At 38.1% G+C, this 72,089-nt stretch overlaps 1 long non-coding RNA gene across 1 annotated transcript; it reads left to right on the forward strand.

The window, feature by feature from the left end:
* Positions 1-1,480: 1,480 nt before the first annotated feature.
* On the forward strand, positions 1,481-43,839 carry LOC110295470 (uncharacterized). Its single transcript, XR_002378072.2, has 4 exons — positions 1,481-1,673; positions 8,157-8,252; positions 14,144-14,208; positions 43,657-43,839. It is a non-coding gene; the product is annotated as an uncharacterized LOC110295470 (long non-coding RNA).
* Positions 43,840-72,089: the final 28,250 nt, after the last annotated feature.

A 72,089-nucleotide genomic window follows, 5' to 3' on the forward strand; every position in this document is an offset into this window, starting at 1 on the left:
GATATGTAATTTTTATTTTGTTGGAAAGCAAATCATCACCACAAAACCTCTGGGAAGTAATTACTCCAAGAGTTATCAGCAGACCCTGAGGGAGGAGAGTCCCACAGGATTTACTCATGATTGCCAGGATGGGAGCAACGTGAGAATCAAGTTTATCCTGCAAGGCCCTAGCACTGAAGTATGGATGGGGGTTTTCAGATAAACTGAAATATGGTACTAAGAATGCTGGATGTGTCCAAAGTTCCATTTCATAGTCATTTGGCCTTCCAAATAACCAATAAAATATGTCCATCTTAGGACATCATTTTAAAAGGCTTTAAAAAACAAAAAACAACAACAAAAAAACTTGTTACATTGAAGAGAATTCAGGGAAAATTTGTATTTTCCTGTCTCAATTTGAAACCAGCTGTGATAGAATTATACATAAGGTCAAGGGAAATGAAAATATTTTCTGTGCTTCTGTTAAAAGCTGTGTAGGTGGATGTGACTAATTGCAAGGGAACAGTGGGTTTTTTGAAAGCTTTCCTCCCATTAGGCGGTCACCCTGGAGTAAGGTCACTATGACCTGACTCACTGTAGAGGTTCAGACACATCAAGCCACATAGTCTCTGTTAATGGGCAAATTCCAAAGGAGTGAAAAGAGACAAAACCCTCCTCATTCCCCTTATAAGTGACTGACATGGAAGAAAAGGAATGAAAGATAGTAATGACAATGTAAAATCGCAATACTAAGTTTCTCTCTGTAATAAGAAGTATGGAGAACAAAGTTTATTGTTAAGAGACTTCCATTGTTTTGTGTATATTTTGTGGTGGAAAACATACAGTGGAGAAAAAGTTGTGAGCCCTTTGATATAAAATGGATTTAGAATTGAGTCATGAGTATTCATACTTAGCTTTTTTACTAAAATTTCCCTTTGTCTCTGGTTACAGCTCCTATATGTACAGAAGCTACTCTGTCTACTACTCCCTCAGAGATTTTGAGAACTTAGCATGGGATAATATACCACAGAAGTCATGCATCATGTCAGACCCAGTATCCAAATAAAAATCATTGGAAAACACAAATAATGCAGTAGTCATTTCAAAAAGGTGGTAACAGAAGAGAAGGAAATAAGGAAGCTCTCTCTCTTAAACAAAGTTATTTATAAGAATGCCTTCAAATTAACAAGTCTTTGTTTTGTGACCTAAATCATGATTCAAACTGTATGTTATTTGTCATGTTTACTAAAAATTATGACCTAATAATAGATGCTTATTAGTACCCCTTTATGGAAAATGAATAATGAAGGGATGGAATCCCAGTGGTTTTAGCAAGGTGTACAAGCATGAATAGTCTGGTTGCAGAGGTTATGTCCATTGCTACTATGCTATACAGCTTCCTCTGATTCTATAATTAAAGAGAATGGAGTGGATAAATGGGGAGAAGAATCTTCAGAAAATGTAGGTCATTAGTTTTTACTCAGGAACAGAGATGATTCTTCTGATCTGTGAACTAAGAATCACTCCAATGAGTGGTAAACATACTGGTTTTGTCAAGAAGATGGTACTGAAGACATCAGCCTCTGCATTGTTAGATTCAATGAAGAGCTGCTATCAACAGTGAGAATTGCCTGTTCTCTTCCCATCTGGACTTCAGACTGTAGATCTCGAGGTTCTCAAGCATTTAGCTTCAGGTAAATCTCAATTCTCTTTGTCCTGATCCAACTTACTGATGACGTGATGCCATGTAATTTCTGATTTTTCCACTATTCCATCCACCAAACCTAATTTGCATTTCTTTCATACATACATACAAACTCACACACACACAAACACACAAACACATATGTGATTTTCCTTCTCTAGAAAACTTTAATATAGGGACTACTCAGTCTTCTTGTTCACATTTTTATTTCCATGGAAAAGCTTCTTTTCCTCCATGAACTTGCCAGATGCATACCTGCAGCGGCGATGTGTTGAACTTTGCTCATTGGAAGAGCTCAACAAATAGCTTCAAGATTAAAAGTTCAGGGGGATAGAAACAGACAGACTCACAGCAGTGATGCTTAAAGGTGGTGGTGAATTTCAAAGGCACTTCAAATCTTGGCCAAGTGACAAGAACAAGAAAGGCTGGTTGTAATCTGTGCATATTTAAAAGCCTGGAAAAGAAGACACAGTGGACGACATAAAACTAGCTCCTTTTTTCCCCCTCTTTACATTTTTATTTTTAGTTGCTTTTAGAAAGCTGGGATAAATCCATGAAGAGACCACAGTGGGGCTAGAATGGAAAATACCTTCAGATATTTAAGGCCAGACCCAGAGCTAAGATTTTGCAAGATTCCCACGGAGAAAAAGAATAATGATTAAAAGTCTGGGAAAATATCCCTTGGTTTTCTCTTAAGGATTTTGTCATGTTCAAGCTGGATAAAGAAGGCTAAGCCCTGAGTCAATAGCAGGCTTATGTAAATAGTACATTGTTCAAAGTGCTGAGAAACAGGAGAGCTAAGACATCCTTCAAGTTTGTCTGCTTCCACTGAGGAAGCAGGCTTAAGTGACAACAAGTGAGATTGAGTATACTATGTAGTTAGAGTAAACCAGTATGAATTCATTACTTCAGGAATCAAGGAAATTTGAAGACAAATGCTTCTCATGGGTGTGTCTGGGAAGGCAGGAATTCAGAACATTCAGTAAACAGATTGAAGAGTCTACATAATGTTTGACAGCATATTATTTGTTCAGTGATAATAATGATCTTCAGGTTGAGGTTCAGTTTCCCCACAGAGAAGTAGAAATATGTAAGAAATCTCACTGTAAAACAGGTGAAGCAACACCTTCAGGTCCACAACCATGACTGTGATCTCCATACAGGCTGCTTGTCACCTGTTCTGTAGGAAAATAAGCACCACAGTTGGAATTCAAAGCGCAGAAGATAAGAAGCCCTTCGATGGCATCCATTTATGGATAGAATACTGCATGAATTGTTTAGAATCATTGGTCTCTATGATGTCTATTCATGCCTGAGGCCTTGGTTACCTCTTCTAGCAGAAGACAATACTTATAAGTGCTACATTTGTCCATGTTACTCAGTGTTCAATTGACTGGGTCACCAAACCAAGCATAAGCTCTTAGTCTCTCTCTCTCTCTCTCACTCTCTCTCTCTCTCAATGAAGACTTATGATTAGAGCATTTTTCTTTATTCTGTATCAGGGAATTAAAAAAAAAAAACACACACATACATATTGAGCAGAACCACAATCAACTTTCACCAAGTATTTTGAGAACCCAATTAACTTCTTGTGAAAGAAGTGAACAATGAAATTATTGTAGTTCTCTATTTTCATGTCTCTGAAATGTACTTATACATAACCAGAGAAAATAAAACATCTGTTTATAGAAAGGTGAGTGGTATGGAACCCTAAATGAATTTAATAGCAAACAATTAAATAAATTTCCTGGGTGGATACAAAGCCGAATATTGCATATTTTCCACCTTCAGAATAGTAACCTGGACTATTTTGAGTTTAATTTATTCTGACCTTAATTTCTCAATATCATCATGAATATTACTAATTTTGCCTTAAGAAGAGTATGAAATCCTCCTCCTATGTATGAATAGAAGCCCACGACTAAATAGCCATAAAATCTTGTATAATCATCCCAATTTTTCTCAATTTCTCAAACTAAAAATAAGACTGATATATTTGACTGCTGAGTATACAAATTAGTCCATGTGAAGTCAGTAGGCAATAGACAAGTATGCAAAGCTCCCAGTGATACACAGTATTCACACAGAACTGACCATGGGTGCCGTGGCTGCAAAGAGACACTTGGCTATTGCACTGGTTGGTTTTGTGTGTCAACTTGACACAGGCTGGAGTTATCACAGAGAAAGGAGCTTCAGTTGGGGAAGTGCCTCCATGAGATCCAGCTGTAAGGCATTTTCACAATTAGTGATCAAGGAGAAGAGCCCCTTGTGGGTGGGACCATCTCTGAGCTGGGTTCTATAAGAAAACAAGCTGAGCAAGCCAGTGGAAGCAAGACAGTAAGTAGCATCCCCTCCATGGCCTCTGCATCAGCTCCTGATTCCTGCCCTGCTTGAGTTCCAGTCCTGACATCCTTTGGTGATCAACAGCAATGTGGAAGTGTAAACTGAATAAATCCTTTCTTCCCCAACTGCTTCTTGGTCATGATGTTTATGCAGGAATAGAAACCCTGACTAAGACAGCTCTGATCTTCACTTTCTATCTTCATAGGGATGCTCTACTTCCAGAGATTGCCACTGTCTCTAAATATCCCTAATACCTATTTGTTACTACTTCTAGTAACTCTTTCTAGCTCTACCCCTTGTTTTAGAGGAAAATTTAATTAAAGAAAACATAATAAAAAGAGAATAAACTAGTGCATTAGGGAAAGAGTGAAATCTCAATACACATATCATTGTTTTAATGGGTCATTAGGTAAAAGGTCAAAATTCCAAAATAATTCTCATATTAAGTAATAACTACATATGATATTTGACTGGTCTTTTAAGTCCTGTTAGTTGAAAGTTTCTTTGTAAACATTATCAATTATTTGAACAAAACATTTTTTAATTAAGTAAATAGGTGCTTTAATCTTTGAGCACTCACAAATATGTGTCTTTACAGTGTGTTCCCATTTGTTTCCTTCAAACTCACTCCTGCCCTCCTCTATACTCCTACCACATATATTCCAGTACTCAACTTTCTACTTCTTTAAAGATCATTCTCTCCCCCTCTCAACATCATTTTCTATTTTCATAACCTACACAAACATATAAATAGCATGCAAACATACACAATAAAGCCATATACAGAAACCTTTATTTATTTATCCATACATGTATATCATATACACATATGTATACACATTTACACATCCCATACACATACACAGTCATATTTATGTACATATATCTGCTTATAAAAGAAAACATATATTATTTGTCTTTGAGTGTGGTTTATTTCATTAAAAATGATGTATCTGGGTTCCATCTATTTTCCTGTAAACACCATGATTTTTATTTCTCTTCATAAAATTCCATGGTATATATGTACATTTTCTATATTAATTCATTTGTTGATGGACATCTAAATTTGTACTATTTCCTTCCTAATGTGAACAATGCAGAATTTCGACTTTACAGATATGTGGGAGTTGAGAAAGGCTCTTTATTCATGACTGAGACTGTATACAATACCTCATCACTTTCAGCTTCTGGGTGACCAGTCGTCTCCATGTGGTTTCATCCAGTCTAGTAATGGTAAAATTATTAGAATTACTCATTCTCAATTTCTCATTGAAAATGCTGATATTTTAGATTGCAACACTCTCTGAAACATGTATTAAAATTTGAAAAGAAGTAAAACTTTTTAATATATAAGGAATCATAATTCACTCTGAAGGATTGAACTGGACTTGCATTTTATTGAAATGTACACATGTCAAGACATAGTTTCACATGTACCATTCATAGTTGAAGGAAGAAAACACAGCTTGATAAATTAAGAAGAATAATCATACAAATATCTTCAAACATCCATAATTAATAAAAATAATTGTCCATTGGACTGAACATAGGGTCCTCAATGAAGGAGCTAGAGAAAGGACATAAGGAGCTGAATGGGTTTGCAGCCCCACAGGAAGAAAAAACAATATGAACCAACCAGTACCCCCAGAGCTCCCTGGGACTAAAACACCAACCAAAGAGTACACATGGTAGGACTCACGGCTCCACCTGCATATGTTGCAGAGGATGGCCTTGTTGGACATCAATGGGAGGAGAGGCCCTTGGTCCTGTGAAGGTTCCAATCTATGCCCCAATGTAGGGGAATCTCAGGGCCAGGAAACAGGTTGATGAGCAGGGGAAGGAGGAGGGGAGGGGAAAGAGGAAAGGGGTTTACATTTGAAATGTAAATAACAAAACTATCCAATATAAAAAAACTGAAAAAATAAAAATAATTGAAGATAATCAATATATATTGAGAGAATCATATTGGAATGCTGAGTTTCAAATAATCTTAATCAAAACAGAATAGGTTTTTCTTCCAAAACATATAATTTGTGAATTTCAGTGCCTTAAGGAAACCAAAATGTTTTCCTTGTTCACAAACTTTTGCAGAACAGAGAAGAATTCACTGACCAAATCAAAACTCAGGCTTGGATATGGGATCACCAATATAGTCGATCAATTGCCTCCATATCGTGTAAGAGGACAATATGGAAAACCACAGCACAGGTCTTACATTCTTTTGGTCAATGCATGGATTTCATTCACCTAAGTAAAGTGAGCTGCCCAGGAGTAAAGTAAAATGAGTAGGAGAATCAGACATGATCATATGTGAGCCCAGGACCAAAATCAAATGATCATAATGTGTACAATTAAAGGCCAACAAACCAATGCTTTTTATCTAGAACTCGTACTGTTTATAGAATTATTTCATGAAGAATAGGGATGGTTCTCTTGACTATTTACTATTAATTTATTTGACTATTTAAGATAATTGATAATATTGATTCAAATTCTGTAGGAGGCATTAGAGCTAAACTGTCTCTGTTCTTAGCTTCCCCAACTTTTTAGGTACCCTCAAGGGTCTTTGTAAAGGGGAGGAAAGGTAAATTTGATTGGCATTCTTGTACAGTGAACGAATACAGAATATGTAGGTGTTAAGTAGACAATAGGAAGGGAAAAATGACAGAAGTCTCTAGTTCAACTCCATTTGCATTCTTGTGAGAAAACACCTCGGAAAATCATCTTAAGAAGAAGAGAAGTATACTTTGCTGCATAGGTTCTCAAGTTTCAGTGCATGAGTAAGCAGAAAATAGATGGTTCATGGTCGGTAGGAGAAAGGTGTGGGGGGGGGAGGGAGAGAGAGAGAGAGAGAGAGAGAGAGAGAGAGAGAGAGAGAGAGAGAGAGAGAGATTGATTTAATTTCAACCCTTAAGGACCCTGCTCTTGAAGGTCTAACAACCTCACAGGCTATCGAACAAGGTTTCTAAGTGGAGCCTTTGAAAGACACTTAGGACCCAAACCATGACAATGTTCTATGTGTTTGCAGTAGGCTGAATCTTGGGATGTATTCATTAAAATTTCATGCTTTTGGTCTCAAGTAAAACTTGAAAAAACATTGACAATTTGCAAAGCTGTATTTGCTGCTTTAAAGGTCAGAGATCTGGATTTGTTGCAAAGAGCAGAAGGGAACTACAGTTGGTAAACACCCAACACTGAGCTGGGGTCTGAAAGGGAACTGGAGTCATGCTGTGCTGAGAGGTTTTGATGTGCAACAAGATTCACTATGGGATGCAAATCAAATCCTTCTAGGCAACTCAGAGCTTGCCCTGAGGCCTGAAAAGAACTTTCTTCTATTTTCAGTATTTCCTGTTTTCCCTAGATTCACTCTTAGAATGCTGAGAAGTCAGACCGCACTTACAGAAGGAAGGACAAACAGATGCATCTAAGTTTGAGGAAGGAAACTGTGTCATAAAGTTTAAGTTGTTGTTTTGATTCTTTCTTACAGAAACATATCTGTGCTTCAAAAAACAGATTAGTATTCCAGTGCTCTACTAAATGCAAACATGTCTTTCACTACCAAGGGCACACACTTGCTGAAGAAAGGAGAGAGTAATCAAAGAAGCATGACTTCCTGAGATAATCTAATCTTGAACCAAGGAAGCATGAGGCATATTTATCTCCCCTGAATCTTTGTTTACTTAACCATGCAGGGAACTTGGTAATGACTTGTGAAAATTGTAAATACTAAATTTGAATACTACTATTTGAAGTAGATTGTTTTACTTTGGTTACAGTCTCCCCACCCCCCACATTGTTACCCTTCACTGTGCCCTCCAGAGGATAACACTTCCCATTCCCTTAATAATCTTAAAATTCCCTTTCATCTTCCCTTAAACACAATCTAAGTCACACATGCCATCCTGATGTTTTATTACTGAACTCATCTTACATGCAGTATTTCATCTCATGAACTTGACCCTTACCAGTCTGGGCATGAGGCAAATTTTCACCTGCCATTCACAACTACACAACATGCCAAGTTTTGAATGTAGCCAACACAATTGGACTCATGAAATATCCTAAAATTCAGCTCATGTGCTAGCACATACTGACTGCCTGATCTTAGAAAGTGTTTTCTATGTCTCAGGTTTGTGATGTGCAAAAGAGGAAGAGCTTCAATTCAACAACTGCACATGGTTGGAGCAAAAGTTGTGCACTAGAAGCTATAAATCAACAATTCAATGTATGTTGTCTCTCTCCCCTGTAAGTTTGTGCTTAGTAGTCTACGATTAATTCTTACTATTTTAGTGGTGTTGCTCTTGTTTGCTTAATACAACTTTATGTGCCCAGTATAAAAATCCCCAAGAACTAAAGAGTGATAACAGAAAAGGTATATTTTTATACAATAAATGCACATGTAATATACACACTTAATATAGTTATATAAAACTATACATATTTTATATGTATAAAAATAATAGTTAACATTCTTATGAAAATAATATTCATGTTATACATATGATATTATATGATCCATTGTATAGATTATATTAAGACATTAATCCTCTAGATCTACTAGCCATTTGGATATAGCTAACTTGGTATGTTAATAATATACCAATAAAATAACGGATAGTTTATTTATATCATGTGAGCATGTCACAGGGATTTTGACAATTTTATAGTTGAACTGGACATAGGTTGTATATGCAGAAGAAAATATGTCCTAATATTGGAATGAGCATAGGAGATGAATGTCACTGCCCTCACATTCTCGGAACTGACACACACAGGAGCACAAATTTACAGGTAAACCAATATTTACCTAAATGAATAGAGACTTTCTAGGGTGAATAGGACTAACACTCAGAGAGTTCTTATGCTAGATAGCAGATAATCTTGGTATTTTCTCCTGCTGGGGCCTTTGCAACTTTGGCTTCTATTAATGACAACCTAAGGTTGAGGTGATTCATGCAATAATGTTCCCCCCCTCCCAAGTGTTCATGCTTTCATCCTGACCCTCTGAATATATATCGCTACATGAGAAAATGTCTGATTAAAAATTTTGAGATGAGGATATCATCCTAGAATATCAAGATGAGTCCTTTGTAATCATGGGTATCCTAAAATGTGAAAACTGGGGATCTGTGACAATAGAAGCCCAAGTCAGAGTGAATGAATGTGGGCTATTGCTAGAAGATAGAATATTCAAGGTTCAGATTCTCTTACAGAAATTCTAGATGCTTCTCTTCCTGAGCATCCAGAAACAGTAGCCTGCTGGCACCTGAATTTAACCCTGCCAGGTCCATTTCAGACATCTGACCTCCAGAGCTGTGACTTCATCAATTTCTGCTTTAAGACACAGGACAATTTGTTATACCAACAGGAATCATTTTAACAGTTTTCTGCCATTATAAATGTGCCTTGACCAGGATCTCAGGGTAACAAGAAAAGTAGTCCTAATGTGCTTGAACATTACTCTCGTCTGTGCTGAAGTATTTCAAACCATGCCTGGTCTTTTGTGCTATATAAAAATACATCTCTTTTCCTATCAATATTTCAGGGACTGTGCGTTCAAACATCCCAGTTTTCTTCTTATTCACTATCTCTGACGATCCAATAAGTCTGGATAATAGGCTTCACGTGGTTGGCCTCTCCTCTCCCTTACCACAAGGGCCAGATACCATGCCTGTTATATCCATCAACTGCATAGCAATTTGTTCAAATTGAAACATTTACTCCAAGAAGAAGAGGGGGAGGCCCATGAGATTCAGGAAATAAACAACTCACAAACATCAAGAAGTTCCTAAAACTAATACTACATGCATAGCCTTTCCCCAATGTCAGAGAAGCAGCAAACAATGTGGAGGAGAATTAAGAGATCCAGAGGAAGCCCTTTCACATATGGAGCTGCTTGCAAGACGTGTAGAAAGTCCCAGGCTCACAGACTTCATGAGTCATAATTAGTATTTGAAATGCTCCTGCTCCTCCTCCTTGTCTTCCTCTTTCTTCTCCTCCTGCTCTTGCTCCTGCCATGAAATTCCATATGTCCAAAGCTGTACACAGGTGCTATCTCCCTGTGTCAGTTTGTATATCTCTTTACCATTTCCCAAACAGAAAAACAAATATATTTTTTCCTCCTCTGTGCCTCCTCTTAAACATTTTCAGGTCATTCAGAACATATAATGGAGGATGGTGGCCTTACCTGTGGACCTTTAAAAGCTATGTTAAAGCTCTAACCTCCAATCTTGTGAATGGAAACTTATCTTCATATGTCACTATACAGAAGTCAACACAAATGAACTTAAATTGGTTGGAAGTAGGTCATAATCAAATAATTGGTGTCTTTATAAAAATGAGAAAAGTAGAGAGGAGACTCAAACAAAATGAATACATTGGCAAAAGCAGGGAGGGCTTGGAGCAATGCTACCACAATCCAAAGTATGTCAAGTGAGGCTAGGGATCACCAGAAGCAAGGACAAAACCATGGTTTGCAGTCTCTCTCTGAACTTCCAGGAAGGGCCACCCCTATTCAATTTCAGACTTCTGGCCTTGTTTCCTATAACATAATTAACTACTGTAAAATCAACTCCTATGCATGGTCATATGTTGAATGTAAATGCATATAGATAATCAAAAGCCAGAATCTTGGTTTCTTATACTTAACTCTACCTCCTGTCACCTACACACATGCATCCATTCAAATGTGCAAATCCACTCCAGGTTTTGTTGATTTGGAATTGACAAAGATGAATCTATTTTTGCCACCCGAGCGAGCGGGAGGGGAAGTGCTTCCCTGCCTGGCAGAGGCCCCACTGGGCTAACCTGCACTTATTGCCTCATCTGGTTATAAAGTGAGAGTTAATGTGTTAGCACAGCGGTGTTCCTGTTAACTACTGATTTGTTTTCTCATTTGCGTAAATACAAACTGAACTATGTGAGAAGCCAAGGGAAGGAAGCCTCATCAGGGAGTTTTATAGGGCACATAAGCATTTCCGACACCTGGGACTCATTGTAAACACACGGTCCCCGTGTCTCAGCTACTCATTTTCTTTTGTAAATGAAAAGTCTAAAATCTTAGCCCATGTTATTCATCACAGTCTCTAAAGAAATAGGTATTATGCTTCACAAATAAAACCAAATGTCCCCACCTCAGAGGCCCAATATATACAGCTGCTTTAGTCCTGTGATGGAATAACAACATGCTGGGGTCACATAATCTTGGAAAGAGAAATACATCCAAATTCCTTCCAAGGTTCCAACAAACGAAATACCCATGACAATATTCAATATTTTAGCTTCTGACAGTGAGTTTCTGTCACCACAGGAGATGTTTTTTCCCATTTCTTTCTTTTTGTTTCTTTTTCTCATTGTATATATTTGTTGCATTTAATACTCTGTTACATAGGAACATTTTCATACATTTGTTTACACTGTGTATTAAACAGTTTTCTTCTCCAAGCCCCTAACTTCCCCTGTACTTTACTATGTTTAAATAATGGTAAAATGACCAAGTAGCAGAAATTCTTTCAAAATAAGAGTGACTAGCCCTCACTTTAAGCTTTTTAAATTCATTCTCTTTCCAAAGGTCCAAACACTCAAGACTTAGTAGCCAATCTGTGATATTCCTGAGTACTGTTGGAACCTGTGATATATGAGGAAGCCACTGACAGAAAGAAGTTTAGCCAATGGGTTATGTTCTTGAAAAAATATGGTGGGACTCTAGATCCTTGTGGTATGATTGCTGACTGTCTCTCAGAGGCTCATGTGGACACATACTTGCTCCCTAGTTGGTAGTGAACTCTGTGGAGGTTATGGAACTATTTGGGCATGGCACATTCCTGTAGAAAGTCCATCACCATCACTGAGGATTGAGGTTAAGAAAGTATATGGCTTGGTCGGCCATCAGTGGAAAGAGAGGCCCATTGGTCATGCAGACCTTATATGCCTCAGTACAGGGGAACGCCAGGGCCAAGAGGTGGGAGTGGGTGGGTGGGGGAGTGGGTGTGGGAGGGTGGGGGGACTTTTGGGATAGCATTGGAAATGTAAATGAAATAAATACCTAATAATAATAATAAAAAGAAGGTATAGCCTTGCATCATTTCCAGTTCACACTCTCCTCTGTGTGCCACTGACAAATGATCTCTCACCTCCCTGCTTCTGCTGCTTGCTGTCATGCTGCTGCACTTTGATGTATCCTTATCCCTCTGGAATTGTAAGCTGAAACAAACTCTTTCTTCTACAAGTCATTTTATGTCAGAGTATTTTATCACAGAAACAGAAAAGTAACTGATAAAGGCTAAGCCCTTTGTTCTTCACCATTCTTTCTTGGACACCATGAAGTTAAGATGGTTCTTTTGCCACATGTTTTTACAATGAAATGCTGGAATGGCACAAGTCCAACTTTACATTAGATAGTTACATTATTTATTCACTGAACCCTTTCAAGTGATGAGCTGAAAGATATAAATATTTCAGGTATTTTATCATGATTACTGATAGATGACAAACACAACCCAAAGTTACACCTATGGAAAGTGTAGAAGATAATATTTCTCCTGATTAAAACCAAGTTTCTAAAACAAAAGAGAATCTTGGGAGGTGGGACTCTGCCTGTGTTTGCAGGTATTAAACTCCAACTTCCTGTCTCATGCAATTGTTCATTCAGAGTGTCTCCATCCACAATGTAAAAGAGAAGATATGTTTAAGGTAATTGAGACAGAATTGCCAGAGACTTTTATAGGTGACACACATTCATTTCTGAAAGTTCTAGAAGCTGGAAAGCTCAAAGTCAAGTTATAGGTAGAAGCAATATGTAATGAGGATCTGCCTACCAGATCATCTATGGCAACTTCCCCATGAAATTATTGTTAAAGGGTGAGCTATTGTGAGGAATTTTTTTTTTTTTACAAGAACTGGATTGCACACAAGAGAGTACATGGCATAATCATCTCCCAATGGAAGTTTTTCCAACAGCATTTAAGGTTACAGGTTTTAGACTTATTCAAAAATTCTAACCATCACAAAGACTGAGAGTATGGTCTATTTATATTTATGTTTATTCCTGAGACAACATTTTTTTCAGCACAATTAATGTTAGTTTCTGAAATGTTTTCTAGGGCAGGGATCATGATATCAAAATGGAGACAAGTTTTGTTAATCAGATAAAGCATATGAAGCTTTTCTGAAATTGAACTCACTTAGAGAATTTAGTGTATACATGCTATGAGTTTTGACAGAAAGGTTTTTTAATTTCTTTTTTCTTTGAAGAACCAGGCAATGCTGAATATTAAGTACTAAAGAATTATTTTATATTATATTCTCTGTAGATTGTCTCTCCTTTGTGAATAGATGCTGTTTGTAGCACAAAATAGGAAATGAATAAGTTGAAAAACACTGTATTAATGAGTAATTAATTATCCATATGCTGTAAATAGGAATGAGAAAAAAAATCTTCTCATATACTACAAAGAAAAGCAATAGGAACCAGAGTTTAGAGATGGCTCAGTGGTTAAGAGAGATTGCTGTTCTCCTAATAAATATGAGCTCAATTTCTAGGATCCAAACCAGGTAGCACACAACTATTTGTGATTCCAACTCAAAGCATGTACCTGAACATTCATAGTACATACACACATACACACACATACACACACACACACACACACACACACACACACACACACACACACATTTTTAACCAAAAGATTAAAGAAATGAATATTATCCCTTAAATCTTACCCACAACTTCCACTAGAACTTGAGTAAAGGAGTATATAGATGATTAAGACTAGATTTGTATTGTCTGATTTTTTTCTACTGTCCTGACATCCATTTGTCTTTACTTCTTACACAGATGAACATTAGAGAAAAAAATGTCCTTTGATCTTTGGTGAATGCTGTTAGGAGTTTTGTGTGGTTGTATGGCTTTATTTTTGTTGGGTGTAAATCAGAAAAACCACTAGATCTGATGGTAAATTTATGCTAGAACAGTTTGATCTCTTGTATCAAAGCCAAATGTAATCTTGTATTTTGTTGGGGGATGCTTTTATACACTACATACTCAGATGTCAAATTTTAAGAAAAAATAACCTATAATTTCCATCTAATTTAATAAAAATCTTTTATAACTAGGAAAGACCCACTGAAGATCTTGGATACAGACAAGAAGAAGGAAATCAAGAAGACCAACAAAACAGGTACCATATATTGATGATCCTTCTCCATGGGAACAGTTCTGAGATTCCCTGAAACATTATAATGTCTCCAGCCAGGACTTCAGCAGAGTGTAGCCAAGAAATCTCGTTGGCTTCAGTATTCTAAGGACTTAGTATGCAGTCAATTCAAATAGCATGGATAAAAATTTATATTACAGTTTGGTTATATAATACAAAGTTATAAAAACAAAAACAAAATGAAATAAAAAAGAGGTGCCTTAAGTGCTCAGAGAGCAGAGAATCACATTTAGTTGACTGTGAGCACTGTACATTCCATACATATTTTGCTGCAGAAATGTATGTTACCTATGGAAGCTTATATGTTTCCAAATATCAACGAAGTTAAAGTGACCCTGACAAGATTCACCTTGAGGATGCTGGAAAGGATGCTAAGACACTGAAACACATTTCCCCCAGTATCCTGCTTGATCCTACCTTAGACTGTCTCAATGTTGTTTCCTCAAATATCTATATCTGAGATGATTTGAAAACAACTAGTTAGATTGTCCATCATCACAGACCTCATTTAAGTTCTCTACTTTCACATCAAAGATTTGACAAGAAATGTTAAGGCTAGCTTTCTTACTACTAGCCAAGATTCCAGTTCTCCTTGGGACCCCAAAAGAAAATGATGTCCCCAGATATCAGAAAAAATTAATAAAACAATGCTCCATTTTTGTCATCCTTTAAGGGGAGATGGTTACAAGTTGTTAATGGTTTTAGGTAGGAAGAAAGCAAAATAAGGGAGGTTAGATTCAGGGATTTCTTTTTCTTTTCTCTCTCCTTTTTCTCCTATGTAACAAACCTTGCACTTGTTCTCAGCCATGATGTAATAAATACAAAAGTGTCCTTGAAGGACCCTGTATTATACATTGCATTTGCAACACTCAAAACTGAGCTACATAGACACCATTTTTATTGTAAGTAGTACCCACTCCAGAGTTTCATTATAGCATCGAAAACTGATAAATAAATATACTGCATTTGTTGAAAATCCACAGCTACTAAATAAGTTTCATATTTGAATTGTCCTATGCTTCCTTGACTGATATGTGAGATAATTTTCAAGTGATTAGAATCAAATATATTATACATTAATGACTTCTTATCCATGTTGAACTATTAGTATACTCTCAGAAATATTCTGTCCATAAGTAGTTTTCAAATAAAGGCAAGTATATAACATTTAGTGTTCATTCTGTTATGCTTTTCTTCTTATCAAACGAGTTTCAAATGCACCAGGCATTTTGGGGGCTCTACATGAGAATAAAAAAGTTATTAGAGGTACATCTACTTTAAAATTAGAGTCTGAGCTAGAAAGATGAATCAGTGGTTAAAAGAAATTACTGCTCCTATAGAGGATCCGAATTCAATTCTCAGCACTCACATGGTGTCTCACAACATTCTGTAACTCCAGTTTTATGTAATCCAATGTGATCTTCTGGCGTGTGTTGGCTTAAGGCATGAATATTGTGCACAGCCATACATGCAAGACACTAAGGCAAATAAAAAATTTGAAACAATAAAGTTAGCTAGAAGCATTTTGATATTGTGAACTAATTTGCCAGTTAAGGAATATCCTTCAAGAGTAATAATATTCAGGCTTAATGGCTCATACTTTAAATTCTGGCATTTGGGAGATGGAGAAAGAAGGATCAGATCAAGGTCATCTTTAGCTACCTAGTGCAGACAGCCTGAACTGCATTCAAATCCAGCTCTAATAAACAGGGACATTCTTTTCATTGACATTCTTCTGCAACCTCTCTTCCTACGTTCATTGGAACTACAGATCCTGAACCATAAATCTTAGATTCTCTTCCCCTATCTTCCCTGCTCAGTGAGTCCTCTGGGGCACCCCCTACTTACCTCCATGAGAAGTCTGCTATCCCCAGCAGACCTCCATCCTCCCACTACCTCTCCACCCACCTTTATAAGACCTGCAGATCTTGAACCATACAAACTTACTGACCCAGACTCATAGCATTAGAGCTATGGAACCTGAACAGACCACCTCTAGTAGCCAGGCAGGAACCCCCAGTAGAGTGATAGGGAGACCAATCCACCTACAAAACCTTCAACTGAAAATGTATCTTATCTTCAAGAAAATCAGGAATGGGGGATGGAACAGAGACTAAAAGTATAGCCTAGAAATAACCGACCATACTAGAGACCCATTCCAGGTGCAAGTACCATTTCCTGGCAGTATTAATGATACTCAGATATGCTTGCAGGCAGAGGTCTAGAGATACTGTCCTCTGAGAAGCTTCACCCAGTAGCTGACTCAAAGGGATCCAAACATACATTGCCAAACAGTTAATGGAACTTGGGGACTCTTATGGAACAGTTGGGGGAAAGAGTGAGAGTCCTGAAGGGTATAGGAAATCTGCAAGAAGACCAAGAGTCAATTAACCTGGACCCCTGGGGCTCTCAGAGATGGAACCACCAACCAAAAAATATACAAGAGCTAGTCCTAGACTCCCACACATATGTAGCAGATGTATAGCTCAGTTTTCATGTGGGTACCACAACTGGTTAGAAGGATAGCCCAAAAGCTCCTGCCTGTCTGGGAGATATGTTCTTTCTAGCTGGGCTGCCTTGGATTGGCTTCAGTGGGAGAGGATGTCACTAACCCTGTAGATCTGATGTACTAGGGTGAGGGGATACTGAGTTGAGAGAGAGCTCCTCCCTCTCAGAGGAGAAGTAGGTGAGAGATAGGGAGGTATCATATGAGGAGGTGATCAGGAGGGAGCAGAGGTCAGGATGTAAAGAGAATACATTTTTTTAAAGTTGATAAGAAGGGTAGGGAGAGGAAGCCTGGAGTATAGTGGCTTGGAAGTTAGGAGAACTTTTTGCCTTTTCAGAGGACCCGTTTTTTCATTCCCATTGATCACAACTATGTGTAACTTCAGTTCCATATGATCCAGTGCCATCTTCTGACCTTTGTGGGTACCAAGCACACATGTGCTACACATACATGGGTGTAGAAAAAACACTTACAAAATAAAATTGATGATGGCTATATATACAGCATAGACAGCATGGAGTGGGAATTTTGTTATATTATGTTTTGCTTTTTCCTTCTTTCATGCACATGTGTGTGCATGTCTATGAAAGTTTAAGGTTAATGGCTATAATCATACTCCTTAGGTTTTCCACCTTAACCACTGATATGAGATCTTGTCAGGTCAAAAATTCACCTATAAGTAGTCTCACTAGGGAAACAACTCATTCTAGGGATTCTCTTTTCAGCCCACAGCTAGAATTATAAATGGGCCACCATTAACATCTGGAGTTTATATAAGTTCTTCAGATCAAAATCAGGTCCTCAATACTGTATAGAAAGTAACTGAGTCATCTTCCCAGTCCAAGATGATTTGGAAATTCAAACTTTCTCTGGATCCAAATCAAATAGTGTCATTGTTCTCTAGTGGACACTTAATATATTTGAGTCTTCAAGCTTTTCTGGCACAAGTTGGCAGGACCATCCTCTCATATGTGAAGCCCCAATAACCCCACTGTTTCTTAAGTCATGTAAACTCATTTATTTCTCCAAAGCCTCAAATTTATAATTTGTAATACATGGTTAGCATTTTTCATCACAAATGAGTATAGTATTAAGAATGAACCTTTCTTATCAACTGAATCCACTACCTGGTAGATATTAGTATCTCAGAATAAGCATTGTCATGGTCATCATGGAACCCAACATCATTAGCATTGTCACTTATGTACCTAAAGCTTTTGATTGATCAGTTGTCATGCAAAATAGCCCTACCTGTGAAAAAGAAGTGGATAGGATATAGTTTACAAATTCCTTTCTACTCCTATGATTTTGTGAGTCTGTTTAAAATGTGACTTCGTGGGAAACATTGCTATTGGAGTCCTAAGAGGATGGACTTGGAGTTAACCTGAATGTATGCATGCTGAAATATATTTGACATCCTTTATTATACATAATGAAAGTAAAAGGTAATGGGAAGTTTTGTGCCCATATAACCCAAAGGAGTTCGACTTGCTTATGGTCAAGATCAAGAATTGTGTGTATGCAACACATAAATGCATATATATATATATATATATATATATATATATATATATATAAAGAAACCCAAAAAAGATTAATAAAAAAACAGTGATAGTCAGAGAACATTCTTTAGACTTAGCTTTTACTGGTAAAGAAAAGTCCTCACATAACCATATGGTACCACCTAAATGATATCCTAAGCAGTTGACATGATGTCTTAAGTCAACCTAGTTCTGTTGTTCTTATTATTTGACATTTCTTAAACACTTGATTCAAAAGCAGATAATATGATGGACTGTCATAGCCTTAAAAAAAATCTCTAAGTCAATATCTTGAGATACACAGCCAGAGAGAAGATAACATGAAATAGAAGTCCTAAACAGCCTAGAAAGGGACCTTTCTTGACACAATTGACCAGTAGTGCAAGCAATAAGGGGTTCCTCATCTCATAACACGTGAAGGTGAAGGAACAATGACAAAGCTAGAAGTCTGTTACAGTTGCACTGACCCATTTGTTAAGTAAATTGCATTCCTACATATGTGATTGACTTTCTTTTCCGTTTTTATACTTTTTCTCTTTTTTTATTGGATTTTTTTATTTACATTTCAAATGTCATCCCCCTTCCCGGATTCCCCTCTGTATACCCCTTATTCCACCCCCACCTCCCACTGTTTCTATGAGGGTGCCACCTACCTACCTACCTACCTACCTACCCATTCTTGCTTCACCTCTCTAGGCACATCGAGTCTCCACAGGACCAAGGGCCTCCCCTCCAATAGATGTTAGGTAAGGCAATCCCCTGCTACATATGCAGCTAGAGCCATGCTTCCCTCCATGTGTACTCTTTGGTTGTTGGCTTAGTCCCTGGGAGCCCTCAGTAGGGGGAGGAGTCTGGTTGGCTGATATTATTGTTCTCCCTAAGGGGTTGCAAACCCCTTCAGCTCTTTCAGTACTTTCCCTAACTCCACCACTGGAGTCCCTGTGCTCAGTCTGATGGTTGCTGCAAGCAGCCACATCTATAGTGGTCAAGGTCTGGCAGAACCTCTCAGTGGACAGCCATACCTGGCTCCTGTCAGCAAGCACTTCTTGGCATCAACAATAGTGTCTGGGTTTGGTGTCTATAGATGGGATGGATCTCTAGGTGGAGTAGTCTCTGGATGGTCTTTCCTTCAGTCTCTGCTCCACTCTTTGGTCCTCATTTCCTTTTGGCAGGAGCAATTCTGTGTGAATATTTTTGACATGGGTGGGTGGTCCCATCCTTTAACCGGGGTCATGCCTAACCTCTAGATATGGTCTCTAGAGGTTCTCTCTCCCGTTTGCTGGATGTTTCAGTTAATGTCATCGCATTTGGGGCCTGGGAGTCTCTTACTTTCCTGGCATCTGGGACTTTCTAGGGGCTACTCCAAGTTTCCCATACCCCACTGACTCTATTTAATTTCTTGACCCTCTGTACTTCTCCTTCTCCTCCCACACTTGATTCGGTCCCCCTTTCCTCCTGTCCTCTCCCTCCTTAGTCCCTCCCTTCTTCTACCTCCCATGACTACTTTGTTCCCCCTTCTAAGTAGGACTGAAGCATCCACACTTTGGTCTTCCTTCTTCTTGAGTTTCCTATGGTCTGTAAGTTGTATCATGAAATTCTGTGCTTTTTGGCTAATATCCACTTATCAGTGAGTATATACCATGTGTGTTCTTTTGTGACTGGATTACCGCACTTGGCATGATATTTTCTAGTTGCATCCATTTGTCTGCAAATTTCATGAAGTCATTGTTTTTAATAGCTGAATAGTACTCCATTGTATAAATGTACTGTATTTTCTGTATCATTAAGGCTATACTACAGAGCAAGAGTGGTAAAAACTGCATGGAATTAGTACAGAGACATATGTGTGGATCAATGGAATAGAATTAAAGATCCAGAATTAAATCCACACACCTATGGTCACCTAAATATTGACAAAGAATCCAAACCATCCAGTGGAAAAGAGTATATTCAGCAGATGATGCTGGATCAAGTGCAGTTGGCATGTTAGAAGGATGCGAATTGATCCATTCTTGTCTCCTTGTACAAAGCTCAAGTCCAAGTGGATCAAGGACTGCCATATAACACTAGATACACTGAATCTAATAGAAGAGAAAGTAGGTAGATCCTTGAGCATATTGGCAAATGGAAAAGCATCCTGAACAGAACAACAATGGCTCAGGCTCTAAGATCAACTGTAGACAAATGGGATCTCATAAAATTGAAAAGCTCCTGTAAGGCAAAGGACACTGTCAACAGGACAAAATGACAGCCTACAGATTGAGAAAAGATCTTTACCAACCCTACATCTGATAGAGGGCTAATATCCAATATATACAAAGAACTCAAGAAATTAGACTCCAGAAAACGAAATAACCCTATTAAAAAAAGGGTACAGAGTTAAACAAAGAATTCTCAACTGAGGAATCATGAATGGCTGAGAAGCACCTAAAGAAATGCACAACATGCTTAGTCATCAGGGAAATGCAAATCAAAGTGACCTTAAGATTCCACCTCACACCAGTCTGATTGGCTAAGATAATAAAACACTCAAGTGATAGCAGATGCTGGCGAGGATGTGAATGACTTTCAAACAACTGTCAATTCTTCCTTTCTCATGTTCTTCTGTGATGAAGGAAAACTTGTAGAGACTGCTAGAACCCAAACAACAGTTCTATTAGGCAAACTAAATGGAAACCAATGTCTAAACTGGTTAGACAGTATAAACCAGATGTCTATAGTGAGGTATTATTGGCTGGTTCAGACAGAAAGGCTCTGTTACGCTCAGAGTTGAGTCCACATCTCTAGTGCATGTTATATTACAATAAATAAATAAATAAATAAACAAACAAACAAATAAAACAAAACACAAAAAACAAAACAAAACAAAACAAAACAAAACCCAGCCAAGCATAAAGTAAAAACATCATTAAATTAGTGATTCTTTTAGAGATACTTAGTGCTGAGTTAATTTTGGACAACTAGTTAATGATGTGAAACAAAACTAATGCTGAAAACAAAGTTTAGCTCTCAACTGGAGAATGCAAAAAAAAAAAAAAAAAGGTTATAAGCAGCCATAAATCTTCAACATACAGATATGAGCATGAAATTAACAGACACAGGTTACTAGGGAACATCCTTCCTGAAACCAAACACAATTCAAAAATGGTATAAGAAATGAACATGCCAACAAACTAAAGGCAATGGGAAGATTATTTTTGAAAAAACAAATTTTTAAGATTTGTAAAATCTTAAAGCTATTATATATTTTAAAATTTCAAAGAGACAAAAGTACGTTATGCAAACCAAAATTAATAGAAAAATAGAAGCCAAGCAAAAGTAACATAAAAAATTTTAAAAATATATTTAAATCTGTGACTTTAAAGGACAGTAGATACTACTCAATCGTAACTTTTTTCTCAAAGAAGTATTGAATTATAAGGCTTTCTAGCGGATATTTTGTTTCTCTCTCTTTCCTTTTACTTTCCTATTTTTCTTATATTGAAAATAGTTTTTTTTATACAATATAATCTGCTTCCTTCCCCCACCCCCAATATCTCCAAGATCCTTACCACATGCCCTTTTATCTGGATATACACTTTTTTGGTCTCCTCTTACAAGCGTCAATCTAAAAACATAACAATAAATTAAAACAAAATCAAACTAGAATAGGACAAAACAAACAAAGAAAAGGTGCCAAGGAAGAAACATATAGACACAGAGACACATATATTTGCATACAGACATGCAAATCCCACAAAAATACAGGACTGGAAGCTATAACATATATGCAAAAGGTCTTTAAGGTAAAAATATAAAAACAAACTAATAAATGCAAGCAAGCAAACAAATATGGATGTATTCATGCATGTATGTATGTATGTATGTATGTATGTATGTATGTATGTGTGTGTGTATGAATGTGTACCTTGATCAAACATTAAGACAAAGAACCTCTAAAGATTCCATTACGTTCATTTTGTGCTGGGTATGGAGTCAGCTTTGGGGTGGTTTGTATTCCCAGTAAGACTCTGTAAGAGAGAACTAATTTTTTTATTCATGAGTATTTATCAACTGGGACTAACCTCTAGGTTAGCGATGGTGTCTTTTGTCTTCTTTTCCTTTCAGCACTGGGATGTCATCTGGTTTAGACTTCTGCAGTCCCTGTACATACTGCCACAGTCTCTGAGTTCATATATGTGCTGATCATGCAATCTCTGAAAGGTGTGATTTCCTTTGTGGCTTTCATCCACTCTGGGTGTTACAATCTTTCAACCTCTTCTTTCTCAGGGTTCCCTGCACTCCAATGAGTGGGATTTCGTAGAGATATACCATTTAAGACTGAATATTTCAAGGTTTCTTATTCTCTGCACATTGTCTGGCTGTGGGTCTTTGTATTTATTCCCATCTCCTGAAGGAGAAAGCTTCTTGGATGATGGCTGAGCAAGGCACTGATCTGAGTACTGCAGAATGTCATTGGGTGTTATTTTATGACTATGTTCCTTTAGCAGAACAGTAGTATTTGGTTTTCCCCTAGGTTCCTAGCATATTTATCTCAAGTGTTTGGTCACCAAAGCAGTATTGGGTATAGGTTCCATGTCATGTAATGGGACTTAAGTCCATATGAGTTTGTTACTCCCACAATTTTGTGCTACTACTACAAGAACACACCTTGTATCATTGTAGATTTGTAGCTAAATTGTTGTCTACCTTTCTTCTACTACACTGGTAATGTGCAGAACACCTTGAACACTAGTGAACCATGTATGTACCATGAACACTAGTGAACCATGTATGTACCATGAACACTAGTCTCTAGGGGTGAAGGCTATAGGTAGGAACCAGTTTGACCTCTCTGTGTTTAATGAATTATGAAGATATTGTCTTTAGTAATTGGGCCTCACCATTAATTTGTGGAGAGCCACCCTTGTCAACAGCCTGAACTGTTTGTGGGTTTCTATGGTTCCATTTTGGCAAACAAGTCAGTTAGATGTCACCCATTTGCAATACTGAAAGCTTCATTTGTTAAGATGACATATCCAGTTGAGAATATATCTTCCCCCATTATCTGGCAATTTCTTTTAAATTGCCTTCATACATGTATACATTTTAGGAAGCTTCTGACCCCTAAAATGGCCTTAGTTTTAGCATTCCATCCTCTTATTTCCTCCCTCTCTACTTCAGCCCTTGTCCAACCAGTTTGATCCTCTCATTCCATGCCATGCTCTCATTTATCTGTAACTATTCTATCCCTTCCAAGGAGATCTATCCCTCACCCATAGTCTTTTACTTTATATCTGACAGCTTTGATCTGCATAAAAAAATAGTTCATGCCACTCTCTTTTTAATGATGCTCAATCTTTAAAAACAAATGGAAAGAACAGCAAGTTATAGGTAACCAATATCCACCGAGGGTGTTCTCCAGCCTGATTCCAAACATTAAAATAACCACAGTAAACACACACATATTATTATTGAGTAATTATAAATTTGAAAATTGAATTGAATATTTTTTCTATATATGTATGCAGTCATTCTTTCAATAATGCATTGGTCAATGTTGGGCTGCATATATGATGCTATATATGGTAGAGCCTAGGCATTTTAGCCTGTACAATCTTGTCCTATGTAAGCCTACAATCAGAATGTCAAAATTGCCTCACATTATATACTACTATATCTAATTAAAAGGCTATACATTTTATTACATTTGAGATTATTTGGACATAGCTACTTAACAATAGAAATTTTAAATATTTCTTTTATTCCAGAGTTATTATAAAAGCTTTACCGAGACATAAAGGTTTCAGTGAACCAAGATCTCTTAGCATATCTTAGAACATGATCATACACATACACACACACAAACACACAAACACACACAGTCACACACAGTCACTCACACACACAGAATTGGAGGGACCTGGATAAAATATAGCACAATGGAGCATACTAACAACAGATTATGCATTCAGAAACAACATCTGTAGTTACTGTTCACTTAGGTGTCTATAGCAATGTCACCATGGATTAAATACAGTCCTAAAGTAAAGATCAGGAAAACTGTAATGTCAAACATGTTGTTAGGGCAAAGCATCAATAGAAACATAAAAACTGATGCTTAAGTCAGAAGACTATCATAGGAAGCACTGTTTCATCATGTGTGGGAAGTAAGCATAACAGGAAGGCAGGTAATATGGGCTTCAGACAGAGATATAGTTATAAATTACAACTCTTGTTGGAAAGATGAACTCAGAGCACAAGCAACAATCTCACAGGATGCTACAATCTTGGACATGTAAAAGAAAAGTTACCACGCTGTACAGGGGAAGGGATTCTAAAACATCCTATAGGTCAGGCACTAGAAGATGTCTGGTGGGAAAACAATATGGGAACTGGGCAAGCATATTCTAACTGGGGCAACACAAATGGGTTAATGCCAGTGAAACGGCTTGCTTCTGACCTTAAATCTGGAAAATGATTAAATATTGACCCTTCAAGCCTGAGTTAAATCTACTCAATGATCTTCCTTATCAGAGGGAAGTTCTGATCCCAATGGAACCATGATATCCCATCTCTACAGGTTGGCGATAGGAATGCTACAGCTTTATGACTATGATTCCAACTCTGTCATCTGTGAGAGATAGAAATTTAAATCTTGATTTCCACTTCTCTAAACAGAGAACACTACATCCCATCTCCCAGAGCTATGATAATTCAAAAAAAAGTATTTTGCCCAGTAGATGATCCTGTTGAACCCAAAGATGATCCATTCACTGGGTTCATAAAATAATTAGTTAAGATCTAGGAAAAGGTCTTTTTTTTTTTTAAATAATGTTTCTATCTTCCATCTTCCAACCCTAAGATGCATCCAAACTTCCTTGGTTGTGGAGCCCCCTATCCTTATAGACATACTGAAAGACTTTCATTTTGTACATGAAAGAATTTCTCCTTTCAGGTGCTTTTAGTATATATTTCCTTCACACTTCTCCTTGTTTTCTATGCTTTCTATTTTCCCAAGATAACACACACACACACACACAAACACACACACACACACACAGAGAGAGAGAGAGAGAGAGAGAGAGAGAGAGAGAGAGAGAGAGAGAGAGAGAGAGAGATTACTAACACTTGGTATTTTTCACTATAGAAGATAGGTTGCAATATTCTCATATTAAAAGACAGATGTTAAATATTTTAGTTTTATGAATGTTATACTTTCTGTTACACAAAGTTCTATAGGATTTATGACCTTTAAAATATCACAAGTCACTTTTTTAAAATTATTATTATTTTAATTAGGTATTTTCTTCATTTACATTTCCATGCTGTCCCAAAAGCCCCCCATACCTTCGCCCACCACTCACCTACCCACTCACTCCCACTTCTTGGCCCTAGTGTTCCCCTGTACTGAGGCATATAAAGTTTGCACGACCAATGGGCCTCTCTTTCCACTGATGGCCGACTAGGCCATCTTCTGATACATATGCAGCTAGAGACATGAGCTCTGTGGTGGGGGTGGGGGTATTGGTTAGTTCATATTGTTGTTCCACCTATAGGGTTGCAGACCCCTGTAGCTCCTTGGGTACTTTCTCTAGCTCCTCCATTGGGGGCCCTGTGATCCATCCAATAGCTGACTGTGAGCATCAACTTCTGTGATTGCTAGGCCCCAGCATAGCCTCACAAGAGACAGCTGTATCGGGTTCCTTTCAGGAAAATCTTGCTGGTGTATGCAACGGTGTTTCAATCAGCATTTGGAGGCTCGTTATTGTATGGGTCCCTGGGTATGGCAGTCTCTAGATAGTCCATCCTTTTGTCTCAGCTCCAAACTTTGTTAATGTTACTCCTTCCACGAGTGTTTTGTTCCCAATTCTAAGAAGGGGCAAAGTGTCCCCACTTTGGTCTTCGTTCTTCTTGATTTTCATGTGTTTCTCAAATTGTATTTTATATCTTCGTTATTCTAAGTTTCTGGGCTACTATCCACTTATCAGTGGGTACATATCATGTGAGTTCTTTTGTGATAGGGTTACCTCACTCAGGATGATGCTCTCCAGGCCCATCCACTTGCCTAGGAATTTCATAAATTCATTCTTTTTAATAGCAGAGTAGTAAATATACCACATTTTCTGTATCCATTCCTCTGTTGAGGGGCATCTGGGTTCTTTCAAGCTTGTGGCTATTATAAGTAAGGCTGCTATGAACATAGTGGAGCATGTGTCCTTCTTACCAGTTGGAACATCTTCTGGATATATGTCCAGGAGAGGTATTGCGGGATCCTCCAGTAGTACTATGTCCAATTTTCTAAGGAACTGCCAGACTGATTTCCAGAGTGGTTGTACAAGCTTGCAACCCCACCAACAATGGAGGAGTGTTCCTCTTTCTCCACATCCTCGACAGCATCTGCTGTCACCTGAATTTTTGATCTTAGCCATTCTGACTGGTGTGAGGTGGAATCTCAGGGTTGTTTTGATTTGCATTTCCCTGATGATTAAGGATGATGTACATTTTTTCAGGTGCTTCTCAGCCATTTGGTATTCCTCAGGTGAGAATTCTTTGTTCAGTTCTGAGCCCCATTTTTTAATGGGGTTATTTGATTTTCTGGAGTCCACCTTCTTGAGTTCTTTATATATATATTGGATATTAGTCCTCTATCTGATTTAGGATAGGTAAAGATCCTTTCCCAATCTGTTGGTGGCCTTTTTGTCTTATTGACAGTGTCTTTTGCCTTACAGAAGCCTTGCAATTTTATGAGGTCCCATTTGTCGATTCTCGATCTTACAGCACACGCCATTGCTGTTCTATTCAGGAATTTTTGCCCTGTGCCCATATCTTTTTTTTTTTTCTGTGCCCATATCTTCAAGGCTTTTCCCCACTTCCTCCTCTATAAGTTTCAGTGTCTCTGGTTTTATGTGAAGTTCCTTGATCCGCTTAGATTTGACCTTAGTACAAGGATATAGGAATGGATCAATTCACATTCTTCTACATGATAACCACCAGTTGCGCCAGCACCATTTGTTGAAAATGCTCTTTTTTTCCACTGGAAAGATCAAGTGACCATAGGTATGTGGGTTCATTTCTGGGTCTTCAATTCTATTCCGTTGGTCTACTTGTCTGTTGCTATACCAGTACCATGCCGTTTTTATCACAATTGCTCTGTAGTACAGCTTTAGGTCAGGCATGGTGATTCCACCAGAGGTTCTTTTATCCTTGAGAAGAGTTTTTCTATCCTAAGTTTTTGTTATTCCAGATGAATTTGCAGTTTCTCTTTCTAATTCCTTGAACAATTGAGTTGGAATTTTGATGGGGTTGCGTTGAATCTGTAGATTGCTTTTGGAAAGTGTTTTAGTCAGGGTTTCTATTCCTGCACAAACATCATGACCAAGAAACAAGTTGGGGAGGAAAGGGTTTATTCGGCTTACACTTCCATACTGCTGTTCATAACCAAAGGAAGTCAGGACTGGAAGCAGGTCAGAAAGCAGGAGCTGATGCAGAGGCCATGGAGGGATGTTCTTTACTGGCTTGCCTCCCCTGGCTTGCTCAGCCTACTCTCTTATAGAACCCAAGACTACCAGCCAGGGATGGTCCCACCCACAGGGGCCTTTCCCCCTTGATCACTAATTGAGAAAATGCCTTACAGTTGGATCTCATGGAGGCATTTCCTCAACTGAAGCTCCTTTCTCTGTGATAACTCAGCTGTGTCAAGTTGACACAAAAATAGCCAGTACAGAAAGAAAGCCATTTTTACTATATTGATGCTGCCAATCCTTGAGCATGGGAGATCATTCCATCTTCTGAGATTTTCTTTAATTTCTTTCTTCGGAGTCTTGAAGTTCTTATCATACAGATCTTACACTTCCTTAGTTAGAGTCACACCAAGGTATTTTATATTATTTGTGACTATTGAGAAGAGTGTTGTTACCCTAATTTCTTTCTCAGCCTGTTTATCCTTTGTGTAGAGAAAGGCCATTGACTTGTTTGAGTTAATTTTATATCCAGCTACTTCATTGAAGCTGTTTATCAGGTTTAGGTGTTCTCTGGTGGAATTTTTAGGCTCAGTTATATATACTGTAATATCATCTGCAAAAAGTGATATTTTGACTTCTTCCTTTCCAATTTGTATCCCCTTGATCTCCTTTTGTTGTCTAATTACTCTGGCTAGGACTTCAAGTACAATGTTGAATAGGTAGGGCGAAAGTGGGCAGCCTTGCTCAGTTCTGATTTTAGTGGGATTGCTTCCAGCTTCTCACCATTTACTCTGATGTTGGCTACTGATTTGCTGTAGATTGCTTTTACCATGTTTAGGTATGGGCCTTGAATTCCTGATCTTTCCAAGACTTTTATCATGAATGGGTGTTGGATCTTGTTAAATGCTTTCTCCGCATCTAAGGAGATGATCATGTGGTTTTGTCTTTGAGTTTGTTTATATAATGGATTACGTTGATGGATTTCTGTGTGTTAAACCAACCCTGCATCTCTGGAATGAAAGCTACTTGGTCAGGATGGATGTTGTTTTGATGTGTTCTTGGATTCGTTTAGCAAGAATTTTATTGAGTGTTTTTGCATCAATATTCATAAGAAAATTGGTCTGAAGTTCTCTAACTTTGTTGGGTCTTTCTGTGGTTTAGGTATCAGAGTAATTGTGGCTTCACAGAATGAATTGGTTAGAGTACCTTCTTCTTTTATTTTGTGGAATAGTTTGTGAAGAACTCGAATTAGATCTTCTTTGAAGATCTGATAGAACCCTGTACTAAACCCATCTGGTCATGGGCTTTTTTTGGTTGGCAGACTATTAATGACAGCTTCTATTTCTTTAGGGGATATAGCACTGTTTAGATCATTAACCTGATACTGATTTGACTTTGTTACATGGTATCTGTCTAGAAATTAGTCCATTTCATCCATGTTTCCCACTTTTGTTGAGTATAGCCTTTTGTAGAAGAATATGATTGTGTTTTGGATTTCTTCAGGATCTGTTGTTATGTCTCCCTTTTCATTTCTGTTTTGTTAATTAGGATGCTGACCCTGTGCCCTCTAGTGAGTGTGGCTAAAGGTTTATCTATCTTGTTGGTTTTTTCAAAGAACCAGCTCCTCGTTTGGTTGATTCTTTGAATAGTTCTTCTTATTTCCACTTGGTTGATTTCGCCCCTGAGTTTGATGAGTTCCTGCTGTCTACTCCTCTTGGGTGAATTTGCTTTTTTTTTTTTTTGTTCTAGAGCTTTCAGGTATGATGTCAAGCTGCTAGTGTGTGCTCTCTCTAGTTTCTTTTTGGAGCTACTCAGAGCTATGTGTTTTCCTTTTAGAAATGCTTTCATTGTGTCCAATAGTTTAGGTATGTTCTGGCTTCATTATCATTAAACTTTAAAAAGTCTTTACTTTCTTTCTTTATTCCTTCCTTGGCCAAGGTATCATTGAGGAGAGTGTTGTTCAGTTTCCATGTGAATGTTGGCTTTCTATTATTTATGTTGTTGAAGATCAGCCTTATTCCATGGTGATCTGATAGGATGCATCGGACAATTTCAATATTTTTGTATCTGTTGAGGCCTGTTTTGTGATCAATGATATGGTCAGTTTTGGAGAATTTGCAATGAGGTGCTGAGAAGAAGGTATATCCTTTTGTTTTAGGATAAAATGTTCTTAATGTTCTTTTTTTTTTTTTTTTAACAAGTGATCTTAGTAACCAAGTCATCTCTCCAAGCCCTGTTGATATTTCTTTTTTTTTAATATTTTTTTTATTACGTATTTTCCTCAATTACATTTCCAATGCTATCCCAAAAGTCCCCCATACACCACCCCCCTGCCCACTTCCCTACCCACCAATTACAATACTTTGGGCCTGGCATTCCCCTGTACTGGGGCATATAAAGTTTGCAAGTCAAATTGGCCTCTCTTTCCAGTGATGGCCAACTAGGCCATCTTTTGATACATATGCAGCTAGAGACAAGAGCTCCGGTGTACTGGTTAGTTCATAATGTTGTTGTACCTATAGGGTTGCAGATCCCTTTAGCTCCTTGGGTACTTTCTCTAGCTCCTCCATTGGGAGCCCTGTGATCCATCCAATAGATGACTGTGAGCATCTACTTCTGAGTTTGATAGGCCCCGGTATAGTTTCACAAGAGACAGCTATATCTGGGTCCTTTCAGCAAAACCTTGCTAGTGTATGCAATGGTGTCAGCGTTTGAAAGATGATTATGGGATGGATCCTTGGATATGACACTCTTTAGATGGTCCATTCTTTCGTCACAGCTCCAAACTTTGTCTCTGTAACTCCTTCCCTGGGTGTTTTGTTCCCAATTCTAAGAAGGGGCACCGTGTCCACATTTTGGTCTTCATTTTTCTTGAGTTTCATGCGTTTAGCAAATTGTCTCTTATATCTTGGGTATCCTAAGTTTTGGGCTAATATCCACTTATTAGTGAATACATATTGTGTGAGTTCCTTTGTGATTGTGTTACCTCACTAAGGATGATGCCCTCCAGGTCCATCTATTTGCCTAGGAATTTCATGAATTCATTCTTTTTAATAGCTTAGTAGTACTCCATTGTGTAAATGTACCACATTTTCTGTATCCATTCCTCTGTTGAGGGGCATCTGGGTTATTTCCAGCTTCTGGCTATTATAAATAAGGCTGCTATGAACATAGTAGAGCATGTGTCCTTCTTACCGATTGGGGCATCTTCTGGATATATGCCCAGAAGCGGTATTGCTGGATCCTCTGGTAGTACTATGTCCAATTTTCTAAGGAACTGCCAGACTGATTTACAGAGTGGTTGTACAAGCTTGCAATCCCACCAACAATGGAGGAGTGTTCCTCTTTCTCCACATCCTTGCCAGCATCTGCTGTCACCTGAATTTTTGATCTTAGCCATTCTGACTGGTGTGAGGTGGAATCTCAAGGTTGTTTTGATTTGCATTTCCCTGATGATTAAGGATGTTGAACATTTTTTTCAGGTGCTTCACAACCATTCGGTATTCCTCAGGTAAGAATTCTTTGTTCAGTTCTGAGCCTCATTTTTAATGGGGTTATTTGATTTTCTGTAGTCCACCTTGTTGAGTTCTTTATATATATTGGATATTAGTCCCTTATCTGATTTAGGATAGGTAAAGATCCTTTCCCAATCTGTTGGTGGTCTTTTTGTCTTATTGAAGGTGTCTTTTGCCTTGCAGAAGCTTTGCAGTTTCATGAGGTCCCATTTGTCAATTCTTGATCTAACAGCACAAGCAAGTGCTGTTCTATCAGGAATTTCTCCCCAGTGCCCATATCTTCAAGGCTTTTCCCCACTTTCTCCTCTATAAGTTTCAGTGTCTCTGGTTTTATGTGAAGTTCCTTGATCCACTTAGATTTGACCTTAGTACAAGGAGATAGGAATGAATTGATTCGCATTCTTCTACATGATAAAAACCAGTTGTGCCAGCACCATTTGTTGAAAATGCTGTCTTTCTTCCACTGGATGGTTTTAGCTCCCTTGTCAACGATCAAGTGACCATAGGTGTGTGGGTTCATTTCTGGGTCTTCAATTCTATTCCATTGGTCTACTTATCTGTCAGTATACCAGTACCATGCAGTTTTTATCACAATTGCTCTGTAGTAAAGCTTTAGGTCAGGCATGGTGATTCCACCAGAGGTTCTTTTATCTTTGAGAAGAGTTTTTGGTATCCTAGGTTTATTGTTATTCTAGATGAATTTGCAGATTGCTCTTTCTAATTCGTTGAAGAATTGAGTTGGAATTTTGATGGGGTTGCATTGAATCTGTAGATTGCTTTTGGCAAGATAGCCATTTTTACAATGTTGATCCTGCCAATCCTTGAGCATTTGAGATCTTTCCGTCTTCTGAGATCTTCTTAAATTTCTTTCTTCAGAGACTTGAAGTTTTTATTATACAGATTTTTCACTTCCTTAGTTAGAGTCACGCCAAGATATTTTATATTATTTGTGACTATTGAGAATGGTGTTGTTTCCCTAATTTCTTTCTCAGCTGTTTATTCTTTGTGTAGAGAAAGGCCCTTGACTTGTTTGAGTTAATTTTATAGTTTAACGATAAAATGTTCTGTCGATATCTGTTAAATTCATTTGTTTCATAACTTCTGTTAGATTCACTGTGTTCCTGTTTAATTTCTGTTTCCACGATCTGTCCATTGATGAAAGTGGTGTGTTGAAGTCTCCCTATTATTGTGTTAGGTGCAATGTGTGCTTTGAGCTTTACTAAAGTTTCTTTAATGAATGTGGTTGCCCTTGCATTTGGACCATAGATATTCAGAATTGAGAGTTCCTCTTGGAAGATTTTGCCTTTGATGAGTATGAAGTGCCCCTCCTTGTCTTTTTTGATAACTTTAGCTTGGAAGTTGATTTTCTTAGATAATACAATGGCTACTCCAGCTTGTTTCTTCAGACCATTTGCTTGGAAAATTGTTTTCCCGCCTTTCATTCTGAGGTAGTGTCTGTCTTTTTCCCTGAGATGTGTTTCCTTTAAGCAAAAAAATGTTAGGTCCTGTTTGTGTAGCTAGTCTGTTAGTCTATGTCTTTTTAATTGGGGAATTGAGTCCATTGATATTCAGAGATATTAAGAAAAAGTAGTTGTTGCTTCCTATTATTTTTGTTGTTAGAGTTGGCATTCTGTTCTTGTGGCTGTCTTCTCTTTTAGGTTTGTTGAAGGATTACTTTCTTGCTTTTTCTAGGACTTGGTTTCCATCCTTGTGTTGGTTTTTTTTTCTGTTATTATCCTTTGAAGGGCTGGATTCGTGGAAAGATAATGTGTGAATTTGGTTTGGTCGTGGAATACTTTGGTTTCTCCATCTATGGTAATTTAAAGTTTGGCTGGGTATAGTAGCCTGGGTTGGCATTTGTGTTCTCTTAGTGTCTGGATGACATCTGTCCGGGATCTTCTGGCTTTCATAGTCTCTGGTGAAAAATCTGGTGTAATTCTGATAGGCCTGCCTTTATATGTTACTTGACCTTTTCCTTTACTGCTTTTAATATTCTATCTTTATTTAGTGTGTTTGTTGTTCTGATTATTATGTGTTGGGAGGAATTTCATTTCTGGTCTAGTCTATTTGGATTTCTGTAGGCTTCTTGTATGTTCATGGGCATCTCTTTCTTTAGGTTTGCGAAGTTTTCTTCTATAATTTTGTTGAAGATATTTGCTGGCCCTTTAAGTTGAATATCTTCATTCTCATCTATACCTATTATCCGTAGGTTTGGTCTTCTCATTGTGTCCTGGATTTCCTGGATGCTTTGAGTTAGGATCTTTTTGCATTTTACTTTTTCTTTGATTGTTGTGCCCATGTTCTCTATGGAATCTTCTGCACCTGAGATTCTCTCTTTCATCTCTTGTACTCTGTTGCTGATGCTCGCATCTATGGTCCCAGATTTCTTTCCTAGGATTTCTATCTCTAGAGTTGCCTCACTTTGGGTTTTCTTCATTGTGTCTACTTCCCTTTTTAGGTCTAGTATGGTTTTGTTCATTTTGATCACCTGTTTGGATGTGTATTCCTGTTTTTCTTTAAGGACTTGTAACTCTTTAGCAGTGTTCTCCTGTATTTCTTTAAGTGATTTATTAAAGTCCTTCTTGATGTCGTCTACCATCATCATGAGATATGCTTTTAAATCCGGGTCTAGATTTTGAGGTGTGTTGGGGTACCCTGGACTGGCTGAGGTGGGAGTGCTTGGTTCTAATGATGGTGAGTGGTCTTGGTTTCTGTTAGTAAGATTCTTTCGTTTGTCATTTGCCATCTGGTAATCTCTGGAGTTAGTTGTTATAGCTGTCTCTGTTTAGTGCTTGCTCCTCTTGTGATTTTGTTAGCCTCTATCAGCAGACCTGGGAGACTAACTCTCCCCTGAGTTTCAGTGTTTAGAGCACTGTCTGCAGGCAAGCTCTCCTCTTGCAGGGAAGAAGCACAGATATCTGGCATTCAGACATGCTTCCTGGCTGAAGATGAAGGCCCGAAACAGGGCCTGTCCCAGAAGCTGTTAGCTTCTGTAGTCCAAACTCTCACCTGCACAGACTAGTCTCGGAGGGATCTGGCAACCAAGATGGCTCTCCAGGGTGCTCCGGCAAAGCCCTCCAGGACACCTATCCTCTGGCAGGGAAGGTGCCTTGATGTCTGGAGCCGGAAATGGGGTCTGCCTCAGAAGCTGTGTGACTTCTGCCTGTCCCAGAAGTTCTTAGCTTCTGTAGTCCACACTTTCACCTGCTCAGTCTAGTCTTGGAGGGACACAAGTCATTTTCATCACATGGATATTTAAAGAGGAAAATTTGGTTCAGATTTTGTGGTCTTGGACATACTTTACTAACCAGAGGTCCCAGAAAGTTATGAGGGTTGAACAAAGAAAAGAAGTAATAACAAAGAGTATTAGTGAAAATGCAGTGACATACAATGACACCTGCCAGATGCAACCTATGGTCATGAAAAGAAAAAAATAGCTAGCAGTGTGCTACTAACTGCCAGGCTCTATTTTAAGTTCCCTCCTTATAAATACACATTTAAGCAATATAGACAGTGAAGGCCATCGATTCCTCCTTTTATAGATGGAGAGGTGGGGCACAGAAATACTGTGGAACTTTATCAAGGTCAAACAGCTGGGGAAAGGACACCTTGTGCCTGAAACTAGGGAAGTGTTGTGTAGTATTGTTGATTTTGTCCTTACGCATTGAACTCTAAGCTACTTTCTCCTTTCCTCTGTTGTTTAAACATCTTTTCCAGTAATGTGTGCAAGTCTTGAACCCATAACCCATCCTTTTTCATCAGTAACAGGTGTCTGAAGTAATAAGCTCTGGAGATAATCAGAAAGGAAGAGATTGGCCAGAAATTTAAAGTATTTAAACATTATAGAGAATGAGTGCTAAAGCCCCCATCTTATGCAGTATAAATAGTAAAAATTATAGCTTTTCAATAATGGCCAGAAATGTTGGCCAGGGCATTTTTTGGTTTTCTCTTATGATGGCAGTGTGTTCAATTCATAGAAATTTGGTTAATGGTGAGTACTCTCAACCAAAGAGTCAAAAGATACATATTTTATACCTTATTTCCAGTATTTCATCTTTCATTCTTTTATTTCTCTCTGGCTTTTATATGTTTTATCCAGAATATAAACCTCAAATAGAGATTCCATGGTCATCATAATAAACTGAAATCTTTCGAATTTATAAAGTACTTAAAATGCACAAATGCATGTATTGACATTTTATTTGGAGATAATGTTAAGATTACAGAAATTGAGTAAATTGTGGAAAATTACATCACACAGCTGGTAAAGCATTGAGGCCAGGTCTCAAATCTGTGCACAGGCAATGAGCTCACTGCAGTCTCCATGTGTGATATGCACATGTGTGTGACCTATGGAGTAAACTGTGATCTTACAGAGCTGGAAATTCCACCAGACCTGACAATGAGTTCAGATCCCCCAGCTAAACATCTGACTGGCACGTTACATCAGCTTCCCATACCTTAGATTTGCCAGCTGTGATGTGAGGTTATTTAAGTAGACATAAAACTATATGACAGACAGCATATGCATCAAGTTCATTTCAGTGAAAAGCATTGAAAGTTTACCTCTTTGCTTCACTTTAAAAGTGATAAATCACATTGTATACAGAAAGAGAATGAGGGTGTATGGGCTCAGCTTTGCCTGTTGCAAAGTTCTTGCTTTGCCCAGTAGGTGGCACTACCTGTGCAATCTCAGGATCTGCCAGGAAAAGCTGCTATGGGTCTGTTAGGACTGATATGGTCAAGTCTGTGACCTTGAGGCATATGTCTAGCTCTCTCTCTCTCTCTCTCTCTCTCTCTCTCTCTCTCTCTCTCTCTCTCTCTCACTGGCCTTCAAAGCACTGTCGAATGTATGATGAAGTACTGGCTGATTATAGCTAGTTTGTAAATTTACCTAGATTTTGCTACTTGGTTCGGGGATTTTCTGGGATGTTTATGAGTTAGTCAGCATTATAGAATACCTTTCTTTTCCTTTCTTTTATTGTTTGGTTTTATTGCTGTTGTTGCCTTTGTTGTTTTGTTTTGTGTTTTTTCAATTAATTATTTTATTTACATCCCAAATGTTGTCCCCCCTCGGTCCCTTTCCTAGCTTTCTTCACCCCATTTCCCCTCAGGTTTGCCTCTGAGAAGATGCCCCCGAGGGACATCCCCCTTCCATTGAGCATCAAATATCTTGGATTAGGCATATTCTCTCCCACTGAGACTAGACAAGGCCAAGGCTGTCCTCTGCTATATATGTGCCTGGGCCTCAGGCCAGCAGGTATGCTCTTTGGTTGGTGGTTTAGTTTCTAGGAGCTCCCTGGGGTCCTGGTTAGTTGAAAGCATTGGTCTTCCTATTGGGTTGCCATACCCTGGGTGTTCCTTCCCCTTCAGCTCCCTTTCAAATTTGAAATTACACCTGTGCTTGGACTGTTGAAGGCTACTGTGCATACTGCATGATGGACTGAAGTGATTGGGAGGCAGTCAGTGTGATCTGTATCCCACCAGTTGCAATGTTTTCCTCTGATATAACAAGTGAGCAGACTTTCACTTTACCACTATCTCTGACCAGCTTACTATTGATTTCTCAATAAGAGATGCCAAATCTCTTTCCCCAAGAAGCCCACAGAATCCTCAAATTTACTTGCAGCCATTCTTGTTCACCAAGAAGCAGTTATGTTGAGTTGAATCTTCATTTCTACCTCTATTTTTCCAGAGCAAGACTGTTAAAGATTTAATTATTAGTTCAACCTTAAAACTTAGCATTTGAGACAATGAAGAATATAATTCACTTACTCAGAGTTCTGAGGGGGATATCTGAATGTCCCATCACTTGCCAAAGGAAAGGAGTAAAAACATCTGTTGTAAAAAGCAAACAGATGTGTTAATTATGTGACCAAGGCAAATCATTTAAGCAAACATAGCTGGAGCTGCAAGGTAAATTATGCATTATTGGTAAACAAATCTTTCAGAAACTCATCAGCAATGCCTGGTGTCAGAAAAGCATGGAACACAGTAACTAGACTCCAGTTGTGTGAAGATGAGTGATGTCTGTGGGTCAGTTTCCAGATGGAAGGTCAGAATGGGGTCATCAGGCTGGCTTGTTTGTTCGCATCAATCTGGAGACAAATAATAAATAAACAAAGGCTGGGGTACTAGAAAGCCAGTGGCAAGGAGTGTGTGCAGGTGGTATCTGCTCAGAGAGCAGCAGGGAGGACATGGAGATGATGCCATTGGTGATGCTATCCCACGAAGTTTAAGATGATATTGATGTTTACAATAAGACTCTATTAAAGGCGGGATCAGTGTGGGATCATACAGCAACCACATATTTTTCACTTTCTGGCCATTTTAATAACACATATAAATTGTGTGAACTATCAGTTTCATCATGGCATTTTCAAGTAACATATGTACAATATAACTTGATCATAATAACCCTCAATAACATATCTCAGCTAAGTAATACATGGATTTACCCAAAACATTTTCAAATTAAGGGTGAAGAGATGTCTCAGTAGTTACAAGTATTTATCCTTGAAGAGGATCAAAATTCAATTTCCAGAACCCACATTGCTATGTACAATCACCTGTAATTGCAGATCCAGGGACTGCAACAACCTCTGCTGGATTCCACAGGCAGTGTTACTAACACATATATTCATGCACGTGTGCACCTACACACACACACACACATATACTATACAGGGTTGGGGTTATAATTACAATAGGACTAAACCTAAGAACAATGCTTAAGTTTCCCACTATACTTGAAGAACATAATTATAAACATTGTCTTGCAGTTTCTTCTAGTTTTACACACAGCTCCAAAACTTTATAGAGATGCCTGAGCTTCCACTGTCTAACTGGATCCTCATATATCTGCCTCTAGGAAGCTATTTGTAACTTGTAAATCATTAGAGCTACCTCTGCTGTGCTGATGAACCTTGTCTGACTGTGCTTTTTAACCCAGCTTCATTCTCTTGACACGGTTTTTAAGGATTTATTTTTATTTATGTGTATATATCACTTGTGAGTGTTTGCCACGCCACATGTGTGCTGGTGCCACAGAGGCCAGAGAGAGAATTGGATCTCCGGGAACTGGAATCACAGGCAGTTGTAAACCACTTACTATGGAAACTTTGAAACTGAATCCAGGCCCTCTGCAACAGCAGCAAGTGCTCTTAACTATTGAGCCATCACTCCAGCCTTAGACATGCATTTAATTAGTTAGGACAGACTTAAAATATTTGCAAATTATCTTCTTTTGGCTTCAAAACTGAAATTTAGTTCACTGACTGTATCCTTGTGGCATGAGGAGGTCCTGAAGTTAAAGAAGGGTAATACTATTTACACCATAGTCATTAGAGGGTTTGAGAGCAAGAGATGTTCTTTTCCCACCACAAAAGGCAAACTAACAAACCCACAATCCCTACAGGCTCACAATAAAATCATAATACCTTAACTAGCCCAGGGCCCCCTCCAACATCCCTGAATAAACTGACATAAAAGTCTATTTGTAACTTTGCCAGTCACGTTTATATTCCCACCCCCTGTCCTTCCTCCACTGTTTTCCATCTGATGTATATCATGGCTGCCTGTCTGCTCATAGAACACTCACCTTCATTTACCCTCGAGATTTCAGTCAGAGTTTTCCTGGCCTTAATTGTGCTAGATAAACCTGATCTTCACTTCTACCACATAAGGAGAACACATTAAGGTATCTTACAGGTAACAATGTAAAGATTCATTGTAATTTGATTATGCCCCTGCTGTGTTATAACACAGACACTATGCTGTCTTCTCTTCCACTTTCTCTGATGAAGTTGAGCAATCTCTCAGAGATTGGTGTTTATGTCCCTATGAACCATCTCACTTGCAGCCCACAGATTTGTGTATAAGTAATGTGCTTCTATAAATATGATTGGAGGGCTATTAGTTCTCTTTAATGCATATTTATTCTTTCATAATTTCACATACATATAGAGGTACATATCAATGTGTATATAAATATGATAATAATGATGAGCCTAGATGAGCCCAGACTAGCCTTGAACTCTGGTTGTATTCCAGAATGGCTCTGAACCATGATCCACCAACTTATCCTCTAGTTTGCTAAGGACAAATTTAGGAAGTTCTTCTTTAGTGAGTTTGGTCATCCATTCTTCCCCTTCCCTGACATTATGTACAACTTCCTTATCTCTTCACATTATGCTAGCACCCTGAGTCTCAAGATGACCCTCTCCTTACCCACACTCTACTTTGTCAACATCATACAACTATTGCACTGGTGAGCTGGGAAGTGGGGACATAATGCAAATTGACCTAGGATATTTTTTCCTGCAAATCGACTTTGTGTTCTGGGATAATTTTTTCATGTTTCTGGGATTAATATCATGCCCAAAGGCAACTTGGAGAGTGATGCTGTGAACCATTAAGGCTACTCTAATCTCTCCAGCAGCAGCAGAGCAAGTTCCTCACTGCCTGTCTCAATGTTCTGAGTTCCCAAAGGAAAGACCTTCAATTTTAATATGCCTTAAAGAGATCAATGGCTGGGCAACCCCAAACATCCACATTTCTAACACCTCCATTCTGATACTCCTGAGTTATTAATTACTAAAATCTATATTTCCATTTTTTCCATCTTTGACCCAATTGAGGCAGAAGACTGGGGTCACACTTCTCTGGCTCTCTTACATGATTGGTATGTTCTCTTTTCTGCAGCTTCCAAGCCTGGATCTTATTCCTTTCATAGCAGGGCAGTTCTCCTTTCTCCCCATATGGCAATTCTCCTTCTCTCCTGGCCCCTTTGTCCAGGAGTCTTAAAGTCCCTCCTCTGTCTCTCTGCCCAGCCATTAGCCAGAGACAACTTTATTTACCAATCAGAACTAACTGGAGGTAGGGACCCTCTGTCTTATATACTGATTCTCATGCAGTTCTGAGAACCCAAGTAACATAATGCAAGCATTAGCTGAAATCCACAACAGGGGAGGGAAAAAGTTTATTTAAGCTTACAGGTTACATAAAGTTCATTATCAAGGGACATCAGTCCAGGAACTGAAGCAGAAATTGAAAGAGAAACCATAGAGGAATAGTCTTACTGGCTCATTAGCCTGCTGGTTTGCTTAGCCTGTTTCCTTGTACAACCCATGACTATCTGTATAGAGATGGGACCACAAACTATATAGTTGGGCCCTCACATATCAATCATTAATCAAAATGATTTGTATAAAACCAGAACAATTTAGGCAATTCTCCTACTATGACATCCTCAGATAACTCTTGGCTTCCTAGCAGACATAGCAATGGACCATAGAATTCAGAAGAAAATTAAGTAAATGATAGTGGTGTTACCTAACCCAGAATACTTTGGGGACAGTAATGCTATATCTATGAGCTTGTATGAGCTCGGGGTCTGAATATCCCCCCTCCAGTAGTAATTAATAGGTAACGACTCTATCACATTATAATAGTATTTGAAGATGGGCCTTTGGCAAGTAGTTAGCTAGTGTACATAACATCCTTATGATGAGATTTATCCCCTTCTGAGAAGAGATGTAAAAGATGACACCCTCCTATATTTTTTCTTTCTCCTCTACTGTATGAATTTATAAAAAATTGAGATATAAGATAAAAAGCAGATGAATTTCTAGTTCTTGAGTTTTCCAGTTACCAGAATTAAATATTTTGCTGGGAAAGAGCATCAAGCTTGTTATCAAGTTTCATTCACTTTACAATCTCTCTCAGCAGTGAGATTCTGAATATGCAAGCTTCCTGGCAAATGTTACATGACTTAATCAAAAATACTATCAGGTAATATTAACAGCTTTGATGAATTAGCACATGCAGGTGCATGAGGAAAAACAGATACTTACACATTTCAGTGAAGTTATGGGTAGTAGGTGGTAGTTGGAATAATAATTATTGATAGAGATTGGCACTATTAGGAAGTGTGGCCTTGCTGGAAGAAGTGTGTCACTGGGCATGGGTTTTGAGGTTTCAGGTGCTCAGGTCAAGCTCAGTGTCACTCTATATTCCTGTTGCCTGCCTCAGCTCTCTCTCCAACACCATGTCTGCATACATGCTGCCATGCTTTGTGACATGATAATAATGGACTAAACCTTTGAGTTGTAAGCCATGTTCAATTAAATGTTTCCCTTTATAAGATTTTGCCATGGTCATGGTGTCTTTTTTTTTTTTTTTTTTTTTACAGAAATAAAACCCTAACTAAGATGCCCTATAAAAAAGGTAGAATAGAATAGTATTCATATTAATAGAACACTTATGCTGAAAATTTCCAGACCTGCTTTATATCCTTGCTCTATCATTATCTAATTCATCTGGCTTTGAAAAAAGACTCAATATTTTTGGCACTCAGTTCTTATCATATCTTAAACTCTTCTATAATACTTACTGTGATTTATATGAGATAGATCATACCAGTGATTGCTATGAGATGTTTGTATGTCTAACTCCTGAATTTAAATCTCTATGGATATGTCTATTTTCAGCCACTGGTTTTTCAAGTGTCCAGTTATGTTAAGAAAGGTGATGTGGATGATACTTTGTTAAATATGACCTGCAATTTCATAGGATGTGTCTTAGTCAGGGTTTCTATTCCTGCACAAACATCATGACCAAGAAGCAATTGGGGAGGAAAGGGTTAATTCAGCTTACACTTCCATACTGCTGTTCATCACCAAAGGAAGTCAGGACTGGAACTCAAACAGGTCAAAAAGCAGGAGCTGATACAGAGCCATGGAGGGATGTTACTTACTGGCTTGCTCAACCTGCTCTCTCATAGAACCCAAGACTACCAGCCTAGGGATGGTCCCACCCACAATGGGCCCTTCCCCCTTAATTACTAATTGAGAAAATGCCTTACAGCTGGATCTCATGGAGGCACTTTCCCAAATGAACCTCCTTTCTCTGTGATATCTCCAGCTTGTGTCAAGTTGACACACAAAACCAGCCAGTACAGGATGCAAAAGCTATGTAGAGACACCTACATGTCAAACAGAGAATAAAAGAGAAATTATCCCTAAGCTCTGCTTGGTTCACAATTGAGAGAAATTCTTCTCTTCGTCATTCAGTCCATGATGCTATGCTATGCAGACCTTCTCAGGTAATAGAATAATCATAAGTACACCCAGTTCAGACATAGGCTTCTAAGATATAATAGTTCTACATGTATACCACAGTATAATTACAAATAAAAATTTTAATTTGAATATATGAATTACTGGCTAGAGATAACTCCTTGCATACAAAGCTCTAGATAATATCTTTCTGAAATTAATTTCTTAAATTAGTCTTTCTATCTTTTTTGCATTGAATATTTGTTTCAAATACTTTCAGGGTAATGGACATATTTTACCTTTTCTTGTTTTTCTTTCTCAATGTTTGGTGAAATCTTTAAAACCAAAAGCTAAACTCAGATTGAAGGAGAATACATAGCCAAGCTCCTTTCCTCAAAAGATGGCAGTGTGGTTGTCAACAGGAGTGATGGATAGAGCACCCAGGTTGGTGTAGAGACTGAAAAAGCTGTCCTGGGAGATCCAATGGCGCCAACAGTAAAACCCTGCCTTAGAAAACACATTTTAGAAGACATGAGACATAGCCCTTGCTGCTATTCAACTACTACCACACTCTTGGCTAACAGTGACTTCTTCACACCTACCTCTCCACCCGATCCTTAAAGCTCAGGCAAAACTACAGACTTATTTTTCATCATTCTAGACTGGTATCCAGTTCCAACTGGATGAAATTCTTGTCATGTAGTGCAAAAAAGTGTTCTTTCCAGCACCCAGGAGCGATAAAATACACCCATGGATTCCAGCGACAAACACGTAAAGCCAAAACAGATGGCAGAACGGAGATCTAGAACCAGACCTCCTCATCCCAAGTTTTCTTTGAGGCAGATTGGTGTAATTCCAAATGGATAACTGGGGCTCATAATATGTATATCTGGATTGTATAAGTTTTAAGCTGATAAAAATAGGTATTATTAATGTACTTTTCTGAGATGCAACAGAAAAGGCTCCTTTTTTCTTTTAACAATTGCCATTTTCATGGTCAAAAAAACATTATTTGCATTAAATAACTCTAGATGTGAGGAATGTACTTTTTATTTTATTTATATTTTCATTGAATTTATTGTTGAACAGATAATTGTCGGTATTGGAATCTTAAAATCTTAGCTATGAATCTTTGCTTTCTCATCGTCAGCATTTATAGATGTGATCCATGGAATTTAAATATCAGTGTCCTCTGTTGTAAAATTAAACCAAGACACTGTGATATTTTGAATAACTAACTTACTGTTTCTGTCTCTGTCTCTCTGTGTGCATGTGTGTGTGTGCTATAACTTATTGCTTTAAAAATGATGCTTTTTATTGAGATTGTATATCTATGTTCCATTTTTGCAGGGGAAGATATCTGTCCACACTATATTTCATGATTGCCTTTATCTTCTCTAGCAAGACTCAGAAATATCACAGTGATCACAAACATTTGTTGGAGTGGATATTGGAAAATATGAGCAGCTACTTTATGGATTTAAAATTGTCCCCAAGAGACATTCCAGCATTTTGTTGTGTCATTTGGCTTCATCACAACCCAACTGCATTTCACTGCCTACCATGTTGAAAAGTGAAATGGAACAAGAACAAAATAAACTCTGGTCCAAAGTATATACTGGAGTCACTCAGTTATTCATTCTAAGTAGCCCAAGGCTTCATCTCTTCTGTGCCAAAACAACCAGTCTCTTCAGACATGGCATCTCAAACACTGTTCATTGCCATTAGGTATATACAATTAACCTGAGTCCATAAATCATGGCTTTGCTGTTTCATCTTTATCTGTTCCTGCATTTTTAATGTTGATGGCAAGCTCTGTTGAGTTATTAAAACGAAAAGCTTGACCAGAATTGTATTTCTATTATCTGTATTTTTGCCTAGGTAGTTCTTGAGAACCAATAATTTTACTTGTGTACATGTTAAGGATTTACTATGGACCTATAGTCTAATCATTTCCAAAAAGGATTTAGCTCTGATACAGTAAATTATGAACCAAGTTTTATAAGTTTCACTATAATTAAAATAATGGTCACATTCAAAGGAAGGGGGGATGAGCTGCAAATTAATGCAAGGTTTTAAATGTTTGGGGGATTAAAAATTTAAATTGCACAGCTCAATTTTGCTAATATTGAAATGCATAATTTGAAACACTGGCAGACTCAATAAAGAGGATTCAAATGCAATAGAAAGTTTTAAACTTTCCTCCAACTGATTGTGAATATAAATCATTCAGGAAGCTCATTTTAAATACAGTCTTGGTTCCTTTCCCAAGGATTCTGACTCAACAAGTTTGATATAGAAATATTGTTGGAGAAAGATTCCAGATGTTGCTGATTATCTTAACTGCAAATTAAGTTACAATGTGCTCCCTACTCCATCCATTTCTGCCCTCCTGCTGTTACTACCATATTCATCCTTCTGACCTTAGATGATGTTGCCTCAGAATCTTGTAATAACCCCTATCCTTACCATATTTGAAGGTCCTAACATTGAATATAAAATAACTGTGTGCTCGGTGATAATGTTAACAATAAAGACATATATAAGAATGAAGTTTATTTTGCTAAGATTCAGGCAAGAGAAGAAAAAGGGGAGACAAATAGTGAATGAGATTTATTAATCCATGCAAGCCTTACAGAACCAGGGGGCTCAGATGAAGTCCAGCATTTTCATTAGCTGGACTTTGCTGGACCTTATAACCCTTTTAACAGTTACGAATCACTATCATGCCCCTGAACTTGCAGTGGATTGTGCATATACAAACTGTGATATCTTCAGGTTGATTGCAGTAGAGTCAAAGAAACAGGTAGCCATAAGTGTAAGTACAATAAATTATACTCTGAGAATGTATGTAATATTGTAATGGCAGAAAGGGGCTAGACTTTCTTTATTTTTATCTCTTGTCATGTTTTATGGGGAAAATTATTTGTTCAGGATGCTAATTTCTCCATATCTGGTCTTCTTGTATCAAGTCTAACTAAGTTAAGTGCTGAAAAGGAAAAATATGAGTGACTATTGGAAATGGACCAAATTCTCTGTTTCTGATAATCTTGGTGAATTCAAGAATCCATCAGAGAACGTGGTTGTGATAGTTTGTATATGCTTGACCCAGGGAGTGGCACTATTATGAGATGTGGCCTTGTTGGAGTAAATGTACCACTGTGACTTGTGTTAGCTACATGGAAGTCAGTCTTCTCATGTCTGCCTTTGGATGGGGATATAGAACTCTCAGTTCCTCCAGCCCCACATATGCCTGGATGCTGCCAGGCTTCCACCTTGATGATGATGGACTGAACCTCTGATCCTGCAAATAAATGTTGTCCTTATAAGAGTTGTCTTGGATATGGTGTCTGTTCACAGCAGTAAAATCCTAACTAAGACAATGGCGATTAGTCACCCTAACTCATAGATAGATGGGTTATTATGCTTGACCATAGGGTTAGCATCAGAAGACAAGATCCATGATTTAGAAGTCTGCTATCCATTTATCACTTTGCCTGCATCACTGATGTGACCTATATTTAGAATTTGTTCCACAATAAAGGGAAAATACTGATTTATAGTGTTTGAAGTTTTCATTGATGTAAACTCATCCATCGTGGCTAATTTCAAGTTACCAAAAACCATACTAATCAGCAATGGCCTGCTCAGGAATGGTACCTTTTGCAATGGACTGGGCCCTCCCATATCAATCAGTAATCAGGAAGGTACTCCATAGACTTGCTTACAAGTTAATTTAATGAAGGTGTTTCCTGAATTGATGATCCCTCTTTCTAGATGACTCTAGCTAGTATCAGGTTGACAAAATACTAAACCAGCACATATTGACATATTTCATTTCTCTCTCTCTCTCTCTCTCTCTCTCTCTCTCTCTCTCTCTCTCTCTCTCTCTCTGTGTGTGTGTGTGTGTGTGTGTGTGTGTGTGTCTGTCTCTCTGTCTTGTCTCTCTCTGTCTCTCTGTCTCTGTCTCTCTGTCTCTGTCTCTCTGTCTCTGTCTCTCTGTCTGTCTCTCTGTCTCTCTGTCTCTCTCTCTCTCTCTCTCTCTCTCTCTCCTTTACTATACTGCTGAACTATTTAGGACAGAGATGTTGTTTGATAATATCTAGGGAAATCAAGTTTAGCCCTGAGTTGACATTGTTCTAGTATTCAGAACCCAAAATTTCCTCACAAGAGAATGAGAATAAAGAGGATGCCAAGATCATAATAGCTTCCTGTGCTTGAGAACCTATAAAAAGCTTATTATCACTTCTGAACAGTTCATATGTATCTGGAGAGTTGGAGAGTTTAACAGACAACTGGGCATGTAGATGTTCATTTCATTCCTTAGCTTGTGAGTGTTTGGAAGCCATCAGATGTTCTTTGTATAAAAGACTTGGATAATTTCCATCATTTGACTTGTGGTTAACAATCTCTATGATGATGACCCACTTTAGCTGAGGTAGAAGGTAGATGGAAGAGGAAAGTACAGACATTTGCACACTCCCATCTCAATAAAATCCTGTGAAAGTAGCCAGGTGACTGGAAGGATGGCTGCCCTCTTTACCTCTATCCTATATTGCAGTGAATCCTAGTATAGGATTTCCTACCTCAGAAGACTGTAGTAGTACACAGAGAAATGATACATCTTCAAGAGACCTTCCATGAAGGGCAGATAGACTGGGGAATTCCTTTATCTAGGTTAGGATGTTCATGCATGAAGGAAGTTGTATTTTTCACATTAAGAATTTGACTAAAATTGAAAAACATTCACCCTCACCTCATTAATTCTTTCAGTTTCAGGTGGTTACTGTGTGAAACCTTCTTGGTTATCTAAGAAGAGTTCACTGTTGCATTATATGGAACATTACTTTAAACTGCAGGGACAGAGCCGGGCGTGGTGGCGCACGCCTTTAATCCTAGCACTCGGGAGGCAGAGGCAGGCAGATTTCTGAGTTCGAGGCCAGCCTGGTCTACACAGTGAGTTCCAGGACAGCCAAGGCTACACAGAGAAACCCTGTCTCGAAAAACCAAAAAAAAAATTAAAAAAATAAAAAAAAATAAACTGCAGGGACAGGTGTTCAGGCACCAAGACCTCTATTCTAGAGTAAGATGGTTCTACTCATGTAGGTTGATGTCAAGTACTCCTATGACATCATCCAGTATGCCAAACTGGGCAACCACTATGTATATACCTTTGCTCCCAACATTTAATAAAGCTTTTGTAGTTTTTTTTTAATGTTGTCTCTGAAGTAGTTTATTTTGCTATAGAATATTTACAAAACTTTGTGACCAATCAAGTTTTTTCACCATCACACTTCTTAGCTTTGATCTCAAGGAGAGTTTGGGGGAAGGGTGTCAAGAAATTCCAACTATGTGATGTGAAATTCTCAAGGAATAAAAATATTACTAAAATGTTAAAAAGATGGGTTGTAGCTGTCAGTGATTTCTGTCTCTTGAGAACAGTGGTTAAGGTTCATATCACTTTTGCTCATCTTAGAATTTTAATGATAGCACATGTGATTTTTTGATGATGATCTCTGCTTTCAAATATTGACCTCAGAAAGGACTCTGAATTTGAGTCTAAAACTTTAAAGAGAGAAATTAATTAATTATTCTATACAAAAATCCCTTTGAATTCTGCTTATATTCTCAAATATGTGCCTTTCCCAAGTTGTTAAGATAATTGTATATACAGGAGGATTCTTTAATGCTTAGAAGTTTTACATTTTCCTAGTGAATTCAGAATGCTTGGTATTTTAAGTAGTCATTAACTGTAATGCTTAGAGTATAAAACAACAACCTAAGTAAACAGAAAATATGTCATGGAAACAACTTGTGAATTCTTCAGAGGAAGTAGGGAAGTACAGGTCTTTTCGTGGCTTTAAGTAAAATGGTTTATGTGGGAGGAATTGGTTTTAGTATGAGTATGAGGTAGATCATGAAGTAGAATTGTTTTCAAAGCTAATTATTTTATTCAGATTGTTCCAAATATTTTAAACAGATATTTCATGTTTGACTAATTATTAAACTGTATACTAACTTCTTAGAATATAAAAAGCTTCATGAAATATAGGGAACATAGCAATCCCACATGACTACTTTGCCTTGCCAAGAGGAAATAAGAGTCACATATTAGAATGATTAGATTGTTCTGGCTGTTATAAAGTACAGTCTTCTGACTTGTCTTTAATAAATTCATTACAGTTTTATCATTTATTGCTTTCCAGAGTGTTTTACCTGCAAGAATAAGAAATGTATACCATGTTTGTACAGCACCTGAGGAGGCCAAAAGAGGTCAATAGATCCCTTTGGCACTGGAGTTGCAGATGAATGAATGTGATCTATCTCAGAGGTAATTAGGAACCAAACCTTGATCCTCTATAGGAGCAGAAAGTACACTTAACTACTGAGCCACCTTAGTGACTTCTGAAAATTCATTACTTTAAATGTGCAACTTATTGTTATTACTCCTACTATTTGATTCCCTCAGCTTATTGATGCCCTTTAATTTCTACATGTCCATTTTCACAATCTAGATGAAATAATTACTGCAATTGTAATCTAATCTGGTGTTCCCTTGAGAATAAATATCATTTAAATTTTAATTTTAGTCATGATGTGAATTTACAAGCTATTTGAGTAGTTTTATAGTTTTAATATTATATATTGTAAATATAAACCTCATATAATGTTATGATCATTTCTATTTAAAATCTATTAATAAACATTTCAAAAATTCCAATAATCTCCTAATTGGATTCTCTATTTTGTGTTATTTTTAAACAATTTCTTTATTGAAAAAGATCTTTTTCTTCAACATATTCTGGCTTATATTGAAGACAATAAAACGAGACTGTGCACTTATTTGTGTATAATAGTTTATACTATTTACTTTTTCTTAATTTGTTGGGTCTGCATTTATTTCCCAAAGACAGCTATACAAGAGTATTTTGTTTACACCTATAAAGTCAAACAAACTCCCAGGAATCAGATTCTTCTATCAAAATAACTGTACTTGTATGCACAATGCAAAATCACAATTGCCAGAAGACATTTCTAACTGAAGAGAGTGGGAAATAGCCTTGAACGCACTGGTACAGAAGACAACTTCCTGAACACACACACAAAAAAAGACTCAGGCTCTAAGATCAACAACTGATAAATGGGAAACTGAAAAGCTTACGTAGGGCAGAGGATACCATCAATAGGACGATACAGCAGGCTACAGATTAGAAAAAGATCTTCACCAACTCTACATCTGACAGGGCTAATATCCAAAACACTTAAAGAGCTCAAGAAGTTAGACATGAACAAACCAAATAACCCAATTTTTAAAAATGAGGTACAGAGCTAAGCAGGTTGGCCTTTCCTCTCTGACTTTGCTTTTTTCATATATGAAGTGAGACTAATAACCATCTTATCCACCTCAAAAGACACTGCTTTAGCAAGTCTAACATTTCACAAGGTGACATTTAATAGTGACATGAATAGCTCTGGTCAATATGCAGTTCTTACTCTGCTAAAATTTCTCCCCAAAATAGACATAAGCAAGGAGAATAAGAAGCAGAAATGTGTGAAGTGGAAATGCAGCTTTGATCAATAATAACATATTGACTAGTTGGCATGTACTTTCCTACTGTAGTGTGGAAATTAGAAATGAAGACCCAATTCTGCCCATGGAAAGCTTTAAAATCTTTGTAGTGTAGGCATCAATTTTTTATCAAGCATTTGCTCCCCCATGGTGGAAACTATGCTAAATTCTTTATCTCCTGCATACCCCAGAACCATCATATGGAGTTTATAGTATCTCTAAACACAAGGTAGAGGGAAAAAATTCTGTGCCTGGTTTTAAAACTCTTGACATGTGTAGAAGTCTTTTGGTGAATTTGCCTTACATACAATTTCCTGATTCATGTTCCTAAGGACTCTGACTAGGCAACTCTTCAATTTACCTTAATCATTTTCCATGTAATGAAATTCTTCTTCTTCCAAGAATCAGGTAATATATGAGCCATTTGATGAACTCTGGGATTCTAGGTGTATAGGAATCCTGGAAGCACAGATGTTCAAATATATTAGACTAGATATACCATCCTAAAAATGGGCTAAGAACAGAGGATCCCTTGGCTTTATTTGTGGTTATTCTTGCTCAGTAATCTCAATCGAACTAAAAAATCTGCATTCTCTTTTTCTTGGGTAATTCCAAAATTTGGGCAGGTGTGTGCTTTAAGGTAATTAACTACAATTACCTAGTAGCAACAAAAGGATAAATAAAGCGCAATTCCCTAGATCCTCAAACCAGAGCTCATCAGACCATTATGGTCCTAGAAGAGTTACCCCTGGGGTTTTCACCAGGTTATTAGCCAGCCCTGTCTGACAATGTTCTCTTCCTACACACAGGCATTTCTGATTTCCTTGGCTTAGCCTCACAACTCCCAGTGTCGAGCTCAACACAAAGCCCTTGCAGCATGGGAATTGTAAACCACAACAACTCCAAGTCAAGTCTAGTGATGAGTAAAAAGAAATCCATGGAAACCGTTGTCACAGTCACAGGAACTGCTCAGCCAGCTGCAGGAAGCAAACAAATCCACGGTAACATTAGCTCAGGCAGAAGGTTCCAGATCATTGAGAGCAAGCTCATTTCTCATTTGTTTTTGCATTAAGGCTCATCCAAGCCTACCTGGGCTGTGCTCACTAGTTATAATAGCGCCAGGGCAGAGCTGGGTAGAGGTGATAGATTTATGACACACTGCCTTGATGACATATTTACCAGGCCTTGCCTGCAAGAGCCAAAGTCCAGGAGCTGGAAGATGAGAGCACTTACTGGAAACTGAGACCACTGGGAAAAAACAGGTAAAAGGAAAGTGATGAGAGAAGCCCCTCGTGGAATGTGTGCTTTAGAGAGCAATTAGTTCTATGGATAGAGGTTGCAGAGATGGGAAACTGCTGTACTGAGAGGCAGGGGGAAGAGGTAAGAAGGGAATCAACTCTGGCTCCTAAACACTGACTGGATAGATGTTGAGGAAGTGACAACTTATTGAGCTCCATATTTCACATTTAAGAAATACAATTAAATTTATTCAACCTTATGGGGTTGGTAAACATGAAACAACAGAGAAATGCAAGGATGCAACATCATGCAGCCCAGTATTAGAAATGTTCATCGGTTTTGTAAGTCTAGGTGAGCCTGTGCTTAATTCTGACTGTGTCCTATTTAAAGTATAGGAGTCCCACAATATAAAGCATGCCAAGGACCGTTCTGCTTGAATGGTTTCGGCATTGATAGAGAAGCAAGAGAGCAGGGAAATAAAACTGTTATGCAAATCATACATCAAGATAGATTTTTCTCATTGATTGTTCAAGAAACCCCTATGTTAGAAATTACTATATTAGAAGCTACTATCTGTATGGTTAGATACTAAATGTATTGTAACTAAGAACTGAAATTTTAAGTTATGTATACCAGTCTCATAGCTTCTTTGAGCCGAGCTGGAGACAGATTAGGTGTTTAACAAATATATTTTCCAATGTTTCCAAACTAGAACTCCATTTTCCTGTAATGATCCACATTTGTACAGTAGCTTTTCTTTGTTCTGAGCATTTAGTCATGCATGTCTCTTCGCTAAGCATTTTCTCTACTAACCACTGCTGTGTGAAAATCTTCTTGGGAATATAAATGTCCGACAAATTTTATGTTTTTGGCAGTTAGATAGTAGGTGTTAAGATATGTGTGTTGTCCTTTTTATTGTCAAATTTACATACTAACTAAAAGTCACTTGGCAGCAGGGATTCTCATTTGAAGGATTTCTCAGAGCAGATTAATGTGCCCCTTCCTGTGGAGAATTGTCTTGATTGTTGATTGATGTGTGTGGATCCGTGCACAGAAACTTCTGCCATACATGCCTGGGTATGGTAAGAATATTCAACTCTCCAGAGGGATGAGCACACACAACTTTCCATAATGTGGATCGCTGAGTGTGTTCATGTTTGAGGGGAAGAGGTCTACCTAAGCTGTTCTGGTCTAAGAAGCACACATAGTCTCATTGTAGACATTGTAACTCACTGTCATCACAGATTCAGATAGCCTGATAGGGGAGTCAGCTCCAGGGATCTTTCTCCATCTCCTTGGGTTTGAATTAGAATTATATATGCCACTCTACATGACTTTTTACGTGATTTCTGAGCATTGAATTTAGCTTCTCATGATTGAATGGGAAAGAGTTCATTGTGTTACCTATCTCCCCACCCGAGCTGTCTAAGGCTTATTCTAGTTTGCATTCTATTGTTGTGATAAGCATGATGACCAAACAACATGAAAAGGGAATGGTCTATTTCAGCTTGCACTTCCACCTAAAGGTCTAATACTGAGGGAAATTGTGGCAGAAACTCATCTCAAACATGAACTGTGGGAGGCAAGTGCTTGTTGGCTTGTAATCACCCATCTTTCATACTTCCTAAGACTATTTGCCTATAGGTAAAAATATTCACAATGAACTGGACCACCCTCATCAATTAACAATCAAGGTAATTCCTCACAGTCATGCTATAGGCTAAGCAAACCTGGGTGATTCTTCAGCTGACCCTCTGTTTCCCAGAGACCCTTGGTTGTATCAAACTGATAGTGAAACCGGGACAGGGTTTTTATGTCCAGGCAATAAAAGATAACATAGGCTTCAAGAATCTTCTGAACTCCAGGGAATCAAATGCTTAAGAGGAAAGTGTATCCTAACTTCAGTATGTTACAATGATGGGCTTGCCCGTTTCTATGTGTATTTGTATGGTGACCATAGGTTCTGTCTAGCACTCCTGAAAAGCCACATAAAGGCCTTTTCCTGTTAAGGAAAATTCTGGCCCCAAAAAAGTTAACATTTTTACATGATTGGGGTATCTTGTGACCTCAGGATAATCCAGGTTTCTCTACTGGTGGAGGTTCATAAGCTGGCCATGCTGCCTTCCTGGTTGGCAACAACAGCATAAACATGGAGAAAGTTCTGGTGAGACTATAAAAGCATAAAAGTTTGTTATGCTGCTGTAACTTTAATTTGACCTGCAAGCTCCATTTTATTACAGAGCTGTACACGAAACGGGAGATACAGCAGTGACAGTGGCTCGTGTGGAGAAGCCAAATTAAAATTCATTTCTAGAAATGTATCCATTCCCTGTCTCAAATGTGTGCAAATATTAATCAGAAGACCACCACATTAGGAGTGAGTGTGATTAGCATAATGTGGCCTGGTGGATTAATTCTTTCTGAGCAACCAAAGGTAAAACTGTTTTCCTTTCTCCTTAATCCTCTATAATAGATGCACAGTTGCAAATAGAAGTTAGGTTTTTTTTTTTTTTTTTTACATCATAATGAATTTTTCCAGTGAGCTCTCTCCTTAACCATAAATGTAAGATAGTATACCTAATTACTCCCCGTGCTAGCATGGAACTTTCATTTCCAGAACCAGATAAAGCAAACATCACTTATACGGTTTTGTTTTGTTTCTTCTCAGAAAACCTATGGTCACATTATGATCATCTGTTGCTCTGAGGCGTGTGACCCAAACAAATAGTTATTTCTTTACTTTGCCTTCATGGGTTTAGGAAAGTGGGAAAAATATCACTCTACTTTTGAAAGTGCTATGTTTTGGAAATCAGTCTGTCAATGGAAGTAAAAACTTTTGACACATTTAATCCTTTCAGCAGAGAAATTTTATGTCTAGAATTTATCTTAAAGAAAGTTAATTGTTTTATATGTAGAAACCACACTGTGTACATTTGGTACTAAATAATCTGAAATTATAAGAATAATTAGAAAAAAAATGTGGAGTGTCGGTAACAACAACCCATGGTATTATTGTTTAATGAAATGATGCATAGACTTTCAAATTCCATTTGCAAATATAAAATGTTGTGGTGACATGGAAGTGTTCATGGCATAGAAATAACAATGGTAACACCAATATATCTTGACCATCAATAAGCAGCCTAAATATATATACATATACATACATATACATACATATACATACATATACATACATATACATACATATACATACATATACATACATATACATACATATACATACATATACATACATATACATACATATACATACATATACATACATATACATACATATACATACATATACATACATATACATACATATACATACACACACACACACACACACACATACACATATACATATACATGTGTGTGTGTGTATGTTTATTTTAATTGAAATCATATTCTTTGATCCTGATCACAGTTTCCTTTCCCTGCATTCCTCCAGCTAACCGCTACCTCCTCTTCCCCAGATCTATGCCCCTTCATTTTCCTCTCCAGAAAAGAGTTGTCCTCCAGGAGTTGACAAACATGACAAAACAAGATACAGTAAGACAGGACCAAAGCCCACATATTTAGGCTGGACAAGGCAGTACCATAGGAGGAAAAGATACCCAAGATCAGGCAAAAGAATCAGAGATACACACACTCTCACTGTTTGGAGTGCCACAAAATCACCAAGCCAATAGCAATAGCAGATATGCAGGAGACCCGATACAAATGAACTAAGAAAGAAATCAAGGAAGCCACACTCTTCATAATAGCAGCAAGCATAGAATAAATGTGCAATATTGAGTACTTAGCAGATCCCACTGAGGTAGACTCTATTGTTATTAGTATCTCCATATATCAGCTGAGGAAGCAAAGCCTGTCTGTGGTCACTGTGGCTTTATTTGTGGTCACAGATTCAGATGCATTGCTTTATCCCGAGACCACCTTCAAGTCATCATATGATCAAAAAGCTCCTAACTCAGAAAAGTGTTTTCTACACAGTTAGGTATATGATTGAAATATTGGTTGTGATCAATTAGTTGTAAACACCACTACTCTCGGACCAAACTTTATATTCCTCAGTACAGGGGAACGCCAGGGCCAAGAAGTGGGAGTGGGTAGGTAGGGGAGTGTGGGGGAGGGCATGGGGGACTTTTGGGATAGCATTGGAAATGTAAATGAGGAAAATACCTAAAAAAAAAAGAAAGAAAAGAAAAGAAATATTGGCTACATGGGAAGCAAAAGCTGGAGTATTTAGAATTGAAAGCTGGCCTGAGCAACATAGACTCCGTCTTAAAATTAAAATAAAGAGATGCTTTGGGATGTAGCTCAGTGGTGAAGTGTTTGCCTACCATGCAGGAATCCCTGGATGCCTCAAAATAATGAACTCAGAAACATCAAATGGGAAAAAAATCTCAGGGGAGATCATGCATGACCTTCCAATTGTCTTCCTTCAGTGAAGGGGCACAGGCAAAGCTTGGTTCTCCCAGTCATAATCTATATTGACATGTGTGCAATATTGTTATCCAGGGAAGTTCACCTAAGACCTGGTGCTCAGGGTTTTTAATGGAGCTCATTGCCATCTATTTAGGCTGTCCTAATCATCCAGTTGCAGCCATTGTAGTTTACAGGATGCTAGAGCTTGTCCCAAAGCCTCTACTATAAGTAACATTGTCAGTAAAGCCTGTGAGCATGGCCCAACACACAGACATTCAATGATACTTTTATCAGACAGCTTTGTCCAAGGGCTTAGTGCTTAGTTCCAGGCCTTGATATTGATCCAATTATTTATATTATATGAGCAGAATATGAATACATGAGATTTGCTGATTTAATGTCTTACTCAAATAATTACACAAGTAGACAAAAACCCCAGAGCCTATATACGCAGCTGGTTTGGATCCTTCAAAGCAGAGAGCCATTGTCTTTTTCTGAATAACGTTGGTGACCAAGACCTGAGCCAGATATATGGCTGCGAGATGGTAAATAGTTGTTTCTGTTTAAGCAAAATAGACGATGAGCAAGTCCATGCTGCAGGTGACAGTGAACATACAAACACAGGAGGAACTGTAAGGAGAGAAACACTAAGATGCAATAGCTGAAACAGGTATTAAATTATGACAGGAGTTAAAATAGTACCTGGAAAATGTGGGGGAGTCAGAATCATGCTAAACTTTAGGTATTAGACTTTAGGTCAACAAATTTAGGCCTGACAACTGCATGTGTATCTCCAATTCTTCCAAAATAGTTGAAGTGAAATGAAAAGAAAGTCAAAAGATGATTCTGCCATGTCCATTCAGGAGCTTGTAGTAGGGCCCATTGCTGTACAAGGTCCAACCACTTAACATTCCAGCTTGAAAAAGGGAGGGCTCATGAGCCCTCAATTGCAACCCAAGGCTATTGACAACTAATGCCTTCTGGTGACTTTCCTTGAGGAAATTCCAGGATAGATTAACTTTGCTCCAGTTGATGATTTGACAACTATGAATATATAGGCATCCAAAACTGAGCTGGATAGGTGTGAAGAAGAAAGAAGATGAAGGTAAAGATGGAGATGAAGAAGTTAAGGAAGAGGTGAGGGGAGGAGGAAGAAGAAGAAATAGGAGAAAAAATAAGGAGTGGGAGGAGGAAGAACAAGAAGAAAGAGGAAGGGGAGGATGAAAAAGATGAGAAGGAGGAGATAGAAGGAGAAGAAGGAAAAGGAGAAGGGGAGGGGAGGCAAACACAGTGGGGCTGGAGAGATGGCTCATCAATTAAGAGCACTGGCTACTCTTCCAGACAACCATGGTTCAATTCCCAGAAGCCACATACCTTTCAATAATCTGTAGTTCCTGGGTACAAAATGGTCTCTTCTAGTCTCTATGGATACCCAGCAAGTAAGTGGTACACAAACATACATATAAAGAAAAAGTTAAAAGAGGACAGGAATTATTTTTTTTTAAATTAGTAATAAGTTAGGGGGAGGAATGACGTTGATTGTAATCAAAATACATTATGTACATTATGAAATTCTCAAATAATTAATGAAACATCACATAGTATAATTCTAAAAGACATGAACAGATAATTAAGAAGCCTTTATGTTTCAGAAAAAACATAGGTAGGCTTCAAGACACATGAGTTCTGTAGAGCATTTAAATTCTTAGTGTAAGATGTTTATATTTGCACTTTATGGAAGTACTGCTAGAAGCTGAGAGCAGCTTAGACTAAGCCTTTTCTTTGTCTGTACATATGTTTGTATATGTGCACTTATAGTATACATGTGTATAGTACATTTTCATAAGAGTGCAGGTATACAACTCCAGCAGTGTGAATGTTGAAGACACAGAAGGTTGCTTAGTATTTTTGGATCACTCTCCACCTTATTGTCTTTAGAAGAAAATCTCTTACTGAACATGAAGTCTGCTTTTGTAGCTCCTTGATATCCAACAAGTTCTTAGAATTCATCTGGGTCTTCCAAGTAATAGTAAGGTTACATATATGTGTAACTATGACAAGCTTTTTATAAATGCATACTGGTAATTCAAATACATGACCTCTTGCTTGCAGAGCAAACACTCTTATCCAGTGATCTAACTATCCAGAATGCTGCTTTATTAATATATATATATATATATATATATATATATATATATATATATATATATTGAACAAAATACTGGACTTCATTATGGTATTTTCATTCTTGTTCATTGTACATTGTCATATTCATACTATTGCCTACACTTCCCCTGTAGTCTCTCCTTCCCTTCTTGCATTGGTGTGTGTGTATGTATGACTTTCAGTATCATGATTATTCTCACAGGGAGAGATAAATGTTCCCTACTTGTCCTCAAAATCATGACAGTTTTTCTTGGCTTCATGAATGATGGGACTACACACATGCATGAATTGTCTATGATAGTGTGATTTGAAATCATGTATTACTCTATTATTATTATTATTATTTGGATATGAACTTCTATAGATGCTTGATCCCTTTGGAATTTTGATGATGATTGTATTGAATTTGGGTAAGAGCCATTCTCACAATGTGCACTCTCCTGACTTATGAACATCGGAGGTCATCCTAAATTTCAATGTCGCCTTCAGTTTCTTTTTCTCATGTTCACTGTTTTCATTAAAAGTAGATGGTTCATCTCCTTAATTAGGGTTGATTCTGTATTTTAAGCAATTTTAAAAGAGATTTCCTACCTATTTTTCCTCACATATTAATAATTGGTATATAGAAAAGTTCCAGATTTTGTATATTAATTTTGTATCTTAATACTTCAATTTAAATACTTTTAGATATAAAAGTGCTGGGGTGGAATCTTTTAGGCCTTTCAAATATTTGATTAGATCACCTGCAAATCAAGATAATGTGATTTCTTCATTCCATATTTGTGACTCAATATCTTTTTTGTCTCACTGGTCTAAGACTTCAAATACATTGAGTGTAAGTGGAGAAAATGGACAGTCTTTCACTCCTCATTTAAGGGAAAATACTTTCCCTTTTTCTTTACTGAGTAAACTGTGGTCTATAGGTTTTTGGTGCCCAAATTTTATTACAATGTTGTATGATCTTATATTTGTAGCTTCTTCAGGGCTTTCTACCATGAACTGATATTAAACTTCATTAAAGAGGTTTGTCTGTATATGTTGAGATGAACATATACTTTTTATCCTTGATTTTACTTATGCATTTTATTGTGTTTATTGATTTGCAAGTTAAGTCATCCTTGCATTTGACACTGAACTGGCAAATGCAAATCATCGCAGGGAGCTGAACATTGAGAGAAGCTTATAGGAAATTGCAGGCTTCTGTGTCAGAGATGTACTTTGATCATCTGTAATACATATAAGCACTGAGATGGAGGATAATGTTAATGGGAGAGTAGGACACAGGGAAATGATAACTTTCTGTAGTGCTAAAATTTAATGCTCAATGGCTTACTATGTAGGCCAAGCTGGCCTCAAACTTGAAGCTTCTTGTGTTAGCTTCCCAAATGCTAGAATTAAAAGTATGTGGCGTTACTGCCAACTTTATGGGTGGTTTTTGAACACAAAGTGGAAGTAGCTCAATAATCAAAAGAATTTTGAAAATTAAAAAATAACCCATACCCTATCAACACACATGAGAGCATAATGTCATAAAGAATAATCCTCTGTGATGCTGGGGTACTGAGCTCTAGTACTGGTTCTTGAAGAGGTCAACTGTCCCTGAAAAGAATTGAATTTGGTGCCTGGAAGATGGTTGCTATTAAAAGCAGAGTAAAACAAAATGAAAAAGAGGCAAAACAAATCAGCTTGTCCTATGTGCCTATCCCTTTGCAGTATGTAGCTGCAGCATATGAAAGAGTTAGTTGGACAGGCAGAGATCCATTCCACAGAGCACAACATTTGGGAAAATCATGATGCATTTGAAAGTGGGGCCATGTTTCTTATGAGCTGAAAAGAAGTTATAAACAGATTTTTATTAGTGTCTATTTGCTTTGTGTGTGTGTTTGGCAAGTAATAAATAAAAAAGAAAAAGGAAAGAACTAGCTCATTGGCAAGCAATAGAGAAGAAAATGTCCAGGTCCAGGGACTCAGAGCTGTAGTGAATTGTAGAAGCTAAAAGCCAGCCATTCCTATGCCTAGTAATACAAAATATGCCATTTTATTAAATTTTAGACCATTATTATTTATTTTATGGTATGTGTGTTTTTCCAGCATGTATGCTTGTGCACCACATGTGTATATGCTTCTTGTAGAGGTTAGAAGAGGGCATCAGACAGACCCTCTATAACTAGTGAATTCACTTTGTGAATCTGGGAAAAGAACCCTAGTCATTCAGAAAAGCTGCCAGTTTCACTGATACTCTATTAAAAAGGCTTTGTGTAAAAGGCCCTCTAAGGCTTCTCAGTTGCACTAAAATCTCATCTCAGTGAAGATGAGAATACAGTTGAGGCCTTTTCACACATTCCTTCAGAAAGCTTTAAATATCTAATATTTTTGGTTCAAGAAAGAAAGATAACTTATAATGAAGATACAAAGAAACATATCTGAGTGGAGAACCATTGGGAACAAAACACCCATGGAAGGAGTTACAGAGACAAAGTTTGGAGCTGTGATGAAAGGATGGACCATCTAGAGACTGCCATATCCGGGGATCCATCCCATAATCAGCTTCCAAACGCTGACACCATTGCATACACTAGCAAGATTTTGCTGAAAGGACCCTGATATAGCTGTCTCTTGTGAGACTATGCCGGGGCCTAGCAAACACAGATGTGGATGCTCACAGTCAGCTAGAGGATGGATCACAGGGCTCCCAATGGAGGAGCTAGAGAAAGTATCCAAGGAGCTAAAGAGATCTGCAATCCAATAGGTGGAACAACATTATGAACTAACCAGTACCCTGGAGCTCTTGACTCTAGCTGCATATGTATCAAAAGATGGCCTAGTCGGCCATCACTGGAAAGAGAGGCCCACTGGACACACAAACTTTATATGCCCCAGTACAGGGGAACGCCAGGGCCAAAAAAATGGGAATGGGTGGGTAGGGAAGTAGGGGGGAGGGTATGGGGGACTTTTGGGATAGCGTTGGAAATGTAAATGAGGAAAATACCTATTAAAAATATTTAAAAAAAAACCTGCAGGTAACACAAGAAGTTACATGGAGGGAAGATAAAGTAGGAGGATAAAATATTTAAGGAAATCGTTTTATTAAATTTACCAATAAATTACAATAAAATTATAATAGAATGTGGGGAAAAGATTAAAAATAAGGCTGCCACTCCTCATTGCCCCATCAATGATGCTTAAGTTTTCCATAAGGAAATGTTCCGTTATCTTTATTTTTCTTTGTGGAGAAGAATGGCTTTAGATAATAAGGCATATTTTCAGCTATAAGACCAGGAGGCTTAGAGGTCATCAAATAGGAAACTGCCTTCCTGACAGCAGAAAGGAGACTTAGGGAGGAACCAGTACCCTGTCTTACTGTATAAAACTTAAAAAAAAAATCTGTCCAACAAAATTTGACTTGATTTAGCATAGACAAGGAGCAAATATGTGCTTTCACCCTGTTTCCTATCAAATACACACATTTTTCACCAGACTGATAGATGCAGGGTCTCCTTGAAAACATATATTTTTATTCAGGAACACTGAGCCATAATGAACAGGATCTGATCTTATGGAGAGATGTTGTACCCCAACCCATCTGATCCTCTAATGTTTTTAGACCTTGTAGTTAAGTTATACCTCTTGGGAAGAGGGAAAACATGGCTATTTGTGTTCTAAAATTTCCAATGTGGTCTTTTTTCTTTCCTGCCAACCCTAAAAGAGAACTGTAAGTTTCAAATACCCCTTTACAACAGACCAGAGACAGCTCTGAAAGACAAGGTACCCAGATGCCTGCCTAGACCAGGACTAACTGACTATTGCCACCTTGAATTAAGATAAGGGTAGGAAACAACCTTTCAGTATATATGTGCTGTAGAAATTGTAGGACTTATTCTGGTTAACACAAAAGGGACAAGATAAGATAAAGAGGTCAATATCTCATTAATGCTAAAAGATTAATAAGGCAATTGTGCATATGTCTAATAGTAGAAAAGAAGTCTAAGATAATCTCTAATTCATTATTACTATTTCTGTTGAAAAGTGCATGCCAAATTCATTTGAATCTAGGCTACATAAGGACTTGTTTGACCTATGACCTCATCAAAATGAATTTAATCATAGAAGCTTGGAAACTTCTGCCTTCGCAGAAGTTTCCTAGAGGAGTAGTTTCCCCCAAAGCTCTATGAGATTGTATCTGAGCTCTCACTACCCTGAGATGATCATGCAGAGAGGCCATGTGCCATGCTGTGATAGACAGTGTTGTTGAGCCTTCTAGCCATCCCCTGTGAGGTATCAACCACATGAGTGAAGCCTTCATGGCCCCGCCAGGCCAGTGCGTCTGCCAGCTGGATACCCCAGAGTGTCTACTGTCAAGAATATGCTGGGTAGAGGCAGAAGCATTCTGGCAAGTTGGCCCTCTGGGGAAAAGTTAAAAACAGATTTTCTTGTTTACTCATTTCAGTGATGCAAATGTCTCTACCTCATCTAGTTTCAAGCATCTGAAGGTTTGTTGTAGTGCATACATACTTTCTGAACATTTAAAACTGGATCCTCCTGAGCAGAGGCAGGCCAGCTCCAGCATGCATAGAAAGGTCCGCAACTGGGCTTTGCTCAAATTCCAGAACCACGGAAATCATTAAATATAACCATCATTTCTGCTTTCAGCCACTATGTTTTGAGTGAATTTTTATGCAGTGACAGATGATCAGATCTGAAAAACAGCTTGTATCAATATTATTCCATTGTTTTCAAAGGAGAGATAAGAATCCAGAGAACAATGCTATATAAAATACTTACTTGCCCTAAGGAAAGCTACAAACTTTTGGAGGAGAAAACTCTTCAAAGTAATGCAAATCCAAGCTCTCTGTTTCTTCCATTTGCCTTGCTCCCTGGAGATTAACTTGTAATTTCAGATAGAGCCATGGCAGGAGAACAGAACAGAGATTGAAGTAGGGAGATTGATCATCTCCCTTTTGATTAGAAACAAATAAGAAAGATCAAAACTTTGCTCTGGGTTTACAGATTAGTGGACACTATAGGTCCAAAAGAAAAGACAGAATATCCCAGTAGTAACCAACATAATCTGAATACAAGTTTGTGAAGCTGTTGGCAGAGTTAAAAAAGCCCACTCTACAGGAGAAGCACCGAGGACTAGCATCAGCAAGAGTGGAACGAGCAGGCATGAGAGCCTAGAAGTGAGTATAATTATACACATTGTGGCCTCAAGTGAAAACATGCTGCTATTCTAAGATTAAGAAGAAGGAATACTGTTGCTGATGCAAGAAGTCTCTGGGAAGGTTCTCAAGAAAACCTTTGTAGTGTTTCCAGCTCTCTACATGCCAGGCAAGCACTAAGGTTCCATCTTCCTATCCACCCTGTTATGGATGGGTGAACCTCTCGTTATTTCCAGATAAAGGAGTCTAACTGTGAGTGTGGAACTCCAGATAGCACTCTACTGATTGCTTGCACTGGAAGAAGAGATTTCAGCACTTTTTCCCTCTTTATGGGGAAAGAACACCTTCTAGATCCCTGCTGTTTCACCAATCATGGCTCTGAACTGCCCAGCAGTAGGCATGGAATATGGGTTAAAGGAAACCTTGTGGCTTTAAGCTACTGGGATTCCTGTGAACCATAAAGCAACCTGGCCTGTCATGACTGTTTTTTGTTTTGCTTTGTTTTACTGATACAGTTTTAAGCTGGGACTTAAAAGAACAGGAACCAACTCTGAGGCAGAGGTTACTGAGCTAAAATCATTGCATCTAGACTGAGAACTGCACTGAAAGTGGGCTTGGTAAATGATCAAAACCTGATAGAACTACAGGTTTGGAATACTTCTGTCCCTGGTGTTTATTTACTGCATACTAACATGTAACTTGTTTGGTTTAGTTAGATCATGTATGCTGTGAAATAACTTCAGTGAATAAAGACTAAGGGTTTTATGATTATTACAATCTTGGCCCTGAACTGAATACCTCTGGGGTCAAACCCCATATTTTTTGCTTACTAGTTTGTGATGATTAGAACATCTAAGTGATTCAGCATCTTCGCCTACAACCTGAGAATGTTACAGTAGGATTGGGTGTCGTAGTGATGGCATATCTGTGTTCTGCAGCTGAGTACTGTGCTCATTTGATTTTAGTGTTTAGTCAATAACCATTAGCTCCTATTATCCTTAATTTTATCATAACCATCAAAACACCCCACCGTTCTGAAACTATAACTTAATTAGTCCAGCAACTATTATGTGCATGTTGATTTTTAAAGACCTTAGAAACTTACTTATGCATTCATTAAAGATAATCAAAGGTCTTATATTTTAAAATGTGCTTAGTTTGTATCTTTCTACTTATTAATGTTCATCTTTAGATTTTTCACATGTAATATGTGTGTCGTGTGTGTGTGTGTGTATGTGTGTGTGTGTGCGTGTGCGCGGTGTGTGTGGGGGGTGCAGTGATAGCACACATGTAGAAGTCAGAAGACAACTTAGAGGAGCTTGGTTTCTCCTTCCACCCTGCAGGCCCTAAGGATTGAACTCGGGTCTGCAGGTGCAGTGGAACATGACTCTTCCTGGACAAGTCGTCTCACTCAAATGTTTACCTTTTTTACATTCATGTAAATAACCTCTTGCAATGCCCCAGTACAGCAGAATGCCAAGACCAGGAAGTGGGAGTGGGTGGGTTGGGGAGCAGGGCGGGGGGACGGTCTAGGGGACTTTCAGGATAGCATTTGAAGTGTAAATGAAGAAAATATCTAATAAAAAAGAAAATATCTAATAAATATAAAAGGAAAATAAATATAGATGAGGCTTGCCAGAAGCACAGCAGAAGTGGTTGGCCTCAGCTATTATTGTATAATAAGCATTTTTGTATTTCTAAATGTTGAAACCAGAGTCTCAATAATGATAATCTTTGAATTGGGGAAGTAAAAAGATTGTTTCTAAGTGTTCAGAGTTCCTTTCCCCACCTAGGTAGAAGGAAGTCTGTAAGTTAGTCTGTCTGAGCCTCTTTGACTCATCTACCTACCTGATGACTATAGGAAATAACTCAACATACAGAGTCTAGCTAGTTCTGCATATCTAGGCATGACATTCCAGATCAGTTCCACAGTCACACATGGGTTTGTGAGAATAAATGGAAGGAGCCCTACTGTGTGTCCCCACTGTACTTTATATTTATTAACTCTTTGATGTGATTTACTGTATTAAGTATCAACAAAGAAATCAAGGACAATTAAATGTCTTTAAAGAGATTCAAAGCCAATGTTCTTGAACAGGTATATTTAGAAATCAGTTCCTTCAGTAAGACAGTTGTTACCACTGAAGGGGACAAGAGACAAAATGTATATCACACTAGCAGATCCCAGATTGACTCTGTCCAACTTTGATTTCATGCATCTTAAAAAGTAACACTTAGCACCCACTCTGAGCATGCTCTGAAAAGGTAAAGATTTCAAAACAAAAACAGAAATGAAAAAATTACCTGTGTTCTCTAAAAGCTTGTTTCTACAGAGAAGAGTTTATTATAACAAGCACCAGTATAGAAGGTTTCCACATAATAAGAAATAAAGTGATGCTGTGGCATTCATCCCAGGAAAGGGACTGGGTCTCGTTGAGGCAGTTTTAATATGACGAGTGAGAGTCAGAACAGAACTGGAACCTTCTGAATCAGGTAGCATTCCATCCAGGAGAGAACATGTGCATCTTCTCCAAGGAAAAGAAGGGAGGGTTAAATAGAGATTAAAATTATTTCAAAAGCACCAACTCAAAATAAAGAACATGAGGCAGGAACATGCCACCCCCATGTCTCTAGAGAATCTTACTCACTGTACAGAGATAGTTGCAGATGGATTAGCAGGCATCTTTTGACATGCACCCTCTGGAATATGTTACAACTTTTATCCTGAGAGACGAGACCCAGAATTATCTATTGGAGGAAAGAGATTTTTCTTGTCTCCCTGCAGAAAAACAGTATTTTTGGAGTAAGGAAAGATTACCAAGGGGCCAATTAAAAAGAGTTATCCACCACAGGGCATGAATCCAAAAGCTGAGTAGTCAGAATCTAGGAAGATGCTTTACCTGGCAGTGTCTTCATCAATACAAACAGGCTGTCAACCTCTGGGAAGTTTGAACAGGTTCTTTAAGGAAGGAACAGCAACAGAGAACTCTTGTTTCTGCAGTCATTTGCATATAAAAGATGATTTAATATCACCTCTGAAACCTCACTAAGTTCCTTCCCACCTTGAGAATCAATGAGGTTGAAATTAGGTCAGATTATCAGGATTATGTCACTCATGTAATAGTTTATTTATTTAGTTTTTAATATATAAGGGCTTGGGATGGAGCAAAAAAAAAAAAATGAATATGAGCTTCTTTTCCCCTGGTGCCTGATGTTGCTCCAGAGAAAGGCTGTGCATGCATTAATGGTGACACAACATACCCATTTCTGTGCTAGATTTGCTAGAGATGAGAGATACATGGTAGTAGCCCTGTGGCAGGTGCCACCTCAGGCAGTAGAGGGAAACAGCAAGAAGTTCTAACATGACACAAGGAGGAGAATAACAACAAGACGCATAAAGTTTTGGGACTGCAGAGGAGAGAGCCAAAGAAGCAATTCATCCAGAAGACAAGGATGGAAGCTCTCATGAATGCTACCCTGAAAGAAGAAGGTGGGAAGAAACAGGGTGGTTAAGAATAAATTAGGAAAACACAGAGTAGTGAAGGAAGAAACACTTTCAAACATTCAAGGACAAAATTAACAGAATTGAGAAGGCAGGAATCACCCTGATGAAATACTCTCTGGACAGAAAAAGTTCTTAGAATATAGACTACCCAACCAGGACACATAAAACAACAGGGTACAATAGGTCAATGAAAGGGGGCGGGGCTCAATGGGTAAAAGCGCGTGCAGCACAAACTTGGAGACCTAATTTCAGATCCCTGCAATGCAGGACAAGAGTCATATGTGGTAGTGAGCATCTGTAATCTAAACGTAAATGTGATGCATAGACAAGAGAAAAACCCAGATGCTAGCAGGCCAGCAAGCTTGGAATACCAGGCAAAGTGACAGAAGCAAGACAGACTGACTCAAAATCAAGTTGGAAGAGATAATCAAACATCTCAGCAAGTAATGATGTTCATAAGCAAGCAAACCTCAGGACTTGAGCTTGATCCCAAGAACTCTCTTGGTAGAAGGAGAAGACTCTGGAAAGGTATCTTCTCTGAGCATTGTAAGTGCTTGAGGAACATGTGCATACACGTGCCTATGTTTGTGCACACACACACACAATCACACACACACACACATACACACACACACACAAGTTTAAATATCTTGATGTGATTTTTTTAAAGTGAGGCTTTCCTTCAGCTCTTCACAATGCAAAGGAATGTCTAGCCATCACCAGCTTACAGAGAAAGAAAGCATTGAGAACCCTAGGGGACACAAGGGCCAGGCCTCTCAAGATTCAAGTCGTTAACAGAAAGTGAAGCAGAGGCTGGGGAATGCTGGTTGTCTGGCTCAAAGAGGACACTGTAAGGGGAGAGTTTTGGGGGACTAAGAGAAAGCATCTCTGAAATTACCCTGGAAATAGATACCATGATACGGGTCACATCTGAGGTTCCTCGGGCTCCTGGGGCAGAGGGCAGCTCTTCTCCCTGCCACCTGAGTATCAGCCATCACAGAGAAAGCCCTTTTTGAATTGCATTTAAATATCATCTACAAAACACTTTGAAATTGACTTTTTCTAGTCTGTGGCAATAAAACAATTCCTTGGACTAAAGGAATAAAATCTTCTCCATTGTTTCATAACAGTGAATAAGAATTATAAAATGTCCATACTAGAAATTTTTATAAGGGTTAGAAGGAAACTCAAGAGAGCACAGCACAAGACTCCCAAGGTCAGAACATTTAGGTCTCATGACCTTTAGAGAGCATGCTGTTGGAGAATCACACTGAGAAAATGTATACATACAAGTTTGAGAACTGACTGGTCTGAGAGGAGATGAAGCTGACTCAATGGTGCCACCTGGTGGTCCTGTGTCATAAAGTGATCAGATTGGAGAGTTTGTTTTTCTTTTCTTTAACCCAAGCAAGATTGTATCTCCCCTAACAGAAGCCATAGCACATGTCTATTGAGAAAATAAATCTTTATTTTTTTATGAATGACATGTCAAACTCCATCACTTGTTTTACCCATTGCAACTCCACAATGACCTAATAAAAAGCACTCTCCTTTTCTACTTTGGGAGTTAAAGGGAATGGGGATTCTGCAGAAACACTTACAGCAGAGATTATAGAGCTGAGGGTTAGCCATAGCTTCCGACTTTAAAGTCTATTCCTTTGCCCTGTGCCCCACTGCCTCAATATCTCAAGGCTGCTGGTTTTATGAGGAAATAAATTGTAAACTGTCATTCTAAAAGGAAGGCCATGTATATTTTAAGTAAGATTCTCACTTTCCCATTTATGGATACGTTCATATCACTATTTTTACAAAGTCATGGTAACAAGAGACACACTCCATGATGATTTATTTGGGGTGTGACTGACTAGTAAAGATGATCACATCAAACTAAAATACCCTAAAAGCATCAGAAATAGTTATTATCATCATTGAAAACTCACACTATCACCTTAAAATGGGATAATTAAGTAATTGAGCAATGACCCTGGATGTACTGTGATGCAGCCTCAGTTTGCTGGTGTGATCAGCTAAATAATAAAGAAATGTGCAGGTGCTTTTTGTGCCCAAGCTATTTAATCTTTTAAAATTGTTTCTTTGTGGAGTTGTACAAAAGCTCACAGTTGCAGTAGAGACACCCTGAGATCTCAATGATGTAATCATTTGTGACACAATTTGATGTGTGTTCAAAAGTTTTGTTTGTTCTTTTTTGCCCTGCCTTGTTGCAACACCAAGGAGAAGTAGAGGGCACAGGCTAAGCTTCAGACTCACCTGTTCTATCAGTCCATGAGCCAGAGCTGGTCATGTGGCCACTTCTAACTATAAATAATGCAGGAGGGTAAGTGAGAACAAGGAAAGAATACAAGAACCTAGCATTGCATTTCTGTGGGTTTTCCCAGAGATTGACAAAGACATCCCACTTACTGGAAGCCATTTGAGACATGCATTCTCTATATACCTCAGAGAGGGGCTGGAGAGACAGTTAAGCAAGAAACTTAAACAAGTATTGCTGATACAAAAGACCTGGGCTTCATTCCCAGTATGCCCGTGGCACCTTATAACAGCCTATAACCTTGTTTCAGGAAGTCCAATACCTGTCTTCTGCTCTCCTTAAGCTCCTGCATGCACTTGGGCACTTACATCCAATCAGTGAAATGAATTAGATAGATAGATAGATAGATAGATAGATAGATAGATAGATAGATAGATAGATAGATGATAGATGAATATTGTGAAGTTTTCTCTGACTGCTTTAGCAAAGCAATGTGGAATATGAACAAGTAATAATGAATGAATGATATCTGTCTTCTTTACTATTCTATTACTGTGAAGAGGCCCCATAACCAAAGTACCTCTTACAAAGAGAAAATACTTTATTGGGAACTTGCTTGTAGTTTTAGGGAGGATTCCATGACATTCATGATAAGAAGAAGACAGGTATGGAGTTGGAGCAGTAGCCGAGAGCTTATATGTTGAGACAACACCCATGAGGCTGGTCTATACACACTGCTCTAGTCTAGTGACATACACTGTCCTGTGACTATGGAAATATGGCAGGGTGACTTTCATTTCTCATCCTGTCATTTTATTCTTTCTTTCTTTCTTTCTTTCTTTCTTTCTTTCTTTCTTTCTTTCTTTCTTTCTTTCTTTCTTTCTTTCTTTCCTTCTTTCTCTCTTTCTCTCTCTCTTTCTTTCTCTCTCTCTCTCTCTTTCTTTCTTTCTTTCTTTCTTTCTTTCTTTCTTTCTTTCTTTCTTTCTTTCTTTCTTTCCAAGGGCAGTTGTAAGCCATCTGATATTGATGCTAGGTACACAACTCAGGTACTCTGGAAAGGCAGCAAGTGCTCTCCATCACTGAGCCTTACATTCCAAAACACCTTAGCACTATAAACCATCTAATTATTTAATTACATATACATTGCTTCCAGAGCCAAATCACTGGGCTTGCTTGCACTTTCTCACAGTCCATGAGAACATAACGTCCTTTCTCCCTTAAACCTCAAGAAAAACCTGTGTTATTTAGTGAACAATAGGATGGAAAGGGACAGGACTCCAGCTGTAAGGGACCTGAGAAAACTAAGTGATGACTGTGGAAAAGTAATATGGATCTCAGCACACACACACACACACACACACACACACACACACACACACACACACAATCTGCAAAGGACTGAGAGAGGTACCTCATGAACAGACCCTTAAATTGTAGCAAGTTCTACCATGTCTTGATTATGTATTCCCCTGGACACAACTGCCTGGTAGAACAGGTATTTTGGTATTTAGGAAGTTTTGTAGAATTTCTAAGAATTAGAACATAGTGAGAGGCTTGCATGAACCAGAAAAAAGAAATGACACCATCACGTGATGTGTATGTTCCTTCAAGATTGATAATTGTATTGGAAAACTCACCGGAGAGCTTTAAGGGCAGCTGGATCGGCCTGAATTGGAAGCTGGGGTGGAGCTCATTAGTAGCCTGATCACCTACCATTATTAAGGGCCTGAGTGCCTTCTCTTGCATTTTATTGGGGAATAACAAATCTGATTTGATAGACATTGACAGTGGGCATCAGGGAACTTGACTAGTTGAACAACTGACACTTCCCCACTTCCTTGCCATGATGGCCAAACTGCTTCTTAACTATATGGAAAAGCTGCATCTGAACTATATGTTTAAATTGTGCACTGGGATCTGAGAAAGCATTTGTCATTATTTTAATCTCTACCTTCAAAAATGGATTAACTACTAAAGTAAAAGCACTGTGGTGGACTGGCTAAGAAGACATTTTCATTTACTTGATGGATCATTACAACGCTATGAAATCGTGAATATACTTAAGGAATTATAATATATGAGAATGTTATTGTAACTGAAAAATATCAGGACATAGTTACACAGTTGATATATGTTAACTATAAATATGTAGAATACGCAATGAAAAAGGAACCAAGACTAAAATTCGACATTCCCATTAAAATGGTGAGATTGGGAAAGCTGTCTGCTTTTCTTTCCTTTTCACAATTCCTGTAAAACTATGGCCTCAGCAGTTAGAATAATAGCATTATTAGCACTCTAATTTGTCACCAAGGCCTTGCACTGGTCACTCCTCTCATTGCTGCAGCCTTATGCCCGGCAAGAAGCAATTTAAGGGAACAAGATTATGTTGGCTCCCAGTTTGAGATATGGCCAGTGATGGTAAGAAAGCATGGTGACAGAAGCAACTCCCTTCTACAAGGAAGGGACATTCTCAGACCTGTATACTCTAGAAACAGAACTGGCTTTGTCCACTTTCCTTTCTTGCCATGCTCAGTCCCTAGCCTATGGTGTCACACATTTTTAAGATGGATCCTCTCTCCTCACTTAAACCCCTCTAGAAATGTACTTACAGAATCAGCCAGGTAGGTGTCTCCTTGTTGATTCCAAATGTGGTTGATTGACTATGAAGATGAACCATTACAAGTGCAGCAACATACAAAAGTATAGGAAATCATACATAAACTACATGTACTTAAATTATATACTATATATGCTATGCATATTTAGTATTCTACATACAATGTTTTATGTTAATTTATTAAAAAGTTTATAATTGCCCAAATGTGAAGTCCCAAACTTACTTTGCCACGGCTGCTCTAAAGGATCAATCACATTGGACTATACCGTGGAAATGGCCAACTCACATGCTATCACTGTCAAGTGTGATTTAAAGAAATTAGTCATTATAGATCTTATCTAAGCCACCATTAAAAGCACACATGAGTGTATGTATAATAAAGATATATTACCATGTGGATATTTTAACTGAATTCAATTTATAACATACAAGTCTCTGTCTCCTTGTGTGTTGTCTCTGTCTCACATACATTCTATTCTCTCTCTCTGTCTCTCTCTCTGTCTCTCTCTCTCTGTCTCTCTCTCACTCACACACACACACACACACACACACACACACACACACACACACCTGTAATCTTCAATAAAATTTAACTTTAGGGAAAGTAGTTTCACTATGCCATGGTGATATTTCTATAGCTTCTTAGCTATTTTCTGTTTAAAAGTCAAATGCTATGAAGCAATCTCAAAAATTCAGCTGAGCAGTTGACTTGGCTCCTGGCAATGCCCTTGTTCCCTCCCCCCCCCCCCCCCAGCACTTTCCAGCTGTCTCCAGAGGAGATGGAGCACTGAACCTTGGGTAATGCTCTGCTGAGCTTT

The sequence above is a fragment of the Mus caroli genome, unplaced genomic scaffold, assembly GCF_978045245.1.
Source record: "Mus caroli unplaced genomic scaffold, Mus_caroli_1 scaffold_4, whole genome shotgun sequence".
Taxonomy (NCBI): Eukaryota; Metazoa; Chordata; class Mammalia; order Rodentia; family Muridae; genus Mus; species Mus caroli.